General features: G+C 44.0%; 1 pseudogene; it reads right to left on the reverse strand.

Moving 5' to 3' along the window:
• Positions 1–12,971: 12,971 nt before the first annotated feature.
• On the reverse strand, positions 12,972–50,203 carry LOC122721956 (annotated as a pseudogene).
• Between the last annotated feature and the right edge of the window lie 18,250 nt (positions 50,204–68,453).

A 68,453-nucleotide genomic window follows, 5' to 3' on the forward strand; every position in this document is an offset into this window, starting at 1 on the left:
CATTACATTACATAATTATTCCATACTATTCATTACATTACTGTACTAAACATTACATTTCAACATTTATCATGTCCACCACTAGTTATTACATGACCACAACTTTACTCTAGCAGACCTCCTGGTCTAACCCGTACCTGCAAACCTGGGGAAATAAGGGAGTGGGGTGAGCTACTAGAGCCCAGTGAGTAGGATAATAAAACATAGTATTTAAAACATATGATAACATGGAATGCATCACAGTACAGACAAATCACATCAAGGATGAACTTGTCACCAATTAGCCCTTTATACTGTCTAAACATGCCAGGGGCGTAGAGCAGACACGCCTGGACTTCCATAGCATAACATACATATCCAATCATGCCGGGGGCATAGTGCAGGCCACACCCGGACTTTCTCTTACATTGTGCTAGGGGCGTAGAGCAGGCACGCCTGGACTTCCATATCATATCATCATATCATAACATATGAGGGCTAATGGATCATTCAACATTCATCCACATCAACAACATAATATGCAATGCAACATATTCGTGGATTCTAATGCAAGCACCCTAGTATATCTCATGGCATTCATGATGCGTGAATCATGCTAAAACTTACATTATTTGCTTTAAAACGTAGAGAGTTATTCCACTCACCTCTTGCTAGCTCTGACAGACACTGAAGCAGCTGACTCACTGCTGGGGTCCTCAGTTCCTCGGGTCCGAACCTACACAGGTGGACTCAAATGAGGGACCAAACATACATAAACATGACTCTAAAATACTCCCCAAAAACCCCCTAAAACACCTTAAAACAATCACAAAAGTCATGCAAAGGAAGGCTGGACAGGACACTTTCGACGGTAGGTTCGGCGGCCGAAAGTCCCTTCCAGAGCCGAAAGTCCACTTTCGGGGGCAGGGTTCGGCAGCCAAAAGTTGGCCTCCACAGGCAGGTTCGGCGGCCGAAAGAGCCTTCGGCTGCCGAACCTGGGTCCTCCCAAAGTGGCAGAACCTAGCCTTTCTCATGCATAAACGCCTCCCAACTCATTCAATCATGCATTTTCCTATTCTACAACATGCATACTCAAGCATAAAAGTTCCTAGGGGTTTCAAACTATCTTAAACCCCAACTATAACACATCAAACATGCATATTCGACATACATTGCTCACAAACACACATTTAACCAAAAACTCATCATAAACCTACACATGCATTTCTACCCCAAGAAACTTCATAAAACTTGCTTAAAACATGAAATGAACTATGGATCCACTCTTACCTCTTGAAGAACGAGAGGAGAGATGATCCTAGCTCGGAGATGGGGAGAAATCAACTCTTTGGTCTCCAAGCTTCAAAACTTGCTCTTTTTGTTCAAATATCTTCAAATCAACATAAAGCTTGTTAAAACATGAAAGATCGGAGGAAAAACATCAAAGATCAACCATGGGAGAGCAGGAACTCATCGTGGCCGAAAATGGGGAGAAAACTCGCCCGTTTCGGCCATGGAGCCCTTTTATAGGGGCTGCCAGACCACCTTTCGGCAGCCTAAAGTACCTCCAAAACTCATGCAAGTTCGGCGGCCGAACATGAGGTTCGGCGGCCGAACATGAGGTTCGGCGGCCGAACCTTTCAAACTTTCGGAAGCCTAACTTGCCCCCCTAAACTATCCAACGTTCGGCGGCCGAACATGAGGTTCGGCGGCCGAACCTGGAAATGCCTCCTTGGTCTTTTTCATTTAAAACTCAGTTTCCTTTCTTGCTTAAAACCATAAAATACATTAAATCATTTCATAAAAATATGATTTTACCCTTCTAGAGGTTTCCAACATCCGAGATTCCACCGGACGGTAGGAATTTCGATATCGGAGTCTAGCCGGGTATTACAACTGGGGTCCCCTATCCAGCACTATAGAAACTAGAATCTTATGCAACCTGATGATCTCTTCCACATAGATCTATGCTATCTTATCCACAAAATAACCACTCCTAACAAGGATAAAGTGAGCAGATTTGGTCAATCTTTCAACTATTACCTATATAGAGTCGTGTCTATTGGTTTTCACTAGTAACCCAACCATTGCCACATGCTCCCATTTCCATTTTGGAATTAGTAGTGGGTTGAGTATTTCAGCTGGCTTTTGATTCTCTAATTTCACCTCTGACACACCTCACAAGCATACACAAACTAAGCCATTTCCCTCTTTATAGAAGGCACATGTACACATTTCTTAGGTCCTGATACATCTTGGTAGATCCAGGACGGACACTATGCCTGGCATTATGAGCTTTCCTCATAATGTCTCCTTTCAATTCTATGTCATCTGGTACACATAATTTGTTGCCATAATGAAGGATCCCTCTATTGTCAAACCTAAATTACTGTTTCAGCCTTGTTGAACTGCTCCTACTCTTTTTACCAACTTTGGATCCTTGTGCTGTTTTTGTGCCACTTGTTCTAGAAATACAAGTGTCACTTTCATCTGTGCCACCTGTTCTAGAAATACAAGTGTCACTTTCATCTGTGCCACCGAAGCACCTGCACCAGACAACTCTAGCTATAAGCCTTCATTGACTAGCCTGTAAAATTCTTTCACCACTGGCCTCTTTTCTATTGAAATATGAGATAAACAGCAGAGTGATTTTCGGTTAAGAGCATCTGCCACTATATTTGCCTTACCCAGATGGTATTGAATTTTTCAGTCATAATCACTAAGAAGCTATACCTATCTTCTCTTCCTCAAGTTCAACTCCTTTTGACTCAGGATGTATTGCAAGCTTTTATGATCTGTGAAGATTTTATATTTCACCCAATAAAGATAATGCCTCTACATCTTGAGTGCAAAGATCATAATTGCCATCTCCAAATAGTGTGTAGGTAATTTAACTCGTGCTTCTTCAACGGCCTAAAAGCATACGCTATTACTCTATCATTTTGCATTAACATAAAATATAATCCCACTTGGGAAGCATCATAAAGCACTGTGAAATTTTCATTACTTGTAGGCAAGGCCAACACTAGTGCAAATGTCAACCTTATCTTCAACTCCTAAAAACTCTCTTCACACTAATCTGTCCAAATAGATTTTTTATTTTTCTGGGTTAACCTGATCATAGGAGTAACTATTTTGGAGAAATCTTAGACAAATCTCGTATAGTAACTTGCCAAACCCAAAAACCTTTTGATCTATATTACTGTAGTAGGTTTGGACTAGTTTGCTACCACTTCTACCTTCTTAAGGTCTACCTCAATTCCATTTTCTGACACTGCATGCCCTAAGAAGGAGATACTCCTCAACCATAACTCACACTTAAAGAATTTAACATACAACTTGTGTTTCCTTAGATTTTGCGACACTCTTCTCAGATGATATGCATGCTCCTTTGCATTTTTGGAATACACTAAGATATTATTGAGAAAGATAATATCAAAGTGATCCAGAAACAGTATGAAATTCTATTCATCAGGTCTATGAATGCTACAGAGATATTTGTAACGACCCTAAAATGGACCGTCACCGGCGCTAGGATTCAGGTCGGCTTAAGGCCGCCAGAACCCGTAGCAAGCCTGCTATACTCTCTGTGTACCTGTAAACCTCATACATGATCATACATTTTCTGTGCAAATAAAACTCTTTTCTGAACCAAGGCTTAACCTGTGCATGCACTGTCTCTGTACTCTGTACTCATGTACTCTGTACTCTGTATCCCTGACTAGAGCTTGCTCTAGATGGGTTAACTCATACCTGTTAAGCCTGGTTTTCACATACAGGAAAACATATATACATATACAGATCATGTACAAAACATACATCACGAGGTCAAGCAACAACTAATACATCTCTTTATTATTACATGTCCACTCTAAGCTATTACAGATCTCTTTACTTTTCCTGTACTCTGCTGGACTGTCCCTGTACACTGTACACTGAACCTGCAAACTGGGGTTAAGGGAGTGGGATGAGCTCTATAGCCCAGTGAGTAGAACAGTAAAACATCTCAGTAAAATATGATCGCATGAAATGCACCATATCACAGACAAGCCACATCAAGAGTAAACCTGTCACCACATAGTCCCAGTAACTCTGTGCCAGGGCGTAGAATCGAGCACCTGGTCTTCCTGTCATATATGTATATGTGTATATAACACCTCTGTACTTACCATTGCCAGGGCGTAGTCAAAGGCTCCTGGACTTTGCTATACCTGCCAGGGCGTAGTCAAAGGCTCCTGGACTTCGCTATACCTGCCAGGGCGTAGTCAAAGGCTCCTGGACTTCCTGTCTGAGACTATTGGATCATTCAGCATTCACTCACATCACCAAATAACAATGCAATGCAACATATTCGTGACTACTAATGCAATCAACCTATGGCATAAACATGATGCATGAGATATGCTAAAAGCAGTTTGTGGTTCAATTACAAGTCATCAGTTTAGTTCCACTCACCTCTGGCTATCTGGACTGACTGACTCTGCAGGCTCTGAACCTCTGGAGCAGTACTCACTGCTGCTCTCTCTGGTTCCTCTGGTCTGTACCTATACAGATGGACTCAAATGAGGGACCAAACAAGCGTAGAATAACTCTCTTAAACTTCCCTAAGAATCCCCTTAAACTCACTCAACTATCCATGCAAAGCATGCAAAAGAAAGCTGGACAGGACACTTTCGGCGGCAAGTTCGGCGGCCGAATGTCCTCTCCAGAGACGAAACTCAAGCACCTTCGGCGGCACCTTCGGCGGCCGAATCCCCCAAACAGAGCCGAACATGCAAAACAGGCTGTGGCAGCCTAAGCTACCATGCAAGAGGTTCGGCGGCCGAATGAACCTTCGGCTGCCGAACCTGAGTTCATCCAGAACTCAGCTTCAACGGCAAACCATCTTCTCCTTCCCTTCAACCACTCAAACCATATATACTCCAACTCCTCAACACACATATACTCATGTATATGGACATAGGGGTCCAAAACTACCTAAACACCCCAACAAGCAAATCAAGCATAACACATAAACATGAATACTTGCATAAATCATCAAAACTATCATTAATAACCTACACATACATCTCTTTCCCTTAACTGCCATACAACCTTCAGAAAACACATAAACATGTTCAAGAGCATTACTTACCTCCTGTCACAAGAAGCTGAACACTCTGAAATGGACCAACTCTCCTCAACCTCTCAAACTCTCACAAACTTAGCTTTTTTGCTTCAAAACATGCAAACCCTTGTAAATGATGAGCTGCTCAAACTCAGCAAATACACCAGGGGAGACGTGGCCAAGCTTCTGGCAACAAATTGGACATAACACCTGTCCAAAATGCTGACTAAGGATTGCTCAAAAGCTGGCTGACCAACTCAGCTTCGACTGCCGAATCGCATGCAAAACCATGCAACATTCGGGGGCCGAACTTAAACTTCGGAAGCCGAACATTGGGCACTTTCGGCGGCCGAACTTATCTTCGGCGGCCGAACTTGGCTCCTCTGCCTTGGTTCATTTCAACTAGAAAACACATCATAACACTTAGACAACATAACTCCTACCCTTATATAGAATCCCAACACCCCGGATTCCACCAGACAATAGAAATTCCGGTGCCGGATTCTAGCCGGGTATTACATTCTCCCCTCCTTAAGAACATTCGTCCTCGAATGTTCCTAAAACAACAAAAACAAAACACAAGGAGGAAACTAACCTCAAAACAGATGTGGATACTGCTGGAGCATAGACTCCCGCGTCTCCCAGGTGCACTCTTCTAGATTATGGTGGTTCCATAAAACTTTCACCATCGGAATTTCCTTGTTCCTTAGCTGTCTGATCTGCGTGTCCAGAATCCGCACTGGCTGCTCTATCTAGGTGAGATCCGTATGAATCTCCACCTCAGGCTCACTCAGAACCTGATTCGGATCTGACACAAACTGTCGTAGCATAGAAACATGAAATACCGGGTGAATTCTCTCCATAGAAGCAGGTAAATCCAGCTTATACGACACATTTCCGATCCTCTGCAACACCTCAAAGGGTCCAATGTACCGTGGAGCCAATTTACCTTTCTTTCCAAAACGAACCACTCCTTTCATTGGAGACACTTTCAGCAATACCCAATTACCCTCCTGAAACTCTAACTGTTTTCTGCGAACGTCTGCATAACTTTTCTGTCTACTCTGAGCTGTTCTGATTCTCTCTCTGATCATGGGCACCATTCTACTGGTAATGTCTACTACCTCTGGCCCTGCAAGAGCCGTCTCTCCTACCTCTTCCCAGCAAACAGGGGATCTGCACTTCCTCCCATACAAAGCTGCATAAGGAGCCATCCCGATGCTCGCATGATGGCTGTTATTGTAGGCAAACTCCACCAAAGGTAGATGCTGCCTCCAAGAACCGCCAAAGTCTAACACACATAGGCGAAGCATATCTTCTATGGTCTGGATGGTCCTTTCTGACTGTCCATCAGTCTGTGGGTGGAAAGCAGTACTAAAATCCAATCTCGTGCCCAACGCACTCTGTAGACTCCGCCAAAAGCGGGAGGTAAACTGAGGTCCTCTGTCTGAAACTATAGATACTGGAACTCCATGTAATCTCACTATTTCATCCAGATAGACCTGTGCCAACTTATCCACAGAATAGTTACTCCGTACTGGAAGAAAATGAGCAGATTTCGTGAGTCTGTCCACAATCACCCATATCGAGTCTATCCTGTTGGACGCTACTGGTAAACCCACTACAAAATCCATGGCTATGTTCTCCCATTTCCACTCTGGAATCGGTAATGGGTTAAGCATTCCGGCTGGTTTCTGATGCTCTAATTTCACCCTCTGACAAACCTCACAGGCTGTCACGAACTGCGCCACTTCTTTCTTCATGGCTGGCCACCAATAAACCCTTTTCAGATCCTGATACATCTTGGTGGCTCCTGGGTGAACACTATACCTCGCATTATGAGCTTCCCTCATAATGTCTTCTTTCACACTGCCCCGATCTGGTACACAAAGTCGACTCCCATAGCGAAGGATCCCTTTGCTGTCAAATCTGAACTCTACACTATTGCCTAACTGAACAGTCCTGGCAATTTTCATCAACTCAGGGTCCTCATGCTGTCTCTGAGCTATCTGCTCCAGAAACACAGGTGTCACTCTCATCTGTGCTATCAACGCACCTGTACCAGACAACTCTAGCTGTAATCCCTCGTCAAAGAGCTTATAAAGCTCCATCACAACTGGTCTCCGCTCTGCTGCTATATGGGATAAACTGCCTAGTGACTTCCGGCTTAGGGCGTCTGCGACAACATTCGCCTTACCCGGGTGATACTGGATTTTACAATCATAATCACTGAGCAATTCTACCCATCTCCGCAGCCTCAAATTCAGCTCTCTCTGACTCAAGATGTACTGTAAACTCTTGTGATCAGTGAAGATCTCGCATTTAACCCCGTAGAGGTAATGCCGCCACATCTTAAGTGCAAAGATAACTGCTGCCATCTCTAGGTCATGGGTAGGGTAATTCAACTCGTGCTTCTTCAACTGTCTAGAAGCATACGCTATGACTCTATCACTCTGCATCAATACACAACCCAATCCCACTCGATATGCATCACAGAACACTGTGAACTCTTCATTACTGACAGGCAGAGCTAACACTGGTGCTGTTGTCAATCTCCTCTTGAGCTCCTCAAAGCTTTCTTCACACTGGTCTGACCAGATAAACTTCTGGTTCTTCTGAGTCAATTTGGTCATAGGAGCTGCTATCTTTGAGAAGTTCTGAACGAACCTCCTGTAGTAACCTGCCAGTCCCAGAAAGCTTTTAATCTCAGTCACTGTCGTGGGTCTGGGCCAGTTAGCTACAGCCTCTATCTTCTTGGGGTCTACCTCAATACCCTCTGCTGATACCACATGTCCCAAGAAGGCAATGCTCCCCAACCAAAACTCACACTTCGAGAACTTGGCATATAAACCATGCTCTCTCAGTGTCTGCAGAATAATCCTCAGATGCTGGGCATGCTCCTCTGCATCTCTGGAATACACTAAGATATCATCGATAAACACAATGACAAAGTGATCCAGAAACTCACTGAATACCCTGTTCATGAGGTCCATAAATGCTGCAGGGGCGTTAGTCAACCCGAACGGCATCACTAAGAACTCATAATGCCCATATCTGGTCCGGAAAGCTGTCTTAGGCACATCTGCCTCTCTGACTCTCAACTGATGATACCCGGATCTCAGATCTATTTTCGAGAAACAACCTGCTCCAGCTAGCTGATCAAATAGATCATCAATCCGAGGTAAGGGATACCTATTCTTGGTAGTGACCTTGTTCAACTGTCTATAGTCGATACAAAGTCTGAGGGATCCATCCTTCTTTCTGACAAAGAGCACTGGAGCACCCCAAGGTGAGGTACTAGGGCGGATGAAACCCTTATCTACCAAGTCCTGCAACTGTTCTTTCAACTCTGTTAACTCAGCTGGCGCCATCCTGTAGGGAGGAATAGAGATAGGTCTGGTACCTGGCAGTAATTCAATTTCAAACCCTATCTCCCTATCAGGTGGTAGTCCTGGCAAATCGTCTGGGAACACATCGAGAAACTCTCGGACTACTGGTACTGTGGCTGGTTCCCTAACCTGACTGTCTAGCTCTCTCACATGAGCTAGAAACCCCTGACAACCCCTCCTAAGCAAACGACGAGCCTGAAGGGCTGAAATCATACCTCTGGGTGTACCTCTCCTGTCTCCTCTGAAGACACACTCTGACCCATCCTGGTCTCTGAGACTCACTAGCTTCTCTCGACAGTCCAACGTCGCACTATATGCAGATAGCCAATCCATCCCTAGAATGACATCAAAATCTGTCAAGTCTAGAACCACAAGGTCAGCTGGAAGGCATCTACCCTCTATGAACACTGGACTGAAACGACAGACTGACACTGCCACTGATGGGTCACATCTAGGTCCACTGACCCAGAGAGGATACTCTAACTCAGAACTGATCAAACCCAATCGCTCTATGGCTCGTGAAGCAATAAAGGAATGAGAAGCACCGGGGTCCATCAAAGCATACACATCTGAACACCCAATGATGAGATTACCTGACACCACTGTGTTCGACGTGTTAGCCTCCTCCTGTGTCACTGTGAAAATCCGTGCTGGGGCTACCGGATTTCCACCTCGGGAACCTGCTGCTGAAGTAGAGGCTACCCCTCTCCCTCTACCTCTGCCACTAGTCTAAGGCATGACTGGAGCTGCTGGCCGTACAACTGGCTGTACCACACTGCCTGAACTCATCTGCTGGGATGGTGCAAAAGTCATCTGCGGACAATCCCGAGCAATATGCCCTTCCTGTCCACATCGAAAACAAGCTGTAGATCCCAACCGACAAACTCCTCCATGTGGTTTTCCGCATCGTCTGCAGACTGGAGCTGTGCCAGAGCTTGAGCCACTACCTATTCCCAGACCTGACTTGACTTTACTCCAGAACTTACTCTTTGTTCCTTTTGCTCTATCCCATCTTTTACTACTTGGTGTGGGGGCTTTAGAACCCGAAGCCTGTGCCTTTGACTGTTTCTGAATAGTGGCACTAGCTTCCATTTTCCTGGCTGCGTCTACTATAGTATGGAAACTCTCCTTTTCTGCTGGAAGAATCAAGGAAGCATACCTGGGATGCAGTCTCATCGTATATCTCCTTGCTTTCTTCTGATCAGTATCATAGGCTTGACCCACGTACTGAAGCAAATCCAGGAACTTATCTGTGAATTCATCAACACTCATCTCATCTGTCTGTCTCAACTGTTCAAATTCAATTACTTTCATCTCCCTCGAACTGTCAGGAAAAGCCCACCCTGCAAACTCATTGGCGAACTCTCCCCATGACATGCTGTCCATTCTAGGCTCCACATAATTCTTAAACCATTCTCTGGCTTTCTTGCATTTTAATGTGAAACCTGCCATCTCAATGGCTCTCCTATCATCTGCTCCCAATTCACTGGTGATCATCCTAACTGCTCTGAGGTAATCAAATGGATCATCTCCCGTGTTGTATTTAGGAGCATCCAATTTCAAGTACTCCGTCATTTGGACTTTACCTCCAGATGAGCTAGGTTCATGTCTTTCACCAACAGGGGCTACTGGTTCTGGTGGTGGTACTGGGTCATTTGGCTCTAGGTGTGCTGCACTTGGATGGGTAGGGGAAGATGGATACATCGGATATGGTGGGTAATAAGGAGGATAAGGCATATAAGGCATATAAGGAGGATATGGCACAAAACTCGAGTACTCCGACATACCTCCCATCGGATACTCTGGATAGCCAAAACCTGAGGTCTGAGCACCTCCCTGTGACTCTCCCATACCTTCCTCAAAACTGCCTATACCCATGCTGTCATCTCTAGACTGATCAATCTCCATAGCTTCCCTCCTTTCCTCTGATCTTCCTCCCCTAGCTGTTCCTCTTCTGCTCTCGTCGACAGACCTTCTAGGGTCTATTGACGTACCTTCCCTGCTAGATCTCTGAGACCTTGCCCTTGGCAATGCAGGAGGACGAGCAGCTGGTCTCTCATTCTCTGGTGGGACTCCAGTCAATCGAGCTGATCGACGAGTTCCTCGCATCTTTATTCTGGAACACAACATATAACATACCACTTTAGCACATAAACATCACATATCAATCATGCACATACAACACTCATGGCATATCATAGCAGATAGGACTCAAGACCCTATCCTAGTGGACATGATTTCCTATTGTGCTTGACCACTTCTAACCTGTCTGAGTCCAACACTGTCTCTATAGGTCCGATCATGTGAACCTAGGGCTCTGATACCAATCTGTAACGACCCTAAAATGGACCGTCACCGGCGCTAGGATTCAGGTCGGCTTAAGGCCGCCAGAACCCGTAGCAAGCCTGCTATACTCTCTGTGTACCTGTAAACCTCATACATGATCATACATTTTCTGTGCAAATAAAACTCTTTTCTGAACCAAGGCTTAACCTGTGCATGCACTGTCTCTGTACTCTGTACTCATGTACTCTGTACTCTGTATCCCTGACTAGAGCTTGCTCTAGATGGGTTAACTCATACCTGTTAAGCCTGGTTTTCACATACAGGAAAACATATATACATATACAGATCATGTACAAAACATACATCACGAGGTCAAGCAACAACTAATACATCTCTTTATTATTACATGTCCACTCTAAGCTATTACAGATCTCTTTACTTTTCCTGTACTCTGCTGGACTGTCCCTGTACACTGTACACTGAACCTGCAAACTGGGGTTAAGGGAGTGGGATGAGCTCTATAGCCCAGTGAGTAGAACAGTAAAACATCTCAGTAAAATATGATCGCATGAAATGCACCATATCACAGACAAGCCACATCAAGAGTAAACCTGTCACCACATAGTCCCAGTAACTCTGTGCCAGGGCGTAGAATCGAGCACCTGGTCTTCCTGTCATATATGTATATGTGTATATAACACCTCTGTACTTACCATTGCCAGGGCGTAGTCAAAGGCTCCTGGACTTTGCTATACCTGCCAGGGCGTAGTCAAAGGCTCCTGGACTTCGCTATACCTGCCAGGGCGTAGTCAAAGGCTCCTGGACTTCCTGTCTGAGACTATTGGATCATTCAGCATTCACTCACATCACCAAATAACAATGCAATGCAACATATTCGTGACTACTAATGCAATCAACCTATGGCATAAACATGATGCATGAGATATGCTAAAAGCAGTTTGTGGTTCAATTACAAGTCATCAGTTTAGTTCCACTCACCTCTGGCTATCTGGACTGACTGACTCTGCAGGCTCTGAACCTCTGGAGCAGTACTCACTGCTGCTCTCTCTGGTTCCTCTGGTCTGTACCTATACAGATGGACTCAAATGAGGGACCAAACAAGCGTAGAATAACTCTCTTAAACTTCCCTAAGAATCCCCTTAAACTCACTCAACTATCCATGCAAAGCATGCAAAAGAAAGCTGGACAGGACACTTTCGGCGGCAAGTTCGGCGGCCGAATGTCCTCTCCAGAGACGAAACTCAAGCACCTTCGGCGGCACCTTCGGCGGCCGAATCCCCCAAACAGAGCCGAACATGCAAAACAGGCTGTGGCAGCCTAAGCTACCATGCAAGAGGTTCGGCGGCCGAATGAACCTTCGGCTACCGAACCTGAGTTCATCCAGAACTCAGCTTCAACGGCAAACCATCTTCTCCTTCCCTTCAACCACTCAAACCATATATACTCCAACTCCTCAACACACATATACTCATGTATATGGACATAGGGGTCCAAAACTACCTAAACACCCCAACAAGCAAATCAAGCATAACACATAAACATGAATACTTGCATAAATCATCAAAACTATCATTAATAACCTACACATACATCTCTTTCCCTTAACTGCCATACAACCTTCAGAAAACACATAAACATGTTCAAGAGCATTACTTACCTCCTGTCACAAGAAGCTGAACACTCTGAAATGGACCAACTCTCCTCAACCTCTCAAACTCTCACAAACTTAGCTTTTTGCTTCAAAACATGCAAACCCTTGTAAATGATGAGCTGCTCAAACTCAGCAAATACACCAGGGGAGACGTGGCCAAGCTTCTGGCAACAAATTGGACATAACACCTGTCCAAAATGCTGACTAAGGATTGCTCAAAAGCTGGCTGACCAACTCAGCTTCGGCTGCCGAATCGCATGCAAAACCATGCAACATTCGGGGGCCGAACTTGAACTTTGGAAGCCGAACATTGGGCACTTTCGGCGGCCGAACTTATCTTCGGCGGCCGAACTTGGCTCCTCTGCCTTGGTTCATTTCAACTAGAAAACACATCATAACACTTAGACAACATAACTCCTACCCTTATATAGAATCCCAACACCCCGGATTCCACCAGACAATAGAAATTCCGGTGCCGGATTCTAGCCGGGTATTACAATATTGGTCAGCCCGAACGAAATAACTAGAATGCCCAAATCTAGTCCTGAAAAGATATCTTAAACACATCCTCTTCTCTGATTTTTAACTTGTGATACCCATATCTCAAATCTAGTTGGTCAAATAGATCATCAATCCTGGATAAAAGATACTTATTCTTAGTAGTGACTTTGTTCAACTATTTGTAGTCAATAAAAAATCTCAAAGATTCATTTTTCTTTTTCACAAACAATATTGGAGCACCCTAAGGTGAGGTACTAGGTCAGATGAAGCCTTTATCTACCAACTCTTGCAATTGTTCCTTCAATTCTTTCAACTCTATAGGGAAGAATAAAGATACGTCTTGTACCTGGCGACACCTCAATTTCAAACTCTATTTTCCTATTAGGTGTAACCTTAGCAGATATTCTAGAAACACATCTAGGAACTCTCTAACCATGGGCACTAAAGCTAGTTTCCTGACCTAACTGTCAAACTCTCTAATATGAGTAAGAAATCCCTAACAACCCCTCCTAAGCAACCTATGAGTCTGTAAAGCAAATATCAAACCCCTAGGCATACTTGACATGTCCCCTCGAAAGATGACCTCTGATCTATCTTGCCCTCTGAACCTAACCTTGTCTTTTCAATCCAAGGTAGCACCATAAGTAGAGAGCCAATCCATCCTTATAATGACATCAAAATCAGTCAAATCTAAAACCATAAGATCAGCTGGAAGGTACCTGCCCTCAACTATAATTGAACTGAACTGATAAATTGACTGCGTCAAAGATGGATCACACTTGAGGCCATTGATCCAAAGAGGATACTCGAGCCTAGAAGCTATCAAACCAGTCTATTTATGGCCCTTAGAGAAACAAAAGAATCAGAGGCACTAGGATCCATGAGAGTATATACATCAGAACACCTAATAATGAGTTTACCTTACACTGCTATGTTTGATGTGTTGGCCTCCTGCTGTGTCATGGTGAAGATCCATGTTGGTGCTGAAGGACATTCTCTTGGGGAACCTATTGAAAAGGTTGTCCCTCTTCCTCTACCTTTAGATATTACTAAAGCTGCTGGCTGAGCTATACCACCACAAGCTGTCTGCTGGGACTATACCATCCTGACTGCATTAGGACACTCACATGCCATGTGTCCCTTCTACCACACTAGTAACAAGTTGTAGTCCAAACTGATAAGGTCCTTTGTGTGGCTTCCCACATCTGATACATGTAGAGCTATCTAAACCAAAACCTAAATCACTATCCATTCCCAAACCAGACTTGAACCTGTTTCATAACTTATTCTTATTGATTTTCTCTTAGTGGACTTACTCTATTTTTTTTTCTTGTGGCAGTTGAACTAAGAGAATAGAGATCAAACTTCCCTATACTCGAGGCCTTGGAACCTGACAATTATGACACCTGCTATTTCACTGTTCCCTGAATGATGACATTGGCCTCCACCTCTTTAGCTACATCCACTATGATGTGGAAACTCTCTCTCTCTCTTTACTGATAAGATCAAGGAGGAATACCTAGAGTGGAGTCTCATGGCGCACCTCCTAGCTTTGTTTTGTTTTGTGTCATAAGTCTCAATTGCTCAAACTCTATAACCTTGAACTCCCTTGAACTATTTGGAAAAGCCTATCCTATAAACTCATTTGCAAATTGTTTCCAAGACAAGCTATCTAGTTTTTGTTCCATAGAGTTCTTGAACCAATCCTTAGCCTTTCATGAACTTCACAGTGAATCCTGTCATCTAGATGGCTCTACTTTCACTAGCACCTAACTTATCAGTTATCATCTTTACTACTTGGATATACTCAAACGGGTCACTTTCCTCCTTATACTTAGGAGCATCTAACTTCGGGTAATCTATCATCTTTACCGTACTTCCTACTCATGGGTTAGGTCTAGATGGTTGGGTAATAGGAACTACTGGTTATGCCTGTAACGACCCGAAATCGGACCGCTACCGGCGCTAGGATCCAGATCGACTTAAGGTCGCCGGGACCCGTAGCAAGCCTAACATACACCATGTCATACCTGATAAATCCCATACATGATCATACATTTACATAAAAATTTTAAACTTTTTCATCTACCAAGCTCGACCTGTGCATGCACCATAACATTAAACATACAAACCCCATACTAGAGCCCTCATCAATTGCTCTAGTTGGGTCAACATTACATATATCAAGCTTGGTTTACATTTCTCAACATTTAAACATTTCATAATGATCATGAACAAAAGGGTTTAACCATACACACTAGGGTCAAGCACAATTCTAATACTCATTACATTTTGTACAATACTTTACATTACATTATCTTTCATGTCCACAACTAACTATTACATACATAAGACTTTTACTCTTGCTGACTTCTTGGTCTATCCCGAACCTGCAAGCCTAGGGGTTAAGGGAATGGGGTGAGCTACTAGAGCCCAGTGAGCAGAATAGTAAAACAATATATTAAAACACATGCTTTCATGGAATGCATCACATCACAAACAATCCACATCAAGGATGGACTTGTCACCAATAGCCCTCTACACATTCCATTGGTGCCAGGGGCGTAGAATGGGCCTCACTGGTCTTTCTCTTTACATAACATAACATAACATTCCAATGTGCTAGGGGCGTAGAATGGGCCTCACTGGTCTTTCTCTTACTCTGTGCCAGGGGCATAGAATGGGCCTCACTGGACTTCCATACCGTATCATCGTCATCATATCATATCGAAGGTTAATGGGTCATCCAACATCCATCCACATCAACATCATAATATGCAATGCAACATATTCATGATTTCTAATGCAAACACCCTAGTATATATCATGGCATTCGTGATGCATGAACATGCTCAAAATTTATTTGCTTTGAAACATAAAGATCCATTCTACTCACCTCAGGCTGACTCTGAAAATACTCTGAAGTAGCTATCTCATTGCTGGAGTCCTTGGTTCCTCGGGTCGAAACCTACACATGTGGACTCAAATGAGGGACCAAACATATACTAACATAACTCTAAACATCCCCCCAAAAACCCCCCTAAAACACCTTAAAACAATCATAGAAAACATGCAAAGGAAGGCTGAACAGGGCACTTTCGGCGGCAGGTTTGGCAGCCGAAAGTCCCTCCAGAGCCAAAACTCAGCCACTTTCGGCGGCAGGTTAGGCGGCCGAAAGTGGTTCTAGAGCCAAAACTCACCAACCTTCGGGGGCAGGTTCGGCGGCCGAAACTCCCCTCCAGAGCCGAAAGTCCAAAATTTCGGGGGCAGGGTTCGGCAGCCAAACTGCCTCCCCAGGCAAGTTCGGCGGCCGAACATGGCTTCGGCTGCCGAACCTGAGTTCTTCCAGAATGGCAGAACTCAAGCCTCTTATGCACATTGCCTCCCAAACTCTCCAAACTCAAACCATTTTAAGCAAAAACATGCATAAACACATCCTCAAGCATTTAGGGGCTTAAAACTAACCTATACCCCAACAACATTAACATAACAACACATTTAACATACATTTCATCATTTAACTCACAAAAACCCTAACTTTTACAACTACTCTAATTATGCATCAAAGCTCTCTAAAACCCCTCAAAACTTTTATAAAACATAAAAGAAGGATAGGATCTCCACTTACCTCTTGAAGATTGAGAGGAGAGGCGATCAAAACTCGGAGATAGGGAGAAATCCAGCTCCGTGGTCTCCAACCTTCAAAACTTCATTCTTAGCTCAAAAATATTCAAAACCAAGTTAAAACTTGTTAAAACTTGAAGAGATTTGAAGAAAAACATCAAAACTAACCATGGAAGGGCATGGACTCGCCTTTGCCCGAAAATGGAGAAGAAAACTCGCCTATTTTCGGACATGGGGCCTTTTATAGGTGGCTGGCCAGACCACCTTCGGGGGCCAAAGGTGCTCCCTAAACTGCACCATGTTTGGCGGCCAAACCTGGCTTTCCTTCCTTGGTACTTTTCTTTTAAAAACTCAATTTCTTTCTGATAGCGGTTGTCGAAGCCGTCAAAAATAAACCTATTAAACAATCAACAATTAACTTGCAGATAGTGGCAATAGGGTTGAACCACAGGGAATTGACACCAAATATTTTCCTAATAATGACTAAGGCAAATAAATAACAAATAATTAAAAGAGGGGGATTTTTTTTTGATAAATTAAATCTAGAAAGCAAGAGAAAGCAATAATTTAAATAAGTGAGAATATCAATGGGAAAGGGATTCTAGCTGAAGTGTGAGTCAATTTCATTTTGTTCAGAATTGATTGTTGATTATCTAAGACTCCTATTTTATTTCAATAAATTAGTTTTGGTTGTGGAAGACGATTCTCACAACCAAATTCCTCCTTAGTTCTAGTTTGATTAGGAAACGTTCGCCAATCAAACACTAATCAACAAGTTGCCAAGGAACGTCCTTGGGGCATTTAGCATCGAACAACTGTTGACTGCATTAAGACTTAGAGAAACCCAATTCTATCCTTGCCAACCGCGTGGTCAAGTCTAGATTATGCAACTGATTATATTTGTGTTCAAATAATATAAGAAATTACGGACTTAAATCATTCAAACAATTTATTACTCAAGCAATTTAAAAGCAATGGGCCCTTATTGATTCTAAAAGCAAAGTAACAATTATAGAAAAGATCAAGTTGCATAAATATTGAAAGCAAATAAGAGTTTAATAATGGAGTATTAAATCTCCCAATTCATCACAAATCTGAATTTCCTCAACTTCAACTAGAAAAGAAGGAAATTAGCCACTCATGGTGGGCAAAATACACAAAAGAAAGAAGAAAGGAAGAAAAGGACAAGCTGCTGTATTTTCTGCAGATTTTCGAAGATTGGATGCCCCCTTGCTGGTTTGGATGCTGCCCTTTTATAGCTGGAGAATTCCAATTCCAATTTGATTAGGGTTTTGAAATCTCAATTTGATTTGGTCTTCTTTGTAGTGTTTGATTCCTCCTTGGATTTTGTATTTTATTGTAGATGTAATTCTCTTGGTAGAAGGACATCCTTGTGGCTTTTGGATATGAGCTGGCAGTGTTTGAAGTGAATTTGGGCTTTTATTCTTTTTAAATTTGATTTTTCCCTTTTTCCCGCTCTGCTGTCAATTTCTGCTATCATTGTGATTGGGGCGGGTGATTTGGGCAAATCACTTGCCCCAATCGCTTTCTGTGAGTCTGTCCAGTTTTTCTGTCTCTGCAAGTGATTTGGCCAGTCTCTGCGCGTGATTTGGCCAAATCACTCTGACCCAATCACTTTTCCAGCTTTTTCTGCACTTTTTCTTTAATTTTCCAATTTCTTCATTTTCTGTAAAAACAAGATAAAAACCATAAATTAAGCTGAAAAATGTGTAAATAAGTATTGATAAAGATAATAAAAATGTGGCTAATTTATGCTTGATCAAATACCCCCACACCTAGCTTTTTGCTTGTCCTCAAGCAACAAACAACTTAGTCAATCAAGCCCCTTTTTCTTTTGAGCCTAAGTACCACTTAATTAGCCCCCCTAGACTCCCAAATTGAAGTATTACAGTATGGACTACATTCACCAAGATTGTTCTCTCTTTTCCTTGTTTCCCCTCACCTACTATGGTCAAAAGAAAGGTTTTTGATTCCATCATGCTTATTCTCTTTGTATAAGCTCAATGCAACTTCTAAGAGCGACATGCCCTTACTTGAGCATTTTATTTTATTTTATTCAGCAGCACTTTTTATTCTTGCCTGAAAAAGTCACTAACCTTTTTACGCGAAGGTGCATATTGGTGATACCCACCCCCGGTTACTCAGTTAGTCACTTGTTCAAGTGGCTACTAGCTCTGTTCATAGCTTATTTGGCCATAGGAACAGGTTTTATGATTTGTGCTTTTGTGCTGATTTTTATTTTCCTTTTCTTTTTCATAATAGTTTGGGCAAATCAGCTCATAGGGAGTTACACTAACTTTTTATTTGCATGTGTTTATGTTTTTATTTCCCTTGACCATAGTAAATTTAGAGTTTTAATTCAAGAAAAGAATTTCCTAAGTGAAGGTAGCATACTGTAATTAATTCAATTTAGGCTTAAAGGGGTGGAAAATCAATGGGGTCATGAGATAGGTAGCTCTTTTAACCTTGTTATCTATGTTGAGTAGAGCAAAAGTTAAGACAAAATTCTGTGTGAGTGCAAAAAGTGAAAAAATGTGTGAAAAAAAAATTTTGGTGTGTGTTATAGGGTAAAAAGATGCAAAAAGAAACAAAAAGAAAGCAAAAGATAATGAAATTTGTAATACCCAGCTAGACTCCGGTATCGGAATTCCTAACGCCCGGTGGAATCTCGGATGTCGGAAACCTCTAGAAGGGTAAAACCATGTTTTCATAAAATGTTTTAATGTATTTTATGGTTTTAAGCAAGAAAGAAACTAAGTTTTGAATGAAAATGGTCTTGAGAGGAAGACTCAGGTTTGGCCGCCGAACCTCAAGTTCGGCCGTCGAACATGCATGTACTTTGGGAGTGCTTTAGGCCCCCGAAGGCATAAGTGAGGGAAGTCCAGGTTCAGCCGCCGAACCTTATGTTCGGCCGCCGAACATGGCATGCATGTGGAGGCACGTTAGGCCCCCGAAAGTGGCCTGGCCAGCCACCTATAAAAGGGTCCCCTTGTCCGAATGGGCGAGCTTTTCTCCCCATTTTCGGCCAAGGTGAGTTCTCCGCCGTCCCTCACCGATTTTGAGTCCTTTTCTTCAAATCTTTCATGAGTTTTCACTTTGTTTTGAAGATTTTGAGCATTAAAGCAAGTTTTGAGGCTTGGAAGACTCAGGAGCTCTTTCCCTTGGTTCTCCAAGTTTAGGTCGTCTCTCTCTCGATCTTCAAGAGGTAAGAGCCGATCTTGAACTCATTTTATGTTTTAAGTAAGCTTTAAGTTGATTCATGGGGTATAAATGCATGTTTAGGTTAGTTGAACTTTGTAAGGTTTTATGTGATTTTATGGACAATGTGTGTTGGATATGCATGTTTGATGTGTTGTAGTTGGGGTTTAGGATAGTTTGAGACCCCTAGGTGTTGATGTATGTGTGTATGCATGTTTTAGTTGAGTTGGATGCATGATTGGAAGTTTGGGAGGCTTTGGGAGCTTGTTGAGCCAAGTTTCTGCCCTTTGGGAGAAACCAGGTTCGGCAGCCAAAAGGATTTTCGGCCGCCGAACCTGTCTGTGAGGCAAGCCTTTCGGCTGCCGAAGCCTGCCCCCGAAAATGGACTTTCGTCTCTGGAGGGCACTTTCGGCCGCTGAAGGTGCCGCCGAACTTGCATGACTTTCGGCTCTAGAGGGACTTTCGGCCGCCGAACCTGCCGCCGAAAGTGCCCTGTTCAGCCCTCCTTTGCATGAATTCTTTGTTTGTTTTGAGGTGTTTTAAGGGGTTTTTGGGGGATATTTTTAGAGTCATGTTCTAGTATGTTTGGTCCCTTATTTGAGTCCACCTGTGTAGGTTTGGACCCAAGGAACCGAGGACCCCAGCAGTGAGTCAGCTGCTTCAGTTCATTGTCAGAGTTAGCCTGAGGTGAGTAGAATAAACCTTATGTTTTGAATTAATGCAAGTTTTAGCATGAATCATGCATCACGAATGCCATGAGATATATTAGGGTGCTTGCATTAGAATTCACGAATATGTCGCATTGCACATTATGTTGTTGATGTGGATGAATGTTGAATGATCCATTAGCCCTTATATGGTATGACATGACAGACTATGGAAGTCCGGGTGAGCCTGCACTACGCCCCCGGCATGATTGGATATGTATGGTATGCTATGGAAGTCCAGGCGAGCCTGCACTACGCCCCTGGCATAATTAGACTGTATAGAGGGCTAAGTGGTGACAAGTTCATCCTTGATGTGAAATGTTTGTGCTGTGATGCATTCCATGATATCATATGTTTTAAATACTATATTTTATTATTCTGCTCATTGGGCTCTAGTAGCTCACCCCTCTCCCTTAACCCCCAGGTTTGCAGGTATAGGGTAGACCAGGAGGTCAGCAGGAGTAGAGTTATGTTGTATGTAATAGCTAGATGTGGACATGAAAGTGATGTAATGTAAAAGTATAGTATAGAAATGTAATGTAATGATGTCTATTGAGGTTCATAGTTGTGCTTGACCCTAGTATGTTGTTAATCCCTTTGAGTACATGATTTTAATGATGCTTATGTAACCAAACTCAATATATGTGATGTCACCCCATTGGGGCATTGTTGAGACTCCAAAGAGGGGTTAATGTTTATGATTATGTTTATGTCTAGTGCATGCACAGGTTGAGTTTGGTGAATGAACGAAAGAATGAATGAATGTAAGCAAAAGTTCAAAATTATTATGTATGTGTTGATCATGTATGGGATTAAACAGGTTTACAGGATGAATGTTAGGCTTGCTACGGGTCCCGGCGGCCTTATGCCGACCTGGATCCTAGCGCCGGTAGCGGTCCAGATTTTCGGGTCGTTACAGATTGGTATCAGAGCCCTAGGTTCATATGGTCGGACCTAGAGTGTCGGGCTCATAGATGTTCTAGAAGGTTAAGCAGAATAGGAAGATCATGTCCACCAGGATAGGATAAAGAGTCCTGTCTTGAATGATGATGTGAAATGCCATGATTTTATGCATGTGCATTAATGATGTGCTATGTATGTGATGTATGTGATGCGGGTTCATGTGTTTGCACATGAACCATTTGATGCTAATGTTTATGTGATGTGTGCTGTTTTTCAGTAAACAGGATGAGAGGGACTCATCGATCTGCACGATTGACTGGAGTACCACCCCAGGACGAGGGCACTGATGCCCGTCCTCCTGCATTGCCTAGGGCAATGTCTAGTAGGTCCAGCAGAGAAAGAGTAGTAAGAGACCCTAGAAGGTCTTTGGATCTGGGTAGAAGCAGATCAGTGAGGGGAACAGTGTAAGAGGATATGTCAGAGGATGTGGGGGATCAGATGGATGTGGATTAGAGGAGGGATGACAGTCTCGGAGTAAGTATGTCGGAAGAGGGAATGGGAAAGTCCCAAGGAGGCACTCAGGCCTCGGAATTTGTTCAGCCACCTTATTACCCACCCTTTTCACATAATCCCGGGTATTCGATGGGAGGTACATCGGATTACCCCAGTTTTAACCCTTATCACTCTCAGATGCCATACCCACCTTTCTACCCACCGTACCCACAGTACCCCATGTACCCACCCCCATCTTTCTATCCAGGTACAACAAATCCTACCCCAGGGGATGCTGCAGCCCCTCCTCCACCAGTAGCACCTACTGTCCCAGAAACCCAAATGCCTGAACATAGCTCATCTGGGGGGAGCAAGGTTAAGATGACCGACTACATGAAGTTGGGTGCTCCCCAGTTTGAAACCGGTGATGACCCGTTTGTGTACCTTGAGAGCGTCAAGACAATTACAAATGAGATAAGAGCTGATGATAGTAGAGCCATTCAGATGGCTGTGTTCACACTAAAATGCAAGAAGGCCCGAGAGTGGTTTAAGAACTATGTGAACCCGAGGTTGGACAGCCTATCATGGGAGGAGTTTGCAAATGAGTTTGCAGGATGGGCTTTCCCTGACAGTTCAAGAGAATTGAAGATGATTGAATTTGAGCAGTTGAGGCAGACAGATGAGATGAGCGTGGATGAGTACACAGACAGATTCTTGGAGCTGTTGCCGTATGCTGGGCAGAATCTGGACACAGATCAGAGGAAGTCAAGGAGGTATATCATGAGGCTCCATTCCAGGTATTCCTCCTTGATTCAGTCAGCAGAGAGGGAGAGTTTCCATGCCATAGTGGATATGGCTCGGAGGATGGAGGCTAGTGCTATCATCGAAGGGAAAGTCAAGCAATCAGTGGCACAGCCTTCTGGTTCCAAGACCCCAGGAGGGGGTAGATTAGACCCTTCTTCTCTGAGTTCAAACAGTAAGAAGTGGGACAAAGGCTCCTGGAAGTCCAAGAAGAACAAGTTCTGGAGCAAGATCAAGTCAGGTCTGGCATTAGGAAGTGGCTCGAGCTCGGGTGCAGGTATTACAGCATGTATGAAGTGTGGGAAGCCGCACAAGGGAGTATGTCTGGTTGGGCAGGGGGGACACATGGCGCGGGAGTGTCCTAGAGTAGCTTCTATGGCACAGTCTCAGCAGACAGCTTCTGGTAGTGTGGCTCAGCCAGTAGCTCCAGCCGCGACTCAGGCTAGTGGCAGAGGCAGAGGAAGAGGGGCAGCCTCTTCTTCAGCGGGTTTCAGGGGTGAGGGTCCGTCAGCTCCAGCACGGATCTTCACCATGACTCAGCAGGAGGCAAACACATCCAACACCGTGGTGTCAGGTAATCTCATCATTGGTTGTTCTGATGTGTATGCATTAATGGACCTTGGTGCATCTCATTCTTTCATTGCTCCGAGGGCCGTCGAGAGGTCGGGATTGATGGTCTTTGGGTTAGAGTGTCCCCTATGGGTCAGTGGACCCAAGTGTGACCCGTCAGTGGCAGAGTCAGTCTGCCAGTGTAGTCCAATTTTTGTGGAGGGAAGATGCCTGTCCGCTGACCTTGTGGTTCTAGATTTGACAGATTTGACGTCATTCTAGGGATGGATTGGCTATCTACCCATGGTGCTACCTTGGATTGCAGAGACAAGGTAGTCAGGTTCAGATGTTAGGATGGGTCAGAGGTTGTCTTCAGAGGAGACAGGGGGAGTACACCTAGAGGTTTGATATCAGCCCTTCAGGCTTGTAGGCTACTCAGGAAGGGTTGTCAGGGTTTTCTAGCTCATGTGAGAGAGCTGGATAGTCATGTCAGAGAGCCCGCCTCAATGCCAGTAGTCAGAGAGTTCTTAGATGTTTTCCCAGACGAGCTGCCAAGTTTACCACCTGCTAAGGAGATAGAGTTTGAAATTGAGTTGATGCCTGGAACTAGACCGATCTCTATCCCTCCCTACAGGATGGCACCAGCAGAATTGAAGGAGCTTAAGGAGCAGTTGCAAGAGTTGGTAGATAGAGGATTCATCCGATCGAGTACCTCACCTTGGGGTGCTCCAGTGCTATTTGTGAAAAAGAAGGATGGATCTCTCAGACTTTGTATCGACTATAGGCAGTTGAACAAGGTCACTACCAAGAATAAGTACCCGTTGCCAAGGATCGACGATCTATTCGACCAGCTAGTAGGAGCAGGTTGTTTCTCCAAGATAGATCTGAGATCAGGGTACCATCAGCTGAGGATAAGGGAAGAAGATGTACCGAAGATAGCCTTCAGGACCAGATATGGGCATTTTGAGTTCCTTGTGATGCCGTTTGGGTTAACCAACGCCCCTGCAGCATTCATGGATCTCATGAACAGAGTGTTTAGCCAGTACCTGGATCACTTTGTTATTGTCTTCATAGATGATATCTTAGTGTACTCCAGGAATGCAGAGGAGCATGCCCATCATCTGAGGTTGGTTTTGCAGACCTTGAGGGAACATGGCTTGTATGCCAAGTTCTCCAAGTGCGAGTTCTGGCTGAGGAGCATTTCATTCTTGGGGCATGTGGTGTCAGAAAATGGAATCGAGGTAGACCCCAAGAAAGTGGAAGCTGTAGCTAACTGGCCTAGACCCACTACGGTGACAGAGATCAAGAGCTTCTTGGGTTTGGCAGGTTACTATAGGAGGTTCGTCCAGGACTTCTCTAAGATTGCAGCTCCCATGACCAGACTGACTAAGAAGAACCAGAGGTTTGTGTGGACCGACCAGTGTGAGGAGAGCTTTGAGGAGCTAAAGAAGAGGTTGACTTCAGCACCAGTGTTAGCTCTGCCATCTAGTAATGAAGACTTCTCAGTCTATTGTGATGCATCCCGTGTGGGACTGGGTTGTGTGTTGATGCAGAATGAAAGGGTGATTGCTTATGCTTCTAGGCAGCTGAAGAAGCACGAGTTGAATTACCCTACACACGACCTAGAGATGGCAGCGGTGATCTTTGCACTCAAGATGTGGAGGCACTACCTTTATGGGGTTAAATGTGAGATCTTCACAGATCATAAAAGCCTGCAGTACATCCTGAGTCAGAGAGATTTGAATTTGAGGCAGAGAAGATGGGTAGAACTGCTCAGTGACTATGATTGCAAGATCCAGTACCATCTGGGTAAGGCGAATGTTGTGGCAGACGCCTTAAGCCGGAAATCACTTGGCAGTTTGTCCCATATTTCAGCAGAGAGGAGGCCAGTAGTGAGGGAGTTCTTTGAGCTCATGAATGAAGGTCTACAGTTGGAGTTGTCTGGTACAGGTGCTTTGATTGCCCAGATGAGAGTGGCACCCGTGTTTCTGGAGCAGGTGGCTCAGAAACAGCATGAGGACCCAGAGTTAGTGAAGATTGCCAGGACTGTTTAGTCAGGCAAAGATAGTGAGTTCAGATTTGACAGCAAGGGGATCCTCCGCTATGGGAGCAGATTGTGTGTACCAGATGACGTAGGGCTGAAAGGAGACATTATGAGAGAGGCTCATAATGCCAGATACAGTGTTCACCCTGGAGCCACCAAGATATATCAAGATCTGAAGAAGGTTTATTGGTGGCCAGCTATGAAAAGAGAAGTGGCACAGTTTGTGTCAGCCTACGAAGTGTGTTAGAGGGTGAAGCTGGAACATCAGAAGCCGGCTGGAATGCTTAACCCACTACCTATTCCAGAGTGGAAATGGGAGAATATAGCTATGGACTGCGTGGTGGGGCTACCGGCGGCGTCCAACAGATTGGACTCCATATGGGTGATTGTGGACAGACTCACCAAATCTGCTCACTTCATCCCTGTCAGGAGTGGCTATTCTGTGGATAAGTTGGCGCAGGTCTATGTTGATGAGATTGTCAGATTGCATGGGGTTTCTGTTTCAATAGTGTCTGATAGAGGGCCCCAGTTCACCTCCAGGTTTTGACGGAGTCTGCAGAATGCTATGGGTACCAGGTTGGATTTTAGCAGTGCTTTCCATCCACAGACGGACGGACAATCAGAGAGGACCATCCAGACAATAGAGGATATGCTTAGAATGTGTGTGCTGGATTTTGGCGGTTCTTGGAGGCAGCATCTACCTTTAGTGGAGTTTGCCTACAATAACAGCCATCATGCCAGCATAGGGATGGCCCCATATGAAGCTTTGTATGGAAGGAAGTGCAGGTCGCCTGTCTGTTGGGAGGAAGTTGGAGAAAAGGCCTTGGCAGGGCCTAAGCTAGTAGAGATCACCAGCAGGGTGGTGCCCATAATCAGAGAAAGGATCAAGACTGCTGCAAGCAGGCAAAAGAGTTATGCAGATATCCGCAGAAGGCAAGTAGAGTTTCAGGAGGGGGATTTGGTATTGCTCAAGGTGTCTCCAATGAAAGGGGTGATTCGGTTCGGGAAGAAAGGTAAACTAGCTCCACGGTACATCGGACCCTTTGAGATCTTGCAGAGGATCGGGAATGTATCGTATAAGCTGGATTTACCTGCTTCAATGGAGAGAATCCATCCGGTTTTCCATGTTTCTATGTTAAGAAAGTTCGTGTCAGATCCGGGCAAGGTTCTTAGTGAGCCTGATATGGAGATCCAAGAGGATCTCACCTATGTTGAGCAGCCGGTACGGATCCTAGACACCCAGATCAGAAAGCTAAGGAACAAGGAAATCCCGATGGTGAAAGTCCTTTGGAATCACCACAACATCGAAGAGTGTACCTGGGAGACACGGGAGTCCATGCTCCAGCAATATCCTCATCTCTTTTAAGGTGAGTGTTATGGGTTGTTTATAGGTTGATGTTTTATGCTTTGTATGTTTATGTTTTATGCCATGCTCTGTTTGTTTGGTGAACATTCGAGGACGAATGTTCTTAAGGGGGGAAGAATGTAATACCCAGCTAGACTTCGGTATCGAAATTCCTACCGCCCGATGGAATCTCGGATGTCGAAAACCTCTAGAAGGGTAAAACCATGTTTTCATAAAATGTTTTAATGTATTTTATGGTTTTAAGCAAGAAAGAAACTAAGTTTTGAATGAAAATGGTCTTGAGAGGAAGACTCAGGTTCGGCCGCCGAACCTCAAGTTCGGCCGCCGAACATGCATGCACTTTGGGAGTGCTTTAGGCCCCCGAAGGCATAAGTGAGGGAAGTCCAGGTTCGGCCGCCGAACATGGCATGCATGCGGAGGCACGTTAGGCCCCCGAAAGTGGCCTGGCCAACCACCTATAAAACGGTCCCCTTGTCCGAATGGGCGAGCTTTTCTCCCCATTTTCGGCCAAGGTGAGTTCTCCGCCGTCCCTCACCGATTTTGAGTCTTTTTCTTCAAATCTTTCATGATTTTCATGAGTTTTCACTTTGTTTTGAAGATTTTGAGCATTAAAGCAAGTTTTGAGGCTTGGAAGACTCAAGAGCTCTTTCCCTTGGTTCTCCAAGTTTAGGTCGTCTCTCTCTCGATCTTCAAGAGGTAAGAGCCGATCTTGAACTCATTTTATGTTTTAAGTAAGCTTTAAGTTGATTCATGGGATATAAATGCATGTTTAGGTTAGTTGAACTTTGTTAGGTTTTGTAATACCTGGCTAGACTTCGGTATCGGAATTCCTACCGTCCGGTGGAATCTCGGATGTCGGAAGCCTCTAGTAGGGTAGAATCATGTTTTCATAAAATGTTTTAAGGTATTTCATGGTTTTAAGTAAAATGGAAATGAGTTTTTGCATAAAAACAACCTTGAAGGAAAACTCAGGTTCGGCCGCCGAACATGCATGCCTTCGGGAGCGCCTTTAGGCCCCCGAAAGCATAAGTGAGGGAAGTCCAGGTTCGGCCGCCGAACCTCAAGTTCGGCCGCCGAACATGGCATGCATGCGGAGGCACGTTCGGCCCCTGAACGTGGCCTGGCCAGCCACTATAAAAGGGTCCCTTAGCCGAAAACGGGCGAGCTTTTTCCCCATTTCCGGCCAAGGTGACTTCTCCGCCGCCCCTCACCGATCTTGAGTCTTTTCCTTCAGATCTTTCGAGTTTTTAACTAGTTTTCATCTTGTTTTGAAGATTTCCGAGTTTTTAGCAAGTTTTGGGAGCTTTGAGGTTCAAGAACTCAAATCTCTTCCAACTCCAAGTTAGATCGCCTCCACCCTCGATCTTCAAGAGGTAAGAGTCGATCTCTAGCTTATTTTATGTTTTAAGCAAGTTTTATGCAAGTTCATGGGGTAGAAAATGCATGTGTAGCTTATGTTGAGCTTATGGGTTTTTGATGTGATTTTTGAACAATGTGGCTTGCAAATGTATGTTGGATGTGTGATAGATGGGGTTTTAGTTAGTTGATGCCCCTAGGAACTTGTATGCTTGTGTATGAGTGTTGTAGAATAGGTTTATGCATGTTTGGATGAGATTGGAGGCATAAATGCATAGGGGAGCTGAGTTTCTGCCATTCTGGGAGAAACCAGGTTCGGCAGCCGAAGGAACTTTCGGCCGCCGAACATGCTTGTGGAGGCAGCCTTCGGCTACCGAAGCTTGCCCCCGAAAGGAGACTTTCGTCTCTGTCTGGGACTTTCGGCCGCCGAAGGTGCCGCCGAACATGCATGAGTTTCGCCTCTGTCTGGGAGTTTTGGCCGCTGAAGGTGCCGCCGAACCTGCCTGACTTTCGGCTCTGGAGGGACTTTCAGCCGCCGAATCTGCCGCCGAAAGTGCCCTGTCCAGCCCTTTCTTGCATGTTTTTCTATGATTATTCCATGATGTTTTAGGGGGTTTTTGGGGGATAGTTTAGAGTTATATTCATGTATGTTTGGTCCCTCATTTGAGTGCACCTGTGTAGGTTCGGACCCGAGGAACCGAGGACCCCAGCAGTGAGTCTGGTGCCCCAGTGTCTGGTCAGAGCTATCCAGAGGTGAGTGGAATAAACCTTTATGTTTTTAAGCAAATTAATCGTATAGTTTTGAGCATGTTCATGCATCATGAATGCCATGTGATGAATTAGGTTGCTTGCATTAGAATTCACGAATATATTGCATTGCACATTTTAAATGTTGATGTGGATGAATGCTGGATGATCCATAGCCCTCGATCTATGATATGACGATGCGATATGTACGGTACGGAATGTAAGACCAGTGGGACCCATTCTACGTTCGCTGGCACTATGTAAGGGAAAGACCAGGACCCATTCTACGTTCTGACACAGTTGGACACTGTTATGTTATGAGATGTAAGGGAAAGACCAGGACCCATTCTACGTTCTGGCACAGTTGGACCATGTAGAGGGCTATTGGTGACAGGTTCATCCTTGATGTGATTAGCTGTGATGTGATGCATTCCATGATATCATATGTTTTTAAATGTTTTATTATTCTGCTCACTGGGCTCTAGTAGCTCACCCCTCTCCCATTTCCCCAGGATTTGCAGGTACAGGGTAGACCAGGAGGTTTACAAGAGTAATGAAGTCTGGTATATGTAATAGATAGTGTGGACATGATAAATGTATTAATGTTATGTAAAAGTACAGTTTCAGTCATGTAATGATATTGAAGATTAGAGATTGTGCTTGACATTATGTATGAGGTATCCTTTTTTTTATACATGATCTTAGATGTTTTATAATGTTTATGAAAGCCATCTCATCTTATGATGTATCGCCCATTGGGGCATTGATGAGATCCCACAGAGGGGTCATGATTATGATTATGAGTATGTTCAGGTTGAGTTTGGCTTATGAGTGAAAGAAAAGTTTTAAATTTTTATGTATGTTGTTGATCATGTATGGGATTAAACAGGTTTTCAGGATGAATGTTAGGCTTGCTACGGGTCTTGGCGGCCTTAAGCCAACCCGGATCCTAGCGCCGGTAGCGGTCCGATTTTCGGATCGTTACAGAATGGTATCAGAGCACTAGGTTCATAGGATCGGACCTAGAGTGTCGGGCTCATAGATGTTCTAGAAGGTCAAGCACAATAGGAAGATCATGTCCACTAGGATAGGATGTTGAGTCCTGTCTTGTATGATGATGTGAAATGCCATGATTATATACATGTGCATTGATGCTATGATATGAATGATGTATATGTGATGCGGGTTCATGTGTGCCCACATGAACCATATGATGCTAATGTTTGCTTGTTATGTGTACTGTTTTTCAGAAAACAGGATGAGAGGAACCCGTCGATCGCCAAGATTGACTGGAGTACCACTTGAGGATGAGGGCACGAGCGCCCGTCCTCCTACATTGCCTAGGGCAATGTCTTGTAGAGCCAACAGAGAAAGAGTGTCAAGGGACCCTAGAAGGTCTTTTGATGCTAGCAGAAGGGGGACTGATAGAGGAGGAAGTTCTTCAGATGTGAGGGAGGTTATGGAAGAAGATCAGAGGAGGGATGGGAAGCTGGATGTGAGCATGGAAGAAGAGGGGACAGGGGAGTCTCAGGGAGGCGTTCAGGCCTCGGGGTATGGTTTTCCACCCCATTATCCACCCTTCCCACAGGGTTCAGGGTATTCGATGGGAGGTACATCGGATTATTCCAGCTTTAACCCCTACCCTACCTACATGCCTTATCCACCTTTCTATCCACCTTACACACAGTACCCAGCTTATCCACCCTCACCCTTCTATCCTAACCCGGCAAACCCCACCTCGGGGAATGCTGCACCCCCACCTCCACCACCCACAGAACCAGCAGCCCCAGTTACTCAACCTTCTAGATCTAGCTCAGCTGGTGGGAGCAAGGTAAAGATGACAGATTACCTCAAGCTGGATGCTCCCAAATACAAGTCAGGGGATGACCCCTTTGAGTATCTGAGAGTAGTGAAGACAATAACTGATGAACTAGGGGCGGATGATAGCAGGGCCATTCAGATGGCAGGGTTCACCTTAAAGTGCAAGAAGGCACGGGAATGGTTCAAGTGTTATGTGGACCCGAGACTGGACGGCATGACATGGGAGGAATTTGCGAATGAGTTCGCGGGATGGGCTTTCCCAGACAGTTCCAGAGAATTGAAGATGATTGAGTTTGAGCAACTGAGGCAGTCAGAGCACATGGGTGTAGAGGAGTTCACGGATAAATTCTTAGAGCTATTGCCTTTTTCAGGGCAAGCTCTAGATACAGATACGAAGAAAGCCAAGAGATATGTTATGAAGTTGCATTCTAGGTACTCTCGTTGATTTAGTCAGCTGAGAGAGAAAGTTTCCACACTGTGGTGGATATGGCTCGAAGGATGGAGGCGAGTGCTATAGTTGAGGGGTTAGTGAAGCAGTCAGTGACCCAGTCTTCAGGGGTTAAGACCCCAGGCAGAGGAGGGCCAGGTCTCTCTTCTCAGAGTTCAAGTAAGAAGAGGTGGGATAACACCACCAAGAAGCCGAAGAAGAATAAGTTTTGGAATAAGTTGAAATCCGGTCTGGGATTTGGCGGTGGCTCGAGCTCAGGCTCAGATGGTACAGAATGCCAGAGATGTGGAAGGCCGCACAGGGGAGTGTGTCGAGCTGGGACTAATACATGTTTCAGATGTGGACAGGAGGGACACATAGCTCGGGAGTGTCCTAGAGCACCTTTTATGGGCCAGCCCAGCAGATAGCTTCTGGTAGTGTGGCACAGCCAGCAGCTCCAGCCACAACTCAGGGCAGTGGCAGAGGTAGAGGGAGAGGGGCAGCCTCTTCTTCTGGTTCCCGAGGTGAAGGTCCATCAGCTCCAGCCAGGATCTTCACCATGACTCAGTAGGAGGCTAACACATCCAACACCGTGGTGTCAGGTAATCTCGTCATTGGGTGTTCTGATGTGTATGCATTAATGGACCCGGGTGCATCTCATTCATTTATTGCTCCGAGAGCCATTGAGAGGTTGGGTCTGATAGTCTCTGGGTTAGAGTGTCCCCTATGGGTCAGTGGACCCAAGTGTGACCCGTCAGTGGCAGTGTCAGTCTGCCAGTTCAGTCCAGTTTTTGTAGAGGGAAGATGCCTCTCCGCCGACCTTGTGGTTCTAGATTTGACAGACTTTGACGTCATTCTAGGGATGGATTGGCTATCTACCCATGGTGCTACCTTGGACTGCAGGGACAAGGTAGTCAAGTTTAGAGATCAGGACGGGTCAGAGGTCGTCTTCAGAGGAGACAAAAGGGGCACACCTAGAGGTCTGATATCAGCTTTTCAGGCTCGTAGGTTGCTTAGGAAGGGATGTCAGGGGTATTTGGCTCATGTGAGAGAGCTAGACAGTCAGGTCAGGGAGCCAGCCTCAGTGCCAGTTGTCAGAGAGTTTCAGGATGTTTTTCCAGACGAGCTTCCAGGTTTACCACCTGCTAGGGAGATAGAGTTCGAGATAGAGTTGATGCCTGGAACTAGACCGATCTCTATCCCTCCCTACAGGATGGCCCCAGCCGAGTTGAAGGAGTTGAAAGAGCAATTGCAAGAGCTGGTAGAAAAGGGTTTCATCCGACAGAGTACCTCACCTTGGGGTGCTTCGGTCTTGTTTGTGAGGAAGAAGGATGGATCCCTTAGACTTTGTATCGACTACAGGCAGTTGAACAAAGTCACTACCAAAAATAGGTACCCTCTGCCAATGATCGATGATCTATTCGACCAGCTAGCAGGAGCAGGTTGTTTCTCCAAAATAGATCTAAGATCGGGGTACCATCAGCTAAGGATAAGGGATGAAGATGTGCCGAAGACAACTTTCAGGACCAGATATGGGCATTTTGAGTTCCTTGTGATGCCGTTCGGGTTAACCAATGCCCCTGCAGCATTCATGGATCTCATGAACAGAGTATTTAGCCAATACCTGGATCACTTTGTTATTGTCTTCATAGATGATATCTTAGTGTATTCTAGGAATGCAGAGGAGCATGCCCATCATCTGAGGTTGGTTCTGCAGACCTTGAGGGAGCATGGCTTGTATGTCAAGTTCTCTAAGTGTGAATTCTGGCTGAGGAGCATTTCGTTCTTGGGGCATGTGGTGTCAGAAAATGGTATAGAGGTAGACCCCAAGAAGGTAGAAGCTGTGGCTAACTGGCCTAGACCCACTTCAGTGACGGAGATCATGAGTTTCTTGGGTTTGGCAGGTTACTACAGGAGGTTCGTTCAGGACTTCTCGAAGATAGCAGCTCCTCTGACCAGGTTAACCAGGAAGAATCAGAAGTTTCTGTGGACCGACCAGTGCGAGGAGAGTTTTGAAGAGCTTAAGAAGAGGTTGACTTCAGCACCAGTGTTAGCTCTGCCATCTAATGATGAGGACTTTACAGTCTTCTGTGATGCGTCCCGTGTGGGACTGGGTTGTGTACTGATGCAGAATGAGAGGGTGATTGCTTATGCTTCTAGGCAGCTGAAGAAGCATGAGTTGAATTACCCCACACATGACCTGGAGATGGCAGCAGTAATCTTTGCACTCAAGATGTGGAGGCACTACCTCTATGGGGTTAAATGTGAGATCTTCACGGATCATAAGAGCCTACAGTACATCTTGAGTCAAAGAGATTTGAATTTGAGACAGAGAAGATGGGTGGAGCTGCTGAGTGACTATGATTGCAAGATTCAGTACCATCCGGGTAAGGCGAATGTTGTGGCAGACGCCTTAAGTCGGAAATCACTCGGTAGTTTATCCCACATATCGGTAGAGAGGAGGCCAGTGGTGAAGGAGTTTTACAAGCTCATTGAGGAAGGTCTACAGATGGAGTTATCTGGTACAGGTGCCTTGGTGGCCCAGATGAGAGTGTCACCTGTGTTTCTGGAGCAGGTGGCTCAGAAACAGCATGAGGACCCGGAGTTAGTGAAGATTGCCAGGACTGTTCAGTCAGGCAATGACAGTGAGTTCAGATTTGACAGCAAGGGGATCCTCCACTATGGGAGCAGACTATGTGTACCAGATGACATCGGGCTAAAAGGAGACATTATGAGAGAGGCTCATAATGCAAGATACAACATTCACCCCGGAGCCACCAAGATGTATCAAGATCTAAAGAAGGTTTATTGGTGGCCAGCTATGAAGAAAGAAGTGGCAAAGTTTGTGTCAGCCTGCGAAGTGTGTCAGAGGGTGAAGCTGGAACATCAGAAGCTGGCTGGAATGCTTAACCCGCTACCTATTCCAGAGTGGAAATGGGAAAATATAGCTATGGACTTCGTAGTGGGGTTACTGGCGGCATCCAACAGAGTGGACTCCATATGGGTGATTGTGGACAGACTCACCAAATCTGCTCACTTCATTCCTGTCAGGAGTGGCTACTCTGTGGACAAGTTAGCGCAGGTGTATGTAGATGAGATCGTCATGCTGCATGGGGTTCCTGTTTCGATAGTGTCAGATAGAGGGCCCCAGTTCACCTCCAGATTTTGGCGGAGTCTGCAGAACGCCATGGGTACCAGGTTGGATTTCAGTACTGCCTTCCACCCCCAGACTGATGGACAGTCAGAAAGGACCATCCAGACTATCGAGGATATGCTCAGAATGTGTGTGCTGGACTTTGGCGGTTCTTGGAGGCTGATGCGGAACCCCAGCCTATTAGAGACTGAAACGACACATACCCTAGTAAAAAGAACTTAATTCAGAAAATAATTCCCCAATCTAAAGCACCCTTAATTAACATGCAATTAAGAACACTTATAATGGATTGATTTCAAGAGCAGCAAGAATAAGAAACATACAAGTTAGTATCAAACCTTATTCGTGATGCAATGTCAAGAACCAAGATCTCTCTTAAGCTCTCAAAGAAGAATCGCATAAAGCAATTGTATTGAATAATTGATAATCTGTGTCTACAATAGAAAAATGGATGCTTTATATAGCCTAAATTAAGACCCATGATCTTTGCCACTTCCCACTACTATACATGGACCCATGATCTTTGCCACTACCCACAACTATGCATGGACCCATGATCTATGCCACTATCCACTACTAGGTAACCACCCACTACTGTTTAACTACCCACTACCAAATAACTACCCACTACTGGTTAACTACCAACTACTAAATGACTACCCACTATAAATACAGAATTTGAATTGTCAATAAGGACACATTTGGCCTAATTGACTTGGAATGGCCAGATTGTTCTTCAACTTCAAAATGAACTTGCAAAGCTTCAACATATTCCTTCATGAATCCTTGAAGTGCTTCCTTCAACCTCTTGGATCTCAGCCTTGTAATTGGTCCTTGAGGCAATGCTAGCTCATCATTTTTGGTGTTGTTGGTCGTGCTTACATCATCCCCTCCCTCTTGAAAAGGATTCGTCCTCGAATCTGTACCAAAATCAAAAGGAGACAAATCAGAAACATTAAAGGTAGCACTTACACCAAACTCACCTGGCAGATCAATTATGTATGCATTGTCATTGATCCGTTTCAGCACTTGATATGGTCCATCCCCTCGTGCATCGAGTTTTGATTTCCTTTGAGTTGGAAACCTTTCCTTTCGCATATGGATCCAAACCCAATCACCTGGTTTGAATACAACTTTCTTGCGACCCTTATTGGCCCGTTTCTCATATATGCTGTTACGCTTCTCAATATGCTCACGCGCTTTCACGTGTATTGATTTAACCATTTCAGCCTTCGCTTTTCCATCTAAATTAGACAACTCGTTCAAAGGTAAAGGCATTAAATCTAGTACAGTTAATGGATTAAAACCATACACAACCTCAAAAGGTGAATAACCAGTAGAAGAATGGACTGCTCGATTATAAGCAAATTCAACATATGGCAAACATTCTTCCCAAGTTTTCAAGTTCCTACCCACAATAGCACGAAGCATAGTTCCTAAAGTCCTATTAACAACTTCAGTTTGGCCATCTGTTTGTGGATGACAAGTAGTAGAAAATAAAAGTTTAGTACCCAATTTCCCCCACAAAACACGCCAGAAAATGACTAAGGAACTTAGAATCTCTATCAGAAACAATAGTCCTAGGTATACCATGCAAACGGACTACTTCCCTGAAAAACAAATCAGCTATGTTCGTTGCATCATCAGTTTTATGACATGGAATAAAATGTGCCATCTTGCTAAAGCGATCTACAACAACAAACACTGAATCTCTACCTCTTTTTGTCCTAGGTAAACCTATCACAAAATCCATAGATATATCAGTCCAAGGTTCAGTAGGTACAGGCAAAGGAGTATACAACCCATGTGGCAAGGACTTAGATTTAGCCTGTTTACATGCAAAGCATTGAGCACAAATTTTCTCTACATATTTTCGCATGTTAGGCCAATAAAAGTGTTCATTCAACATGTCTAAAGTCTTTTGCACACCAAAATGTCCCATTAATCCTCCTGAATGTGATTCTCTAACAAGCAACTCACGCACTGAACAATTAGGTATGCATATTTGTTTCCCCCTAAAAAGAAACCCATCATGCAAATAAAACGTTTTAAATGCCCCATGTTCACATGCCTTAAATACATCAGAAAAATCAGTATCATTCTCATACATATCTTTCAAATGCTCAAATCCTAACAACTTAGAACTAAGCATGGAAGTCAATGCATAACGTCTAGATAATGCATCGGCAATCACATTCTCTTTACCTTGCTTGTATTTAATCACATAAGGAAAGATTTCGAGATATTCAACCCACTTACCATGCCGCTTGTTCAACTTCCCTTGTCCCTTCAAGTGTTTGAGAGACTGATGGTCGGTATGAATCACAAACTCATTAGGCAGCAAGTAGTGTTCCCAAACTTCAAGAGCCCTAATCAGTGCATAGAACTCTTTGTCATAGGTGGAATAGTTCAATTGTGCGCCACCTAACTTCTCACTAAAATATGCTATGGGTCGGCCTTCCTGCATAAGAACAGCACCAATACCAATCCCAGAAGCATCACATTCAATTTCAAAGGTTTTAGAAAAATCAGGTAACCTTAAAACAGGAGCGGTAGTAAGTTTTTCTTTCAATGTGTTAAATGCAAGTTCCTGTTCTTTACCCCACTTAAACCCAACAGCCTTTTTAATAATCTCATTTAGAGGTGCAGCAATAGTGCTGAAATCTCTAACAAACCTCCTATAGAAGCTTGCCAATCCATGAAAGGATCTCACCTCATTAGCATTCTTAGGTGTAGGCCATTCTTGGATAGCCTTAACCTTTTCAGTATCTACCTCAACTCCACGTGAACTAATAATAAATCCTAGGAATATGACACTATCAGTACAAAATGTGCATTTCTTAAGATTAGCATACAGTTCATGTTCACGCAACTTCTGTAAAACAAGTTCAACATGACTAATGTGGTCATCCATGTTTCGGCTATAAATCAATATATCATCAAAATACACAACCACAAACTTACCTAGGTAATCACGCAAAACATGGTTCATCAATCTCATAAATGTGCTAGGTGCATTAGTTAAGCCAAAAGGCATGACTAACCATTCATATAAACCATATTTTGTCTTAAAGGCAGTTTTCCACTCATCACCTAACTTCATCCTAATTTGATGATAACCGCTTTTCAAATCAATTTTTGTAAAGAAAACAGCACCACATAATTCTTCAAGCATATCATCTAATCTAGGAATAGGATGGCGATACTTTACAGTGATTTTGTTGATCGCACGACAATCAACACACATGCGCATTGTTCCATCTTTCTTTGGAACCAACAAAACAGGTACTGCGCATGGACTAAGGCTCTCCCTGATATGTCCCTTAGCTAGCAACTCATCAACTTGCTTTTGCAATTCCTTCGTCTCCTCAGGATTGCTACGGTAAGCTGGACGGTTTGGAATCTGAGCTCCAGGAACAAAATCGATTTGATGTTCTATTCCCCTAATGGGTGGCAACCCAGATGGCACCTCCTCAGGAAATACATCCGCAAACTCCTGCAATAACTTAGAAAAAGAACTAGGCAATTCAACAGTAGGGTTAGTCTCAATCATAAAATTGGAACTAAAACGCAATATAATCAAAGCTCTCTTCTCTAAGTATGCTTTCTTCAGCTCTCTCTCTTTACAATAAAAGGAAGACTTGCTGAATTCTTCACTCTTCTCACTCAGCTCTCCTTTTACCTCCACACTCACTAACGTTTTCTCTCCTGCACATCTCTCATTTTTATCCTTTCCCGTGCAGTCACTCTCCTTTGGGCCATTCGAAACTTTCATTTTACTGCTGGCCTCTTTTCCCTCATTCTTTTTACTTGTCTCACCTCCCTTACCCAATTTAGCAGATTGTTGTAATTTCACTTGATCTGCATATACATCTTTAGGAGATAATGGTACAAGTATATGTTTTACACCGAGGAACGTAAAAGAAAACCTATTACTATACCCATCATGAATGACACGCCTATCAAATTGCCATGGTCTACCTAACAAAATGTGTCCAGCCTGCATGGGTACAATATCACAAGTAACCTCATCTACATATTTTCCAATAGAAAATGACACTTTACATTGCTTGGTTACCTTTGCCTCGCCGCTATCATTCAACCACTGAAGTCTGTAAGGATTAGGGTGTTTAATAGTTTCTAGTCCTAATTTATCAACTAAAATAGTACTAGCACAATTAAATTGACTACCCGAATCTATTATCATGCTACAGACTTTACCACCAACCAAACAACGAGTGTGAAAGATGTTTTCACGCTGTTCAAGTCCCTCTTCTTTAATAGAAACATTTAAAGTACGCAATATCACTAAGGACTCTCCTTGAACAGGATACTTTTCTATCTCTACATCAGAACAATCTTCTAAAGGTGGTACTTCATCAGAATCAGAATCACTTTCGGAGACTATCTCATCTCCCCTCACTACCATAGCACGTTTATTAGCACACTCATTGGCATAATGCCCACGCCCTTTACATTTAAAGCACTGAATATCTCTAGTTCTATTTGATTTAGGGGCTGATTCATTTTTACCATGAGAGTTGGATGTTTCTTTGGAAGGTAAGATGCCTTTTTGAGTTGAAGACTTTTCAAACCTTTTAGGATCAGGCTTGGTGTTCCATTTGGAACCCCATTTGCTGTTGGAGTTTTGAGCAGCCCTGTTGCTCCCCCATCTATTTCGGCCTCTTTGTCTTTCCACCTTAATTGCAATGTTCACCAAGTCTTCCAAATCAACATATGGTTGCAAATCAACCACATCAGCAATCTCCTTGTTTAGACCACCAAAGAAACGAGCCATAGTCTGGTCTTCCTCCTCCACTATGTTTGCTTTGATCAGGAGCAACTCCATCTCCTTATGATACTCATCAACAGACTTTGATCCCTGAGTTAATCTTTGCAATTGATGATGGAGATCTCTATGGTAATAAGTAGGCACATATTTCTTCCTCATGATTCGCTTCATCTCATCCCAACTAGCAATGGGTAACTCTCCATTCCTTCTCCTAGATTTCACAAGCTCATCCCACCATATTAGTGCATAATCTGAAAACTCAAGGGCAGCAAGTTTTACCTTTTTATCATCGGAATAGTTTTGACGGTTAAAAACCATCTCCACTTTACGCTCCCACTCTAAATAGGCATCAACATCAGCCTTACCATTGAAGCTTGGAATCTTCATCTTTATGGAGTTCATACTGTTATCTACATATGGTACACGATCATTGAACCTTCTGGCTCGGACAGGGGCTGATTGTGCCTCATTTTCCTCATCATAGGATGGATCGTGTGTATCATCATCCCTCTGAATGGACTTGCCCTTTGAAGATCTAAGGTTGTCCTCAAGGTTATCCATTCTCGAATTTAGCTTCTGAAAGCTATCCATGAAAGCTTTATATATATCTTTAAGATCAAATGTAGGGTCAGAAGTATCACCAGTATTATGCCCAGACATTATAGAAAAAAAATTCACAATTCTCTCAACTCACGTGTTTAATTTTCAAGCACTCACTTGGTATCTCAAAAGTGCACTTCAGAATAAGGACTCAATAAGCCAAGCTTGTATGATTCAAATAATAAGGAAAGCAAGGAAAGACCTAAGAAGAAAAGATAGGAAACAACACTAGATGCAAACTGACCAAAATGAACAAATAGATTGATTTAGCACACAAAAGTTAAATTTCGTGTACTAAGTGTAATTAGATGTTCAACAATGTGCAATTTGTCAAACTAAATGTAAGGAACCAACAGACAGGAAGACACCAAATTGACAAACTAAGAATCAAAAATTGACAAGACGGATGTGCTTAACACGAAGTTTTCCCTAAGCATGCAATCCTAGGTTAACTGATATTAATATTGACTCAACAAAATTAATTCAAAGCAAGCAAACAAAATAGACACTTAAAACAGCAAGTATTAAGTACAACTGTTTTGTGAAAATACTACCCAAATTTGTCCTAAACCTACCCCAAACATGTATTTCGAATTCCAAGCCCAGAAATATGTTCAAGGTATATGAAATATGGCCAGCAGTAAAATGAAAGTTTCGAATGGCCCAAAGGAGAGTGACTGCACGGGAAAGGATAAAAATGAGAGATGTGCAGGAGAGAAAACGTTAGTGAGTGTGGAGGTAAAAGGAGAGCTGAGTGAGAAGAGTGAAGAATTCAGCAAGTCTTCCTTTTATTGTAAAGAGAGAGAGCTGAAGAAAGCATACTTAGAGAAGAGAGCTTTGATTATATTGCGTTTTAGTTCCAATTTTATGATTGAGACTAACCCTACTGTTGAATTGCCTAGTTCTTTTTCTAAGTTATTGCAGGAGTTTGCGGATGTATTTCCTGAGGAGGTGCCATCTGGGTTGCCACCCATTAGGGGAATAGAACATCAAATCGATTTTGTTCCTGGAGCTCAGATTCCAAACCGTCCAGCTTACCGTAGCAATCCTGAGGAGACGAAGGAATTGCAAAAGCAAGTTGATGAGTTGCTAGCTAAGGGACATATCAGGGAGAGCCTTAGTCCATGCGCAGTACCTGTTTTGTTGGTTCCAAAGAAAGATGGAACAATGCGCATGTGTGTTGATTGTCGTGCGATCAACAAAATCACTGTAAAGTATCGCCATCCTATTCCTAGATTAGATGATATGCTTGAAGAATTATGTGGTGCTGTTTTCTTTACAAAAATTGATTTGAAAAGCGGTTATCATCAAATTAGGATGAAGTTAGGTGATGAGTGGAAAACTGCCTTTAAGACAAAATATGGTTTATATCAGTAGATATCAATCAGGATGAAGTTTGAACAAATGAACCAAAGTGGCAGAAATTCTTTTTTTTTTTTCCTTTTTTTTTCCTTCTTGTTTTGATTTTTTTTTTTTTATGGACAGAAGTAAAACACTGGAAATACTATTCTAAGAGTATTAGAATGACAGCATATGAATTAGGGCAAAAAGCATAAACCAAATCACTAAAGATAGTAATTCAGCCTAAACAAGAATTTAGGGTAAAATTTGATTTGAACAACAACCAAACAATGTATTCGGCTCTAATAGGTATCCCAAACCAGATTTCCAAAGTGATATATTCAGCCAATAATGGACAAAATTGAATGCAAAGACGCAAAGGATAGTTAAGAAATTATTACTAAGCCTAGCTCTGATACCAATTGATGCGGAACCCCAGCCTATTAGAGACTGAAACGACACATACCCTAGTAAAAAGAACTTAATTCAGAAAATAATTCCCCAATCTAAAGCACCCTTAATTAACATGCAATTAAGAACACTTATAATGGATTGATTTCAAGAGCAGCAAGAATAAGAAACATACAAGTTAGTATCAAACCTTATTCGTGATGGAATGTCAAGAACCAAGATCTCTCTTAAGCTCTCAAAGAAGAATCGCATAAAGCAATTGTATTGAATAATTGATAATCTGTGTCTACAATAGAAAAATGGATGCTTTATATAGCCTAAATTAAGACCCATGATCTTTGCCACTTCCCACTACTATACATGGACCCATGATCTTTGCCACTACCCACAACTATGCATGGACCCATGATCTATGCCACTATCCACTACTAGGTAACCACCCACTACTAGGTAACCACCCACTACTGTTTAACTACCCACTACCAAATAACTACCCACTACTGGTTAACTACCAACTACTAAATGACTACCCACTATAAATACAGAATTTGAATTGTCAATAAGGACACATTTGGCCTAATTGACTTGGAATGGCCAGATTGTTCTTCAACTTCAAAATGAACTTGCAAAGCTTCAACATATTCCTTCATGAATCCTTGAAGTGCTTCCTTCAACCTCTTGGATCTCAGCCTTGTAATTGGTCCTTGAGGCAATGCTAGCTCATCATTTTTGGTGTTGTTGGTCGTGCTTACATCAGAGGCAGCATCTACCTTTGGTGGAGTTTGCCTACAATAACAGCCATCATGCTAGTATCGGGATGGCTCCATATGAAGCTTTGTACGGAAGGAAGTGCAGATCGCCTGTTTGCTGGGAGGAAGTTGGAGAAAAGGCCTTGGCAAGGCCTGAGCTAGTAGAGATCACCAGCAGGGTGGTACCCATAATCAGAGAGAGAATCAAGACTACTGCCAGCAGACAGAAGAGCTATGTAGACGTCCGCAGAAGACAGTTAGAGTTTCAGAAGGGGGATCTGGTATTGCTCAAGGTGTCTCCAATGAAAGGAGTGGTTCGCTTTGGGAAGAAAGGTAAACTAGCCCCACGATACATCGGACCCTTTGAAATCTTGCAAAAGATCGGGAATGTGTCGTACAAGCTGGATTTACCTGCTTCAATGGAAAGAATCCATCCGGTTTTCCATGTTTCTATGTTGAGGAAGTTTGTGTCAGATCCGAGCAAGGTTCTTACTGAGCCTGATGTGGAGGTCCAAGAGGATCTCACCTATGTTGAACAGCCAGTACGGATCATAGACACCCAGATCAGGAAGCTAAGGAACAAGGAAATTCCGATGGTGAAAGTCCTGTGGAACCACCACAATTTGGAGGAATGCACTTGGGAGACACGGGAGTCTATGCTCCAGCAGTACCCTCATCTCTTTTAAGGTTAGATCTCTATGTGTTTATGTGCTATGTATGTATGTTATGTTTATTGCCATGCTATGTGCTAGTTGAGGAACATTCGGGGACGAATGTTCTTAAGAGGGGAGAATGTAATACCCGGCTAGACTCAGGTATCGAAATTCCTACCGTCCGGTGGAATCTCGGATGTCGGAAGCCTCTAGTAGGGTAGAATCATGTTTTCATAAAATGTTTTAAGGTATTTCATGGTTTTAAGTAAAATGGAAATGAGTTTTTGCATAAAAACAACCTTGAAGGAAAACTCAGGTTCGGCCGCCGAACATGCATGCCTTCGGGAGCGCCTTTAGGCCCCCGAAAGCATAAGTGAGGGAAGTCCAGGTTCGGCCGCCGAACATGGCATGCATGCGGAGGCACGTTCGGCCCCCGAACGTGGCCTGGCCAGCCACTATAAAAGGGTCCCTTAGCCGAAAACGGGCGAGCTTTTTCCCCATTTCCGGCCAAGGTGAGTTCTCCGCCGCCCCTCACCGATCTTGAGTCTTTTCCTTCAGATCTTTCGAGTTTTTCACTAGTTTTCATCTTGTTTTGAAGATTTCCGAGTTTTTAGCAAGTTTTGGGAGCTTTGAGGTTTAAGAACTCAAATCTCTTCCAACTCCAAGTTAGATCGCCTCCACCCTCGATCTTCAAGAGGTAAGAGTCGATCTCTAGCTTATTTTATGTTTTAAGCAAGTTTTATGCAAGTTCATGGGGTAGAAAATGCATGTGTAGCTTATGTTGAGCTTATGGGTTTTTGATGTGATTTTTGAACAATGTGGCTTGCAAATGTATGTTGGATGTGTGATAGATGGGGTTTTAGTTAGTTGATGCCCCTAGGAACTTGTATGCTTGTGTATGAGTGTTGTAGAATAGGCTTATGCATGTTTGGATGAGATTGGAGGCATAAATGCATAGGGGAGCTGAGTTTCTGCCATTCTGGGAGAAACCAGGTTCGGCAGCCGAAGGAACTTTCGGCCGCCGAAGGAACTTTCGGCCGCCGAAGGAACTTTCGACCGCCGAACATGCTTGTGGAGGCAGCCTTCGGCTGCCGAAGCTTGCCCCCGAAAGGAGACTTTCATCTCTGTCTGGGACTTTCGGCCGCCGAAGGTGCCGCCGAACATGCATGAGTTTCGCCTCTGTCTGGGAGTTTCGGCCGCCGAAGGTGCCGCCGAACCTGCCTGACTTTCGGCTCTGGAGGGACTTTCGGCCGCCGAACCTGCCGCCGAAAGTGCCCTGTCCAGCCCTTTCTTGCATGTTTTTCTATGATTATTCCATGATGTTTTAGGGGGTTTTTGGGGGATAGTTTAGAGTTATGTTCATGTATGTTTGGTCCCTCATTTGAGTCCACCTGTGTAGGTTCGGACCCGAGGAACCGAGGACCCCAGCAGTGAGTCTGGTGCCCCAGTGTCTGGTCAGAGCTATCCAGAGGTGAGTGGAATAAACCTTTATGTTTTTAAGCAAATTAATCGTATAGTTTTGAGCATGTTCATGCATCATGAATGCCATGTGATGAATTAGGTTGCTTGCATTAGAATTCACGAATATGTTGCATTGCACATTTTAAATGTTGATGTGGATGAATGCTGGATGATCCATAGCCCTCGATCTATGATATGACGATGCGATATGTACGGTACGGAATGTAAGACCAGTGGGACCCATTCTACGTTCGCTGGCACTATGTAAGGGAAAGACCAGGACCCATTCTACGTTCTGGCACAGTTGGACACTATTATGTTATGAGATGTAAGGGAAAGACCAGGACCCATTCTACGTTCTGGCACAGTTGGACCATGTAGAGGGCTATTGGTGACAGGTTCATCCTTGATGTGATTAGCTGTGATGTGATGCATTCCATGATATCATATGTTTTTAAATGTTTTATTATTCTGCTCACTGGGCTCTAGTAGCTCACCCCTCTCCCATTTCCCCAGGATTTGCAGGTACAGGGTAGACCAGGAGGTTTACAAGAGTAATGAAGTCTGGTATATGTAATAGATAGTGTGGACATGATAAATGTATTAATGTTATGTAAAAGTACAGTTTCAGTCATGTAATGATATTGAAGATTAGAGATTGTGCTTGACATTATGTATGAGGTATCCTTTTTTTTATACATGATCTTAGATGTTTTATAATGTTTATGAAAGCCATCTCATCTTATGATGTATCGCCCATTGGGGCATTGATGAGATCCCACAGAGGGGTCATGATTATGATTATGAGTATGTTCAGGTTGAGTTTGGCTTATGAGTGAAAGAAAAGTTTTAAATTTTTATGTATGTTGTTGATCATGTATGGGATTAAACAGGTTTTCAGGATGAATGTTAGGCTTGCTACGGGTCTTGGCGGCCTTAAGCCGACCCGGATCCTAGCGCCGGTAGCGGTCCGATTTTCGGGTCGTTACAGGTTTTATGTGATTTTATGGACAATGTGTGTTGGATATGCATGTTTGATGTGTTGTAGTTGGGGTTTAGGATAGTTTGAGACCCCTAGGTGTTGATGTATGTGTGTATGCATGTTTTGGTTGAGTTGGATGCATGATTGGAAGTTTGGGAGGCTTTGGGAGCTTGTTGAGCTGAGTTTCTGCCCTTTGGGAGAAACTAGGTTCGACAGCCGAAAGGATTTTCGGCCACCGAACCTGTCTGTGAGGCAAGCCTTTCGGCTGCCGAAGCCTGCCCTCGAAAATGGACTTTCGTCTTTGGAGGGCACTTTCGGCCGCCGAACCTGCCGCCGAAAGTGCCCTGTTCAGCCCTCCTTTGCATGAATTCTTTGTTTGTTTTGAGGTGTTTTAGGGGGTTTTTGGGGGATATTTTTAGAGTCATGTTCTAGTATGTTTGGTCCCTTATTTGAGTCCACCTGTGTAGGTTCGGACCCAAGGAACCGAGGACCCCAGCAGTGAGTCAGCTGCTTCAGTTCATTGTCAGAGTTAGCTTGAGGTGAGTAGAATAAACCTTATGTTTTGAATTAATGCAAGTTTTAGCATGAATCATGCATCACGAATGCCATGAGATATATTAGGGTGCTTGCATTAGAATTCACAAATATGTCGCATTGCACATTATGTTGTTGATGTGGATGAATGTTGAATGATCCATTAGCCCTTATATGGTATGACATGACAGACTATGGAAGTCCGGGTGAGCCTGCACTACGCCCCCGGCATGATTGGATATGTATGGTATGCTATGGAAGTCCAGGCGAGCCTGCACTACGCCCCTGGCATAATTAGACTGTATAGAGGGCTAAGTGGTGACAAGTTCATCCTTGATGTGAAATGTTTGTGCTGTGATGCATTCCATGATATCATATGTTTTAAATACTATGTTTTATTATTCTGCTCACTGGGCTCTAGTAGCTCACCCCTCTCCCTTAACCCCCAGGTTTGCAGGTACAGGGTAGACCAGGAGGTCAGCAGGAGTAGAGTTATGTTGTATGTAATAGCTAGATGTGGACATGAAAGTGATGTAATGTAAAAGTATAGTATAGAAATGTAATGTAATGATGTCTATTGAGGTTCATAGTTGTGCTTGACCCTAGTATGTTGTTAATCCCTTTGAGTACATGATTTTAATGATGCTTATGTAACCAAACTCAATATATGTGATGTCACCCCATTGGGGCATTGTTGAGACTCCAAAGAGGGGTTAATGTTTATGATTATATTTATGTCTAGTGCATGCACAGGTTGAGTTTGGTGAATGAACGAAAGAATGAATGAATGTAAGAAAAAGTTCAAAATTATTATGTATGTGTTGATCATGTATGAGATTAAACAGGTTTACAGGATGAATGTTAGGCTTGCTACGGGTCCCGGCGGCCTTATGCCGACCTGGATCCTAGCGCCGGTAGCGGTCCGGATTTTCGGGTCGTTACAAAATCAATGCAAAAATAACCTAACAGTATCCCCACACCTACTGCAAACATTGTCCTCAATGTGTAAACATATATAAAAAATTAAGAAGGAAAGGGAAAGGAACTTCTTGGCCTGTGGGTGATCTGGGCAGGTGATTTGGGCAAATCACCCGGCCAAATCACTGCCTGTCCTAGTCTGGAGGCAGAAAGTGGTTCACTAACAGTTGCAACAGGTGCTCTGACTCACAGTTGTCGAAGCCGGTAAAAAATAACCTCTCTGGTTATCAACAATTTACAACTGCAGATAGTGGTGAAAGGATCGAGTCCACAGGGAATTGAGGAGTTACCTATTTTCCTTATCAAGACCAATAAAATAAACTGAAACAAAAATAAACTGAAACAAAAATAAAACTGTAAGAGAAATAAACTGAAAACAAAATAAACTGAAACGAGATAAAACTGAAAGCGGAATAAACTGAAACGAGATAAAACTGAAACAAAAATAAAACTGAAAGAGAAATAAACGGAAAGCAAAATAAACTGAAAGTGAAATAAACTGAAACGAGATAAAACTGAAAACGAGATAAACTGAAAGCGGAATAAAAATAAATTGCAGTAAAAGTAAAATGGGGGGGTTTGAGATTGATTTAATTAATCTAAAACTGAAAGCAATAAAAATAAAGCAAATAATAAAAATAAAGAGAAATAAATAATAAGAAAGCTCTAGTTGAAGAATTGGATCCACTTCAGTTGTTGGGATTGATCATTGACACTTAGTTTCTTTTGATTGATTCAATAGATTAGTTATGGAGATGGAAGATGCTTCTCACCACCATGTCTCTCCTTATGATTAAACCAATTAGGGAACGTCCTCTAATTAATTACTAATTAACAAATTGCCAAGGAACGTCCTTGGGCCTTAGGCATCAAAACAATTGTTAATTGCATGAAGAGATAGAGAGATCCAATTCTAACTACTCAAACGCATGAGATGTCGTTAGATCATACAATTTCCTTAGTTTTTACACCAAGTGTTCTTATGTTTGAATAATCCAAGCAATTACGGACTTAAATTATCCAAACTAACATATTATTACTTTGCAATCAAGAATCAACGTAGATCTAAAGAACAAAGCAATATTGAAATCAAGCATGAAATTGCATGAATATTGAACAACCAAAAGTTTAACAATGTTTAATCAAGTCTCCCAATCCATAAAACAACTAAAGTATCACCTAATATTCAACTAGAATAAAAGATTTCAGCCTCTCATGGCTGAAATAAAAATAAAAATAAAAGAAAAAAAAAGAAAGGTAGAAGAAGAGATGTGAATTCGTAGGTGTCTCCTAAGGGGAGCTTAAAGGTTGTGTGGAGGCTCCTTATGTGTCTTTTTATAGTTGAAAGTGCTGCCCTAGGTCATACTTGCTTCCTAATTAGTGAAGAGGCTGTCCAAAGTGCTGAAAAGGAAAGAATCGCGTTGCAAATTCTCCAGAAGGAAGGAGGTGCGCAGATCAGGCTTCAAAAGAGGAAGGATGCGCGCGGATTGCAGAAGAGGAAGTGGAGCACAGTCATTGAATGCAGAAGGGAAAGAAATATGTCCAGTCTTTCCTTTTTAGGTGGAGCCTTCATTTGAATTTTGAATGCTAAATGAAGAAGAGGCAAGTGCATCTCCTTGAAATCTTGCTGCCTAGATAGGAAGATTTGACTGCTGCAGTGTGTGCATATCTTTGAATGAGGAAAGAAAGATCTGCGATTTGAATTTCAAATAATCTTATGACTGAGCTTTCCTTATTTGCTTTTGCTTCTGCACTTTCCTTATTTGAGGACTTTCCTTTTCTGAAAACTTTCCTTATTTGACACTTTCCATAATTGGGCTTCACCTTCTGAATAAGGAAAGAAGAATCTGCAATTTGAATTTCAAAGAATCCGTTGATTGCGCTTTCCTTTTCTGGCACTTTCCTTATCAGAAAACTTTCCTTATTTGGCACTTTCCATATTTGAAAACTTTTCTTTTTTGGCACTTTTTGACAGTTTTAAGAGCATTTTCTCCAGAATGTCTCTTTACACCTAATATCTGCAAAACATGATTAAAACCACAAAATTAGGTAGAAAAGGTGTAAATAAACATCAATAAGATCATGATAATATGGACTAAAATATGCTCTATCATACTCAATGTTGTGCATTCTGGTCTCAATTCTGCTGAGACGAGCCTCAACTGTCTGGTTTGGGGCTGCGTCTTCAGGGTCCTGATGTGCGTCCTGTTGGGGTGCAACAGCAGGTGGTTCATTTGCTGGAGGTGCCTGCTCTGTTTCCCCTGCTGTTCCATCTGCTGGGGCAGGCTGTGCCTTCTTCTTTCTGAATACACGCTCATGGCGTGGTGTTAGAGGTCCTGCAGGTGAAAGAGAAAAAATGTCCCCCACTTTACAAAGCAACCCCATATCATCTAAAGATCGTAGGTCCAGGGGGGTTGGCTTGTTAGTGGGGGTGAGATCAGTATGGGCAGGGTGTAAAAGTTTTAGGTTCACTGCACTGGCAGTGATCAAGTGCCCAAGGATCAGGGGGCGGTGGTACTGGATAATGCTGGATATTTGGGTTGCAACCCAATAACCAAAGTGTAGTTTCTGGTGGTGGTGCATGCACCACAGTATATATAGCTCTATTCTGGTCAGGATGTTGGGTGCATCCTTCCTCCCAGAAAATGTGTAGGCCAGAAACCTGTGAATGTATTTCAAGCTTGGGTCTTTGAGGTACATGTCCTTGGACCTGGTAGGCAAGTAAGAATCAGGGGGGTTATCACATAATTCCAGATAGGCAGTGCTGGGATTGAATTCTGCAGAAAAATCCCATGTGGAGTCAGGGCATTCACAGCCCATGGCAGTGCCAAACTCTTGTAGGGACAAGCGAAATCGCTGTTCCAATAGCCTGAATCCAATGATGTCAGGTGTGTGTAGGTTGTGCATGGCTGGTCTATCAAAATAGAAAGTAGTGAAGAACTCATGAGTGAGCTCAGTGAAGGATGGAAGGTGGAGGAAGAAGAATTTGTCCCAACCAATAGCAGAGATGAAGTTACGTACTTGGCATTGGAGTCTCAGTTCTTGAAGAGTGCCAAGGTGAATGTACTTACCTGGGTGGTAGGGTGTAGAGGAAACTCTGTCTAGCCTGGCCCTTTCGGATGTTTTGTTGAACGTCAGAGTCTGAGTGATATGATCAGGGTGGGTTGGTTTGGGCAGATCGCTGGGCAATTCGCCTTCTTCTTGGCTTACGGGAGTTGTGGCTTTGGGTGTCTCTTGTTGTCGCTCCGGGCTTGGTGATGGTGGTGGTGATGGTGGTCTTGGCCGTTTCTGGCCATGATTGGTGGACGGCGTGGTGTCTTCAGGCATTTCGCCTTCTTGGGTGTCTGTCGCGACGGATGGTGAGGAAGGTGGTGGTGCAATCAACGACGCCCTAGTTTGACGGCGATATGTCTGGGCTGCTGGACTGGTGGTGTTTCTTGCTTCGTTGGCCGCTTCAGTGTCGGCGTCGATGGGGACTGGTGGTGGGTTTTCCATTGCTTCTTCATCGCTGTCAGTTGGAATGCGGACGGGCCTAGGCATCCCGCATCGCCTCCACATTCCGGGGCCGCCGGTGACTTTCATCTTGCTTCTGGCCATGGTGCTTTACTGTTGCCGGTGGTCGTCGGTGGGGGAAGACTTGAAAGAGAAGGAGATGATGAAACAGAAAGAGATAGCGTGAAAAGGAAGAAAATAAAATAAAAATTATTTAAAGTGATTTGGGGTAGTTGAACTGCCCTGATCATTAAATGTTGAGTCTATGATTTCTTGACAGGGTGATTTGGTCAGTGATTTGGGCAAATCACTTGGCCAAATCACTTTCTTCCTTGCTGTTGCTTGGCTGGTACTGTTCACGCCTTTTTCTGTTGGTAGGCGGAGTTGTTGATTTGGCCTGGTGATGTGGTCAAATCACCTGGGCAAATCGCTTCTTTGGTGCAACAGCCTGGTTGATCTTGTTCTTACCGAGGTGAACCCTGTCGAATTGGCCTGTCGATTTGGGCAGATCACTTGCCCCAATTACTTGTGGCTATGGTACATGCAGGCGATTTGCCCCAGACTGAGCTGTGATTTGGGCAGATCGCTTCAGCTAGGTTGCCTCCCAGTAGCGCCCTGCTTTCTGTCTTGGGCTGGACTTCCTTGAGTTGATTAGTAGTGTAACGATCCAGAAACCGGACCGCTACCGGAGCTAGGATCCAGATCGGCTTAAGGCCGCCGGGACCCGTAGCAAGCCAAACATTCATCCTGTAAACCTGTTTAATCCCATACATGATCAACAATTACATAAATATTTAAAACTTTCTCATTTATTCATTCATTCATTCATTCATTCCTTCACCAAGCTTAACCTGTGCATGCACATATCATAACATAAAACCTCTCACTGAAGTCCTCATCAAATACTCCAATGGGGTAGCATAACATACATTAAGCTTGGTTTAAAGTAATCATCATTAAACATTTAAGATCATGTACTAACAAGGGATTAACAACATACTATGGTCAAGCACAACTCTAAACTTCCATAAGCATCATTACATTACATTTCTATACTATACTTTTACATTACATCATATTCATGTCCACATCTAGCTATTACATAAAACATGACTCTACTCCTGCTGACCACCTGGTCTACCCTGTACCTGCAAACCTGGGGGTTAAGGGAGAGGGGTGAGCTATAAAGCCCAGTGAGCAGAATAATAAAACATTCAATTTAAATTTCATGCTTTCATGGAATGCAACACAGCACAAACAAATCACATCAAGGATGGACTTGTCACCAATAGTCCTCTGCATAGTCCAATCGTGCCAGGGGCGTAGAATGGGCCTCACTGGTCTTTCTCTTACCATAGCATAACATAACATAACATTCCAACTGTGCCAGGGGCGTAGAATGGGCCTCACTAGTCTTTCTCTTACCATAGCATAACATAACATAACATTCCAACTGTGCCAGGGGCATAGAATGGGCCTCACTGGTCTTTCTCTTACCATAGTGCCAGGGGCGTAGAATGGGCCTCACTGGTCTTCCATACTGTATCATCATCATATCGTATCATACGAGGACTAAAGGATCATTCAACATCCATCCACATCATCATCAAGTTATGCAATGCAACATATTCGTGAATTCTAATGCAAACAACCTAGTATATCTCATGGCATACGTGATGCATGTATCATGCTTTAAAATTTATTTATTTATTTGCTTTGAAACGTAATGAGTTATTCCACTCACCTTTGGCTGAAGCTCTAATGACTCTGAAGCAGCTATCTCACTGCTGAGGTCCTCGGTTCCTCGGATCCGAACCTACAGAGGTGGACTCAAATGAGGGACCAAACATCCATGAACATGACTCTAAAATACTCCCTAAAGACCCCCTAAAATACCATAAAACAATCACATGAATCATGCAAAAGAAGGCTGAGCAGGGCACTTTCGGAGGCAGGTTCGGCGGCCCAAAGTCCCTCCAGAGCCGAAATTCATGCACCTTCGGCGGCACTTTCGGCGGCCGAAGGTTCCCTCCAGAGACGAAACTCATGCATGTTCGGCGGCACCTTCGGCGGCCGAAACTCCCTTCCAGAGCCGAAAGTCCACTTTCGGGGGCAGGGTTCGGCAGCCAAAAGTTGGCCTCCACAGGCAGGTTCGACGGCCGAAAGTCCCTTCGGCTGCCGAACCTGAGTTCTTCCAAAGGGCAGAACTGAGCCTCTTTCATGCACAAATGCCTCCCAAACCAATCCATCATGCATTTACCTAGTCTACAGCATGCAACTCAAGCCAACAAGCACATAGGGGTCTCAAACTAACTTAAACCCCAACCAAAACACATCAAACATATACATACTACTCACATTGCTCATAAACATAACATAAACCTAAACATGCATTTCTACCCCATAGATCTTCATAAAACTTCTTTAAAACATACAAGGAAGGTTGGATCTAAGCTTACCTCTTGAAGATCGAGAGGAAAGACGATCTTAGCTTGGAGATGGGGAGAAATCACTTCTTTGGTCTCCAAGCTTCAAAACTTGCTCTTTTGCTCAAATATCTTCAAACTAAGTAAAAACTCATAAGAAAATCATGAAGATTCGAAGGAAGAAGCTCAAAATCGATGAGGGACGGCGGAGAACTCACCTTGGCCAAAAACGGGGAGAAAAGCTCACCCGTTCGGACATGGGGACCCCTTTATAGGTGGCTGGCCAGGCCACTTTCGGGGGCCTAACGTGCCTCTGCATGCATGCCATGTTCGGCGGCCGAACTTAGACTTCCCTCACTTATGCCTTCGGGGGCCTAAAGCACTCGCGAAGCGCATGCATGTTCGGCAGCCGAACTTGAGGTTCGGCGGCCGAACCTGAGTCTTCCTCTTAAGGTTATTTTCATTCAAAACTTAATTTCTTTCTTGCTTAAAACCATAAAATACATTAAAACATATTATGAAAACATGATTTTACCCTTCTAGAGATTTCCGACATCCGAGATTCCACCGGACGGTAGGAATTCCGATACCGGAGTCTAGCCGGGTATTACATTCTCCCCCTCTTAAGAACTTTCGTCCCCGAATGTGTAACGACCCCAAAATGGACCGTCACCGGCGCTAGGATTCAGGTCGGCTTAAGGCCGCCAGAACCCGTAGCAAGCCTGCTATACTCTCTGTGTACCTGTAAACCTCATACATGATCATACATTTTCTGTGAAAATAAAACTCTTTTCTGAACCAAGGCTTAACCTGTGCATGCACTATCTCTGTACTCTGTACTCATGTACTCTGTACTCTGTATCCCTGACTAGAGCTTGCTCTAGATGGGTTAACTCATACCTGTTAAGCCTGGTTTTCACATACAGGAACATATACAGATCATGTACAAAACATACATCACTAGGTCAAGCAACAACTATTACATCTCTTTAATATTACATGTCCACTCTAAGCTCTTACAGATCTCTTTACTCTTCCTGTACTCTGCTGGACTGTCCCTGTACACTGTACACTGAACCTGCAAAACTGGGGTTAAGGGAGTGGGATGAGCTCTATAGCCCAGTGAGTAGAACAGTAAAACATCTCAGTAAAATATGATCTCATGGAATGCACCATATCACAGACAAGCCACATCAAGAGTAAACCTGTCACCACATAGTCCCAGTAACTCTGTGCCAGGGCGTAGAATCGAGCACCTGGTCTTCCTGTCATATATGTATATGTGTATATAACACCTCTGTACTTACCATTGCCAGGGCGTAGTCAAAGGCTCCTGGACTTTGCTATACCTGCCAGGGCGTAGTCAAAGGCTCCTGGACTTTGCTATACTTGCCAGGGCGTAGTCAAAGGCTCCTGGACTTCCTGTTTGAGACTATTGGATCATTCAGTATTCACTCACATCACCAAATAACGATACAATGCAACATATTCGTGAATACTAATGCAATCAACCTATGGCATAAACATGATGCATGAGATATGCTCAAAAGCAGTTTATGGTTCACTTAAAAGTCATCAGTTTAGTTCCACTCACCTCTGGCTATCTGGACTGACTGACTTTGCAGGCTCTGAACCTCTGGAGCAGGACTCACTGCTGCTCTCTCTGGTTCCTCTGGTCTGTATAAGCACATAAAGACTCAAATGAGGGACCAAACTATCGTAAGACTACCTCTCTTAAACTACTCAAGAAACCCCTTCATCTCATTCTAAAACTCATGCAAAACATGCAAAAGAAAAGCTGGACAGAACACTTTCGGCGGCAGGTTCGGCGGCCGAAAGTCCTCTCCAGAGACGAAACTCAAGCACCTTCGGTGGCACCTTCGGCGGCCGAATCCCCCACACAGAGCCGAACATGCAAAACTCGCGGGGGCAAACTGTGGCAGCCTAAGCCACCATACAAGAGGTTCGGCGGCCGAATGAACCTTCGGCTGCCGAACCTGAGTTCATCCAGAACTCAGCTTCAACGGCAAACCATCTCCTCCTTCCCTTCAAGCTCTCCAAACATGCCTACCTCCTCTACTCAACTCACCTATACTCATGTATATGTCCACAGGGGTCCAAAAATATCTAATAACCCCAAACAACAGAACAAACATAACACATAAACATGTATACATGCATAAATCATCAAAACTATCATTTATAACCTAAGCATGCATCTCCTTCCATAACTCCCATAAAACCTTCAGAAAACATAAAAACATGTTCAAGAGCATCACTTACCTCCTGTTATAAGAAGATAAACACTCTGATCAAAGGAAACGAACCACCTCTCTTCACACTCTCAAACTCTCCAAAGCTCACTTGTTTTGCTCCAAAACTTTCAAAATTTGGTAAACGAGCAAACTCCTGCATGAGCTGCTCAAACTTAGCAAATAAAGCATAGGAGACGTGGCCAACGTCTGGACATGAGCTGGTGATAACACCTGTCCAAAATGCTGACTAAGGGATACAAAACTGCTGGCTAAGCAACTCAGCTTCGGCTGCCGAATCGCATGCAAAACCATGCAACATTCGGGGGCCGAACGTGACCTTCGGAAGCCGAACATTGAGCACTTTCGGCGGCCGAACTTATCTTCGGCGGCCGAACTTGGCTGAAGTCTCCATGAACTATTTTCTCTTCAAAACTCAAAATTGTCGAACTGAAAAACTATAAAACACATCATCACACTTAGAACCCTCCTACCCTTATATAGAATCCCAACACCCCGGATTCCATCAGACAAGAGAAATTCCGGTGCCGGATTCTAGCCGGGTATTACAGAATGTTCACCAAACTAACATGGCATAGCATGAAACATGAACATACAAAGCATAAAACATAAGCTCACAACAAAACACATAACACTCACCTTAGAAGAGATGAGGATATTGCTGAAGCATGGACTCCCGTGTCTCCCAGGTACACTCTTCAATGTTGTGGTGATTCCAAAGGACTTTCACCATCGGGATTTCCTTGTTTCTTAACTTTCTGGTCTGAGTGTCAAGATTCCGCACTGGCTGCTCAACATAGGTGAGATCTTCTTGGATCTCCACATCAGGCTCACTAAGAACCTTGCCCGGATCTGACACGAATTTTCTTAACATGGGAACATGGAAAACCGGATGGATTCTCTCCATTGAAGCAGGTAAATCCAGCTTATACGATACATTCCCGATCTTCTGCAAGATTTCAAAGGGTCCGATGTACCGTGGAGCTAGCTTACCTTTCTTCCCAAACCGAATCACCCCTTTCATTGGAGACACTTTGAGCAATACAAAATCCCCCTCCTGAAACTCTACTTGCCTTCTGCGGATATCTGCATAACTCTTTTGCCTGCTTGCAGCAGTCTTGATTCTTTCTCTGATTATGGGCACCACTCTGCTGGTGATCTCAACTAGCTCAGGCCCTGCTAAGGCCTTTTCTCCAACTTCCTCCCGACAGACAGGCGATCTGCACTTCCTTCCATACAAAGCTTCATATGGAGCCATCCCTATGCTAGCATGATGGCTGTTATTGTAGGCAAACTCCACCAGAGGTAGATGCTGCCTCCAAGAACCGCCAAAATCCAGCACACACATTCTGAGTATATCCTCTATTGTCTGGATGGTCCTCTCTGACTGTCCGTCCGTCTGTGGATGGAAAGCAGTGCTAAAATCCAACCTGGTACCCATAGCATTCTGCAGACTCCGCCAAAACCTGGAGGTGAACTGGAGTCCTCTATCAGACACTATTGAAACAGGAACCCCGTGCAGCCTGACAATCTCATCTACATACACCTGCGCCAACTTGTCCACAGATTAGTTACTCCTGACAGGAATGAAGTGAGCAGATTTGGTCAATCTGTCCACAATCACACATATGGAGTCTAATCTGTTGGACGATGCCGGTAATCCCACCACGAAGTCCATAGCTATATTCTCCCATTTCCACTCTGGAATAGGTAGTGGGTTAAGCATTCCAGCCGGCTTCTGATGTTCCAGCTTCACCCTCTAACACACTTCGCAGGCTGACACAAACTGTGCCACTTCTCTCTTCATAGCTGGCCACCAATACACTTTCTTCAGATCTTGATACATTTTGGTGGCTCCAGGGTGAACACTGTATCTGGCATTATGAGCCTCCCTCATAATGTCTCCCTTCAGACCCACATCATCTGGTACACACAATCTATTCCCATAGCGGAGGATCCCCTTACTGTCAAATCTGAACTCTTCGTTTTTGCCTGACTAAACAGTCCTGGCAATCTTTACTAAGTCTGGGTCCTCGTGTTGTTTCTGAGCCACCTGCTCCAGAAACATAGGTGCCACTCTCATTTGGGTTATCAAAGCACCTGTACCAGACAACTCCAACTGTAGACCTTCATTTATGAGCTTGAAGAACTCCCTCACAACTAGCCTCCTCTCTGCCGAAATATGGGACAAACTGCCAAGTGATTTCCGGCTTAAGGCGTCTGCCACAACATTCGCCTTACCCGGATGGTACTGGATCTTACAATCATAATCACTGAGCAGTTCTACCCATCTTCTCTGTCTCAAATTCAGCTCTCTCTGACTTAGGATGTATTGTAGGCTCTTATGATCTGTGAAGATCTCACATTTTACCCCATAAAGGTAGTGCCTCCACATCTTGAGTGCAAAGATTACAGCTGCCATCTCTAGGTCATGTGTAGGGTAATTCAACTCATGCTTCTTCAGCTGCCTAGAAGCGTAAGCAATCACCCTTTCATTCTGCATTAGCACACAACCCAGTCCCACACGGGATGCATCACAATACACTGAGAAGTCTTCATTACTAGATGGCAGAGCTAACACCGGTGCTGAAGTCAACCTCTTCTTTAGCTCCTCAAAGCTCTCCTCACACTGGTCGGTCCACACAAACCTCTGGTTCTTCTTAGTCAGTTTGGTCATGGGAGCTGCAATTTTAGAGAAGTCCTGTACGAACCTCCTATAGTAACCTGCCAAACCCAAGAAGCTCTTGATCTCTGTCACTGTAATGGGTCTTGGCCAGTTAGCTACAACTTCCACTTTCTTGGGGTCCACCTCTATTCCATTTTCTGACACCACATGCCCTAAGAATGCAATGCTCCTCAGCCAGAATTCACACTTGGAGAACTTGACATACAAGCCATGTTCCCTCAAGGTCTGCAGAACTAACCTCAGATGATGGGCATGCTCCTCTGCATTCCTGGAATACACTAAGATATCATCTATGAAGACATTAACAAAGTGATCCAGGTATTGACTGAAAACTTTATTCATGAGATCCATGAATGCTGCAGGGGCATTGGTTAACCCGAACGACATCACAAGGAACTCATAGTGCCCATATCTGGTCCTGAATGCTGTCTTCGGCACATCCTCTTCTCTTATCCTCAGCTGATGGTACCCTGATCTCAGATCTATCTTGGAGAAACAACCTGCTCCTGCTAGCTGGTCGAATAGATTGTCGATCCTTGGAAAAGGGTACTTATTCTTGGTAGTGACCTTGTTCAACTGCCTATAGTCGATACAAAGTCTGAGGGATCCATCCTTCTTTTTCACGAACAGCACTGGAGCACCCCAAGGTGAGGTACTCGGTCGGATGAAGCCTCTATCTACCAACTCTTGTAACTGTTCCTTAAGCTCCTTCAATTCTGCTGGTGCCATCCTATAGGGAGGGATAGAGATCGGTCTGGTTCCAGGCATCAACTCAATTTCGAACTCTATCTCCCTAGCAGGCGGTAGACCTGGCAGCTCGTCTGGGAAAACATCTAAGAACTCACTGACCACGAGCACTGAGGCGGGCTCTCTAACATGACTATCCAGCTCCCTCACATGAGCCAGAAAACCCTGACAACCCCTCCTGAGCAACCTACGAACATGAAGGGCTGATATCATACCTCTAGGTGTACTCCCCCTGTCTCCTCTGAAGACAACCTCTGACCCATCCTGACATCTGAACTTGACTACCTTGTCTCTGCAGTCCAAGGTAGCATCATGGGTAGATAGCCAATCCATCCCTATAATGACATCAAAATCTGTCAAATCTAGAACCACAAGGTCGGCAGAATCTTCCCTCCACAAAAACTGGACTACACTGGCAGACTGACTCTGCCACTGACGGGTCACACTTGGGTCCACTGACCCATAGGGGACACTTTAACCCAGAGACCATCAATCCCAACCTCTCGACGGCCCTCGGAGCAATGAAAGAATGAGATGCACCAGGGTCCATTAAGGCATAAACATCTGAGCAACCAATGATGAGATTACTTGCCACCACGGTGTTCGATGCATTTGCCTCCTGCTGTGTCATTGTGAAGATCCGTGCTGGGGCTGATGGACCTTCACCTCTGAAACCCGCTGAAGAAGAGGTTGCCTCTCTCCCTCTGCCTCTGCCACTGGCCTGAGTCGCGGCTGGAGCTACTGGTTGAGCCACACTACCAGAGGCTATCTGTAACAGCCCGGAAACCGTTACCCTACCGTAACGGCCCGAACCGCCATCGGCGCTAGGATCCAGATCGGCTTAAGGCCGCCGGGACCCGTAGCAAGCCAAACATACCTCCTATCACCTGGTCAAATCCCATACATGATCAAAACTATAACATAAAAACTTAAACATCTGATGTACATACCGAGCCTGACCTGTATGCGACATAAGTGAAATCATAAAGAAACCCCCTACTAGAGCCCTCATCAACACTCTAGTTGGGTCAACATAACATACATCAAGCTGGGATTACATCCAAGGAACTAGAACCTAACCTGTGCATGCATCAAACCACAAACATAAGACCTCCTCTAGGGTCCTCATCCATTTCCATAGCGTGGTACACAACACATGCCACAAGATTAGTTCAAACCCAACTCAACATCTAAAACATTACATACATCATGTATTAAACAGGGACTAACCAAGTCTCAGGGCCAAGCACCACTCTAAACCATAAATATAACTCCAATTAACTTGACATTACAATACTCTTACAAATCATTATCAAATTATAATACATGTCCACACTAAAAGTACTAAGCTAATATTATTACAAAAGTACGACCTTAACCCTTGAAACTTCCCGATCGCCTCAAACCTGCAACACTGGGGTTAGGGGAGAGGGGTGAGCTAAAAAGCCCAGTGAGTAGAAACATAGAAAACAGTTCATTAATTACATGCTCTCATGAAATGCGTCATAACACAGAGAAATCACATAACTGTATCTTGTCCGTCTCGGGGTTCATGCAAATAAATATTCCCCACGGACTGTTTTTGAGAGTTTCTTTCTTTGCTAGCATCCTTTACTCTCAAGGATCGGACATGACCTCAAAATTCCCTCTGTCGGTGCCCGGCTCCCCCAAGGAAGCTCACACAGGACTTTCACATACATGACAGGGTACCAAATCCACAGAGAGCTCACCAGGACTTTCCTATATGTACTTGTCCGGCTCTCAAAGGACTTACCCAAGACTCAATGACAGAAATGGGCTATTGAAGTCGCCTTGGTCCAAACCTCCTGAATCAACATCAAATAATGCAATGCGCCATATTCGTGAAACTAGTGCAATCATCCTATTACATATAAACATGATGCATGAACATGCTTTAGGCATTAGATTTCGTACATAAAAGATTAAGTTTAGTTCTACTCACCTGAAGCCACTGCTCAGCTAACTCTACTGGGCCAACTAGCACTGAAGCTAGACACCTCGATGTCTCGGGTCCGATCCTACACAGATGGACTCACATGAGGTACTAAACACACTCTAACAACTCATAAACAACTGCCCAAAAACCCCCTAGAACATCACATAAACATGCATAGAAACCAACCTTGAAAAGGCTGGACAGGGCACTTTCGGCGGCACCTTCGGCGGCCGAACCCTCTCTCCAGAGACGAAACTCGGGCACCTTCGGCGGCACCTTCGGCGGCCGAAAGTCCCACTCCAGAGACGAAAGTCAGGCATGTTCGGCGGCCGAACATTACCTTCGACGGCCGAAAGTCTGCTTTCAAGCCAAACTCAACTTTCGGGGGCAAGGTTAGGCGGCCAATCCATGCATCCAAGGGCAGGTTCGGCGGCCGAAACCACCTTCGGCGGCCGAACCTGAGTTCTTCCCAGAAGGGCAGAACTCAGCTTCTCATGCATTCAAGCCTCCCAAACCTTCCACACACCCCAAAACAACACCCAACCTTATCAAAACATGCACAAACCTCTAACCATGCACAAAGGAGCTTAATAGCTTGATTAAACTAAAAAAAACAACATCAAAACATACATAGATAGCTTTTGACCCACATAGGCCAAAACTATCAAAACAACCCATAACCTCACTTACTCTCTCCCAATCATGCATACACTCTTCCTCAAGCTTAAACCTCCAACATAGCATCATATAAACATACATGAGCATCACATAACATACATTGGGCATAAAACCCACATAAATCCTAACATGCATTTCTACCCATACTCAACCATCAAAACCTTCATAAAACTTCATAAAAACACTAGGGAAGCAAGGATCTACACTTACCTCTTGAAGATCGAGGGTGGTGTAATCCCTAACTCGGAGGTGTGGAGAATCCAAGCTCCAAAAGCTCCAAGCTCCCAAAACTCCCTTTAAGCTTTAAATCTTCAAACACAAGGGTAGAAATCATGAAAAACTTGAGAGATGGGTAGAGAAAACACGAAAATGACCAAAGGAAGGCATAAACTCACCTGAGCTCGAGAATGGGGAGAAAACTCTCCCATTTTCGGTCTGAGGGCCCTTTATAGGTGGCCAGCCAAACCTCCTTCGGCGGCCTAACGTGCCCCCTAAACTCATGCAAGTTCGGCGGCCGAACTTGACTTTCGGCGGCCGAACCTTGGCTCGTTCAAACAAGACTTTCGGAGGCCAAAAGCACTCCCGAAGCCTTTCCATGTTCGGCGGCCGAACTTCACTTTCGGCGGCCGAACCTGGCAAACGCCTCCTTGGACTTTTCTCTTCAAAACTCAATTAAAACCCTTAAATTCATTTGAAAATATTTTTTTGAAAACACATTTTACCCTTCTAGAGAGATCCAACACCCTAGATTCCGCCGGAAGGCAGGAATCCTGATGCCGGATTCTAGCCGGGTATTACACTATCTGCTGAGACTGTGCCATAAAAGCTGCTCTAGGACACTCCCGAGCCATGTGTCCCTCCTGTCCACATCTGAAGCAGGTTGTCGTCCCAACCAGACATACACCCTTGTGCGGCTTCCCACACTTCCTACATACTGCATTATCTGCACCTGAGCTCGAGCCACTTCCCAATCCCAGACCTGACTTGATCTTGCTCCAGAACTTGTTCTTCTTTGGCTTCTTGGTGGTACTGCTCAACCTCTTACTAGCAGAACTCAGAGAAGAAGGGTCTAATTTGCCCCCACCAGGGGTCTTGGAACCAGAAGGCTGTGCCACTGACTGTTTAACTTTCCCTTTGATGATTGCACTAGCTTGCATCCTCCGAGCCATATCCACTATGGCATGGAAACTCTCCCTCTCTACTGACTGAATCAAGGAGGAATACCTGGAATGGAGCCTCATGATATACCTCCTTGACTTCTTCTGATCTGTATCAGATTCTACCCAGCAAACGGCAACAGCTCCAAGAATCTGTCTGTATACTCATCCATACTCATCTCCTCTGACTGCCTTAACTGCTCGAATTCAATCATCTTCATCTCCCTTGAACTGTCAGGGAAAGCCCATCCTGCAAACTCATTTGCAAACTCCTCCTATGATAGGCTGTTTAACCTCGGGTCCACATAGTTCTTAAACCACTCACGGGCCTTCTTGCATTTTAGCGTGAACCCAGCCATCTGAATGGCTCTACTGTCATCAGCTCCTATCTCATCTGTAATCGTTCTGACCCTCTCAAGATACACAAACGGGTCATCATCGGTTTCATATTGGGGAGCACCCAACTTCATGTAATCGGTCATCTTGACCTTGCTCCCTCCAGATGAGGTAGGTTTTGGCATTTGGGTTTCTGAGACAGTAGGTGCTGGTGGTGGTGGAGGAGGTGCAGCATCCCCTGGGGTAGGGTTTGTTGTACCGGGGTAGAAAGATGGGAGTGGGTACATAGGGTACTGTGGGTATGGTGGGTAGAAAGGCGGGTATGGTATGTGAGAGTGGTAAGGGATAAAACTGGGGTAATCCGATGTACCTCCCATCGAATACCCGGGATGCTGAGAAAAGGGTGGGTACTGGGGTGGCTGAACAAATCCCAAGGCCTGAGTGCCTCCCTGGGACTCTCCCATACCCTCTTCCGACATACTTACTCCAAGACTGCCATTCCTCCTCTGATCCATATCCATATCATCCCCCACATCTTCTGACATTCCTCCTTGCACTGTTCCCCTCACTGATCTGCTTCTGTTCATATCCAAAGACCTTCTACGGTCTCTCACTGCTCTTTCCCTGCTAGACCTGCTAGACATTACCCTTGGCAATGCAGGGGGACGGGCACTCATGCCCTCATCCTCCGGTGGTACTTCAGTCAATCGTGCAGATCGACGATTTCCTCTCATCCTGTTTACTGAAAAACAGCACACATCACATAAACATTACCATCAAATGGTTCATGTGCAAACACATGAACCCGCATCACATACATCACATACATAACATATCATTAATGCACATGCATATAATCATGGCATTTCACATCATCAATCAAGATAGGACTCTACATCCTATCCTAGTGGACATGATTTCCCTATTGTGCTTAACCTTCTATAACCTCTATGAGCCCGACACTTTCTAGGTCTGACCATATGAACCTAAGGCTCTGATACCAATCTGTAACGACCCAGAAACTGGACCGCTACCGGCGCTAGGATCCAGATCGGCTTAAGGCCGTCGAGACCCGTAGCAAGCCAAACATTCATCTTGTAAACCTGTTTAATCCCATACATGATCAACGATTACATAAACATTTAAAACTTTCTCATTTATTCATTCATTCATTCATTCATTCCTTCACCAAGCTTAACCTGTGCATGCACAAATCATAACATAAAACCTCTCACTGGAGTCCTCATCAAATACTCCAATGGGGTAACATAACATACATTAAGCTTGGTTTACAGTAATCATCATTAAACATTTAAGATCATGTACTAACAAGGGATTAACAACATACTATGGTCAAGCACAACTCTAAACTTCCATAAGCATCATTACATTACATTTCGATACTATACTTTTACATTACATCATATTCATGTCCACATCTAGCTATTACATAAAACATGACTCTACTCCTGCTGACCACCTGGTCTACCCTGTACCTGCAAACCTGGGGGTTAAGGGAGAGGGGTGAGCTATAAAGCCCAGTGAGCAGAATAATAAAACATTCAATTTAAATTTCATGCTTTCATGGAATGCAACACAGTACAAACAAATCACATCAAGGATGGACTTGTCACCAGTAGTCCTCTGCATAGTCTAATCGTGCCAGGGGCATAGAATGGGTCTCACTGGTCTTTCTCTTACCATAGCATAACATAACATAACATTCCAACTGTGCCAGAGGCGTAGAATGGGCCTCACTGGTCTTTCTCTTACCATAGCGTAACATAACATAACATTCCAACTGTGTCAGGGGCATAGAATGGGCCTCACTGGTCTTTCTCTTACCATAGTGCCAGGGGCGTAGAATGGGCCTCACTGGTCTTCCATACCGTATCATCATCATATCGTATCATACGAGGACTAAAGGATCATTCAACAGCCATCCACATCATCATCAAGTTATGCAATGCAACATATTCGTGAATTCTAATGCAAACAACCTAGTATATCTCATGGCATACGTGATGCATGTATCATGCTTTAAAATTTATTTATTTATTTGCTTTGAAACGTAATGAGTTATTCCACTCACCTCTGGCTGAAGCTCTAATGACTCTGAAGCAGCTATCTCACTGCTGAGGTCCTCGGTTCCTCGGGTCCGAACCTACACAGGTGGACTCAAATGAGGGACCAAACATCCATGAACATGACTCTAAAATACTCCCCAAAGACCCCCTAAAACACCATAAAACAATCACATGAATCATGCAAAAGAAGGCTGAACAGGGCACTTTCGGCGGCAGGTTCGGCGGCCGAAAGTTCCCTCCAGAGACGAAACTCATACATGTTCGGCGGCACCTTCGGCGGTCGAAACTCCCTTCCAGAGCCGAAAATCCACTTTCGGGGCAGGGTTCGGCAGCCAAAAGTTGGCCTCCACAGGCAGGTTCGGCGGCCGAAAGTCCCTTCGGCTGTCGAACCTGAGTTCTTCCAAAGGGTAGAACTCAGCCTCTTTCATGCACAAATGCCTCCCAAACCAATCTATCATGCATTTACCTAGTCTACAACATGCAACTCAAGCCAACAAGCACATAGGGGTCTCAAACTAACTTAAACCCCAACCAAAACACATCAAACATAGACATACTACTCACATTGCTCATAAACATAACATAAACCTAAACATGCATTTCTACCCCATAGATCTTCATAAAACTTCTTTAAAACATACAAGGAAGGTTGGATCTAATCTTACCTTGAAGATCGAGAGGAAAGACGATCCTAGCTTGGAGATGGGGAGAAATCACTTCTTTGGTCTCCAAGCTTCAAACCTTGCTCTTTTGCTCAAATATCTTCAAACCAAGTAAAAACTCATAAGAAAATCATGAAGATTCGAAGGAAGAAGCTCAAAATCGATGAGGGACGGCGGAGAACTCAGCTTTGCCGAAAACGGGAGAAAAGCTCACCCGTTCGGACATGGGGACCCCTTTATAGGTGGCTGGCCAGGCCACTTTCGGGGGCCTAACGTGCCTCCGCATGCATGCCATGTTCGGTGGCCAAACATAAGGTTCGACGGCCGAACCTAGACTTCCCTCACTTATGCCTTCGGGGGCCTAAAGCACTCCCGAAGCGCATGAATGTTCGGCAGCCGAACTTGAGGTTCGGTGGCCGAACCTGAGTCTTCCTCTCAAGGTTATTTTCATTCAAAACTTAATTTCTTTCTTGGTTAAAACCATAAAATACATTAAAACATTTTATGAAAACATGATTTTACCCTTTTAGAGATTTTTGACATCCGAGATTCCATCGGATGGTAGAAATTTCGATACTGGAGTTTAGTCGGGTATTACAAGCAGTCTAGGGAAGGGGGATCTAAGGGGATCTCTTCCACAAGATGAATAGTAAATCCTTCATAAAATATCTTCAAATGATGTCCATTAAGTTTGAAAACTTTGCTTATTTGTGGACTTCGTATGTCAACAGCCCCATGTGGATAGACATGCTCAACCACAAATGGTCCTATCCACCTTGACCGAAGCTTCCCAGGGAATAATTTGAACCTTGAATCAAAAAGCAAAACCTTATCACCAACCTGGAAGTATTTTCTGGAGATATTTTTGTCATGGAAGGCTTTGGTCTTTGCTTTGTACTCCCATGAAGCTTCATATGCATCACGCCGGATCTCCTCAAGCTCTTGAAGTTGTAATTTTCTGTGGACTCCAGCTTCTTTTTCATCAAGATTACACCTTTTGACAGCCCAATAGGCTTTGTGTTCAAGCTCTATGGGCAGATGGCAAGCTTTCCCATAAATCAGCCTATATGGAGACATTCCAATTGGAGTTTTATAGGTTGTCCTATATGCCCATAAGGCATCATTGAGGCGCACACTCCAATCCTTGCTATTTGGGCAGACTGTTTTCTCCAAGATTGACTTGATCTCCCTATTTGATACTTCGGCTAGCCCATTTTTTTGAGGATGATAAGCAGTAGAGGTTCTATGGATGACATGGTGTTTCTTGAGGAGAGTTTCTACTACCTTGTTGCAAAAATGGGTGCCTCGGTCACTAATAATGGCCTTGGGCAGACCGAATCTTGAGAATATATGGGATTTCACAAAGTCACAAACTGTTTTTGTATCATCAGCCCTTGTTGCCTTGGCCTCAATCCACTTGGACACATAGTCCACGGCTAGAAGTATGTAGGTGTTGCCAAAGGAAGGTGGGAATGGTCCTGTAACGACCCGGAAATCCGACCCGTTACCGGCGCTAGGATCCAGATCGGCTTAAGGCCGCCGGGACCCGTAGCAAGCCTACATACTTCCTGTAAACCTGTGGAATCCCATACATAACAATATATACATGATCTGTAAAAATTTTTCTTTTCTCTTATCCAAGCAAAACCTGTGCATGCACAAAATCATACATAAACCCCACACTGGAGTCCTCATCAAATACTCCAATGGGGTATCATCATCATACATATCAGCTTGGATAATCATGGTCATTAACATCATTACTCATTAAATACTCTGTACATAATGGGGATTCACACACCTCTAGGTCAAGCACTACTATAATCCTCAATACATCATCAAAATCATTAATTACATTACATGGTCATAAGTACTCATTACATCATGTTCATGTCCACTACTATCTATTACAACATACATGACTTAACTTCACTCTAGCCGACTTCCCGATCTATCCTGTACCTGCAACTCTGGGGATAAAGGGAGTGGGGTGAGCTACTAGAGCCCAGTGAGCAGAAACTAAAAACATTTATTTTAATTCCTCCATTTTTAGGTATATTATTATTCATTTAACTTTTTCTTTCTTTTTCTTGTTCATGCTTTCATGTATGCGCCATAACACAAACATTTCACAACAAGGATGAACTTGTCACCATTTAGCCCCTATCTTTCTTACTTATACCTGCCGGGGGCGTAGAGCCGTAGCAGGCACACCCGGACTTCCATAATCTATCATAGTGCCAGGGGCGTAGAGCCGTAGCAGGCACACCTGGACTCACATAGGCTATCATGACATACAAGGGCTAATGGATCATTCAACATTCATCCACATCAACAACAAAGTATGCAATGCAACATATTCGTGAATTCTAATGTAAACAACCTAATATACCTCATGGCATAATGATGCATGGGCAATGCTTTATGATTCATTCATTTATTCATTTACTTTAAAGCTTAAGGGGTTGTTCCACTCACCAGGTAACTGAAGCTTTAACAACGAACTCAGAACGACTATCTCACAACCGAGGGTCTCGGTTCCTCGGGTCCGAACCTACACAGGTGGACTCAAATGAGGCACCAAACATACATGAACATGACTCTAAAAATACTCCCCAAAAACCCCCTAAAACATCCTGAAAACATCACATGAAAACATGCAAGAAATGGCTGAACAGGGCACTTTCGGCGGCAGGTTCGGCGGCCGAAAGTCCCTTTGCAGCCGAAAGTCATGCAGGTTCGGCGGCACTTTCGGCGGCCGAACCTCCCAGACAGAGACGAAACTTGAGTTTCAGGGGCAGGCTTCGGCAGCCGAAACTGCCTCCACAAGGGGGTTCGGCGGCCGAAAGTCACTTCGGCGGCCGAACCTGAGTTTCTGCCGAAGGGCAGAAACTTGGCTCCCTTGTGTCCACAGCCTCCAAAACGCCTCAAAACCTGCATAAACTTGTCTCTACACATGCATACACATCATACATCACACCTAGGGGTCTCAAACCATAATATACCCCAACTACAACACTTCAAACAACACATTTCCAACATACATTGTTCAAATCACAACATAAATCCATAAACCTAACAACAAGCCTAAACATGCATTCTACCCCATCAACTTGCATAAAACTTTCATAAAACATAAAGGCAACATAGATCGAAGCTTACCTCTTGAAGATCGAGAGGAAGAACGACCCTAGCTCGGAAAATGGAGGGATTTAGCTCCAAGACTTCCAAGCTCCAAACTTGCTTAAAAACACTCAAAAACTTTTGTGGAACCTTAAAACTCAAAGAAAATGGTGGGGATTGAAGG

This window comes from Manihot esculenta, chromosome 15, assembly GCF_001659605.2.
Source record: "Manihot esculenta cultivar AM560-2 chromosome 15, M.esculenta_v8, whole genome shotgun sequence".
In the NCBI taxonomy this organism is placed as follows: Eukaryota; Viridiplantae; Streptophyta; class Magnoliopsida; order Malpighiales; family Euphorbiaceae; genus Manihot; species Manihot esculenta.